The sequence below is a fragment of the Anolis carolinensis genome, chromosome 3 (genome assembly GCF_035594765.1).
Source record: "Anolis carolinensis isolate JA03-04 chromosome 3, rAnoCar3.1.pri, whole genome shotgun sequence".
Taxonomy (NCBI): domain Eukaryota; kingdom Metazoa; phylum Chordata; class Lepidosauria; order Squamata; family Dactyloidae; genus Anolis; species Anolis carolinensis.
The window spans coordinates 93,904,045-93,976,133 of record NC_085843.1 but is presented as its reverse complement, the minus strand read 5'-3'; the positions used below and the strand labels follow the sequence as shown (position 1 = coordinate 93,976,133).

At 42.7% G+C, this 72,089-nt stretch overlaps 1 protein-coding gene and 1 non-coding gene across 2 annotated transcripts; one reads left to right on the top strand and one right to left on the bottom strand.

Moving 5' to 3' along the window:
• Nucleotides 1-32,298: 32,298 nt before the first annotated feature.
• LOC100562939 (26S proteasome non-ATPase regulatory subunit 13-like) lies at nucleotides 32,299-56,521 on the bottom strand. The gene is made up of 2 exons (XM_062976968.1): nucleotides 55,940-56,521; nucleotides 32,299-34,070 (listed from the first exon to the last, which is right to left on the bottom strand). The coding sequence occupies exons 1-2, from the start codon at nucleotides 56,519-56,521 to the stop codon at nucleotides 32,847-32,849; spliced, it is 1,806 nt and encodes a 601-aa protein (XP_062833038.1). The 3' UTR covers nucleotides 32,299-32,846.
• Nucleotides 37,537-37,731, top strand: LOC134298125 (U2 spliceosomal RNA). Its single transcript, XR_010005084.1, has one exon. It is a non-coding gene; the product is annotated as a U2 spliceosomal RNA (small nuclear RNA).
• Nucleotides 56,522-72,089: the final 15,568 nt, after the last annotated feature.

The window sequence follows — 72,089 nt, the reverse complement described above, 5'->3', positions numbered from 1 at the left end:
TGGCAAAGAGGGATAGAGATTTGATGTGTGTGAAAGGGGCGGGTAAGGATACTGGCCTGCAATGGTGGGTACAGAGTTAATTTGTATTGTATTTCCGGCTGCCTGGAAACCCCACACCTGTCCTTCCATTGGGAGCTGCATTCAGTTGATGCAGCAAGTTAGAGGCCACCGAAGCATGAGGGATCTGGTAGGCACTGCACCACCTGAATCCCTCCCTCTTCCCACCTGGGTGGCCTGTTGTCCTGTGGTTGGCCACACACCCCAAGGCAGAGCTGATGTACCACCTATTGCATCAAGAGCTATTGCCTCACCTCTACCCTCCATTGCCTCCTGTTGAACATCTTTGGGCTGAGGAGCACTTGGGCCGGCAGATTCTCCCGCATCCATGTCCCTTTCCAACGCTGCTAAATGAGACAACACAGAAGCATTAAAACTTTCTTTTCCCTTATTCCCTGCCTTATTACTGGCAGACCGAGAGGGGGCTTGTCTCTTCTCTAGTTCTTCAATCTTGGCTAAGATGAAAGCCTGCTCAGCCATCCTTTGTTCCATGTCGGAGTCTGACTCGGCATGGTCCACATCAATAGGTGCCAAATGCTTGGGTGCCCTTGCCTTTGGGGCCAGTTCTTTCCCTTTTTTGGGTGGCATCTGGGATAACTAAAAACAGCAAGGTAACACAGTTTTGAATGAATTACCACTTATGTGTCCTAAAAAGTTACCAAGAATTAAAACTTGGACTACTGGTATGTTGCTGTGCAGCCTGAATTAGCTTGAAGGCTATTGCAGCCTATTGAGGTGCACACAGGGTTGATGTGACCCACTAGGTGCCACCTGGGCCTAAAGCAAGCCTAAAGAAAGAACTGCATCAATTTTACTATATAACTCCACCCTGAGAACACAATGCACAGAAAATTTATTCTTTGACTACAACTCCCAGAATCCCACAATAAGACTGAAACAGGTTAGACCTGGAAGTAGGCTGTGCTTCACTGAGGCTGAGGAAAGGGGGTTGAGGCTATCAGGAATTATGGGAGTGGAAGTCCAAAAGACCTGGAGGTAGGGCATAGGGTGGAATAGGGGGCGGAGGTTGTGGCCTAGGCATAGGAAACAAAGACCCAAATTGGGGGGGGGGGGGAGGGGGAACAAAGCCAGGCCCAAGTGCACCCCCGGTGGTGGAAACGTGAAACAAAAGCCACTTGGGCAGGAGGAAGTGGAGGCTGCGGCCTATGCGCAGCGTGGCAATGAATACAAGCACCCTAAAAGGAGGTGCAGGCCAGCTTGGAGGAACAAGTAACAGCGATGGAGAGAAGCGCCTTGCTAAATCCCAGCAGTGCAGGCCTGATGCGGGGGGGGGGGGGGGGAGAGGGGAACGCCTTGAAGTATGCTGGAGGAGACGAGGCACCTCAATGGGGGAGGAGCGCCTTGCTATGCCCAGGCAGAACAAAATAGACAGCGCAACTGCGGGGGAAAAGGCGCCCTCATGCATGTGCCAGTAAGACTCTGTAGGCCAGTCGAAGCGGCGGCAGCTTCTTAAAGGTGAAGGAGGTCAGGTAGGAGGCAAAGAAGGAAGTTGTGCCCAGGCTGGGGCCTTAAGGGCTCCTGCAGCACAAGTCTACTGGGGAAGATGCTGGGCTCAAAATGCTCACCAGAGCTCTGGTTAATCCTGTGGAAGCCGGAGAAGGAGGGTTCCAAGTAAGCAAAAGAAGGGGGTAAGTGAGAGAGGCTGGAGCCCAATGAGGCCTTGCCATGAACGAGGAGAAAAGGAAGGAACCGGGGGGGGGGGGCAGAGGGAGGGAAGCCTTGGCTAGGGATTCTAAATTGAACTTTTACTTTAAAATTATGATCTAAAGAAAGCAAAAGGAAGCAAAAAATCCCCCCAAAAAGACCAAAAGTTGGATCCAATCCACCCCCAACTCGCTCCAAACCCTTGATGGCTTCTTGCAGTGCACGAGGCTTCTTGCAGTGGGAGCAACAGCAACACATCCTCCTCCTTGTGCTGCAGGGAATTGAATGCAGAGAGGAGGGGGCTACTTGCAGCAAGGTTTCTTTAGCCCCTCCCCTTTTGCTAACTGGCGGGAATGCCAGCCAGAACCAACTGGTCTTTCGAACCAATGCAGGTTCAGAGGTTCATTTGCCCCCCCCCCCCCCCCGGCCCTCTGGTTGGCTCCTTCTGTCCGGAGGTGTGTGTTTCTGAAAAAAGGTGACCCTAAAATGAACTTTGAGTCTCCTTGTGGACAGGCAAATATAATAAACATAATAATAAACATAATAATAAACATAATAATAAACATAATAATAAACATAATAATAAACATAATAAACATAATAATAATAATAATAATAATAATAATAATAATAATAATCGTAATAAACGTAATAAACGTAATAATAATAATACAATACTCACTAAAACAACAACTTACAATGCGGGTTCTATGGCAAGTGAGTCTTACACTATTGTTTTTCCCTTTGTCTGCAATAGTGTAACTTGCCCAAAGTCACTCAGTGAATTTCCATGCCTGAACAGGGCTTTGAACTCTATTCTCCAGAGCTATATCCCAAAGCTTTAACCATTACACCAAGCAGAATACCTAAATTATCAGATGCCCCCTTATCTTTCTGCCACACTGTTGTATTCACATTACAGTGATATTAAGCATACAACAACAGCAGCAACAGCAACAATGGCTTACAAAGATCCCATATACACTGCCATATCATGTAGTATCTTGGTAGCCCTACAAATGCCTTGATCCTCAAACACTATCTGGTTCATTTTTAAAACTGCTGCACTTGCAGAGCTCAGATGGTGTTGCATTTCAATGGAGAGATGGTTGCCTACATAAAAGAGGAAGATCAATACAAAACAGGGTGAATGGTTCACAGTCCTGAGGTCTTGGAGTTCTTTTATTCATAGAGTTATGAAAAGCTGAAGCCAACTTGACATTAATTAACAACAACAATTTAATTAAAACACTCTAGCATTTTATAAGTTCAGTTCTGGGATTTAAAGACCATAATAAAGATCACAAGTGTTCTGGGGTTTTTGCGATAGGTTGTTATGATTTTGGAGAGTAAGGGATGGCAATATATGCAAATGAACAAAGGTTAAACCTTCTACCCACTGCTGGTGATGATAGCAAAATGTAATTCTGTACACAACAGGGGAATTTCCCATTAGATGCTAGCCTGAATCCCTATGGAAGTGACAAAAGGTACCATCTGCTTTATGGGCTTTAGGAGGTTTATTATCCAAAACAGAACAAGATTTGCAAAAAAGCAAGCCAGATAACAGAACCAGAGATAATGAAAAGACAGTAGGATAGGAAGTTTGTTAAAGCCTTCAGTTAAAGAAATCTTCAAGACTGAAATAATGCTATCAGTTAAAGCTACGCAACAGATGCCACTTTAATGGAATCACAGATAAACCAGCTTTGTGTTTGCTAGCACTGGCAGAAAGGACAAAAGTGTTTTCCTGATTTCTGTCTGAGTGAAGAAAAGAAGAGCAGCAAGATAATCAAGGATAGTGTTATTAAAAAGGTAACAATATACATGGTGTAAATGGGGCATCTGAACATGAAAATCCATGAGAATAAACCTTATCACATTAAGTGAGGGAGTCACCATGCATTATGGCAAATCTGTGTGGTCCTGGCGGGGAGCCAGGAGAAACCCTTGCCCCACACCCCGCATCACCCAACTTACCATCGGCCCCATCACACAGGGGGAAGCATCTGCCACATGGCTTTTCCCCATTGAAGCAAAGGCAACACCAAAAGCATTGTGTGTTTCTGTGGAGATGGTGTATACTGCTTCCTCTATCCTATCACTACAGAGCCCAGCAGGAAGTAGATGTGCATCATGTAATGGGCTCTGTGGTGAAAAGAGTAAGGAAACAGTGTATGATGGGCAAATCAGCCCATCTGATGAGGTTGTAAATCATACTGGATCAGATTAGTGGATCCTAATCATGATGGCTATGTGCCACCCCCATGGTCTAAATCAGCTGTAGGTGAGTAGAGGAAAAGACTGGGAAAAGGGTAGAATTTGGATTTCCCATAGGCATCCTGTTAGCCACTGCAGAAAACATAATGATGGAAGGACATAGTTTTCTTATATTCCTATTATTAACAATAGTAGTGTGTGGATGGAAAAAGCTGAATTACTGTTCTTCCATTGCTTTCTAGAGCTCCATAAGCCGCACTTTTCTCCCTGTTGGGCTGACTTGTTATATTTTATAGATCATCAGAGCTACAAAGAAAAAGACTAAGTGCATATGAGCAATATCGAATGCATACATGATAATTCTTGTCTGAGGTCTATGTGAACTGTACAGAATGTAGACACGGATTGGTAGTTGTTTACGATTATGTTTTCATGGTCTGGCACTGTAGTCATAACATCAGATGGGGCGGCACTGGGTCCATATATTGCAGTTACAGCATTTCTAGCAATGCAGGTTCAGATGAACACCGTAGTCAAATGTCCAGTCCAGTAGTCAAACACCAAGAATTCAATGATTAAAGTCCAAGGATCAAGAGTCTATACTGTAGTCAATAGCCAGTCTAGAAATTCAAGGTTTCAGGGTTCCAAGAGTTCAGGAGACAGGTCAGGATACCGGAAATCCACAAACCTGGAGAAAAAACCAGCAGCATCCATAGCCAAATAGAACAAATCCTTTTTGTCCCAAAGATCAGTATCCAGGCTAGCTCCTTATAACCAGTTAAAGCCAACTGCATCTTATCTCTTGCATGCCTCCACTCTTAATTGCCTTCACCTGCAAATTCTTACTTTCAGATTACTCTGCCCTTTAGGGCTAGGATTGACATTATCCCCTTCCATCACCAACTGCTAGGCCTGACACCACCAACGACTATCAACTGCAGAACATGATACATGACACAGTTCACTCACTGAGCCCCATGCCACTGATCAGACAATGTCGGTTGATGTCAGTTGGGGTTCCATGTGTGAACTGGGGTGGCAGTGTGGTAGGACACTGTACTGCCAACATGGTAGCCTCCCCATGTTCTATTAGGAACAACAGGCATACTATGGGATTAAGCTGCACAGTGACGCTTCCGTGCATGTGTTGGGGAAGCATTGGCTGCTGGCTGGGGAACTGGGATTGTTCTGCTGCTGCCCTGATTCATCATGGAGCCTGGCAAATCACAATGCTGGATCTCATCCATGTGATGAGGTCCCTAGATATTCCTAGTGAGGGATTCCTTCAGGTAAAAAACAATTGCAATTTTTAATTCATGGTTTTTCCATTTGCAGAGGTCTTACGCAATGGTTTTTGGATTCTGGTTTGTCAGGATGGGGGACAGAAAGGCATGATTTGCTCTAAATACAATTATATTCTTGATTCACCACTATGGCCTACTCATCTATTCTTGTGAGGCAAGGAAAAGCAATTCAATTTCCATTTAGGCATTTATTTTTTCAATTAACATCTTAAATAATTTTCAATATTATTATTTAATGACATTTTAATGATAATCTTATGTATGTTTTTTATACATAGTTTATTTATGTTAATTATATAAACTGCCTTGAGTCTCAGTTATTAAGGAAAAGACAGGCTATAAAAGATGATGATTATAATTTTGTATTTGTTTTAACTATTGTAAATAACTATACGATAGTGATACGGAGTCATAACTACTTAAAATTCATACACGAAAAAATAAATACATTATGGCAGGGATTTTTTTTTCATCCAGGAGTAGTATTTAAAAATGATAGGCATCACTTGTCTGAAATAGCATCATTTTTACCTCTGAACAACCTCATTTCTGTGTACATGTAAATCCAGTCTTATGTCTTATTATAATTGTCATAGATTTCTCTTTTAAATACGTCACTGATAATGTTCTTTGGAGCAACAGGGCACACAAAGAATACAGGATGACCTGTTCATTATGCAGTTTTAAAAATATCTTCTAGAACTGTACTGTACTGTGGTGTAACCTGCTGAAAACAGAATGGCAGTTTGAACACCAGCAATTGCTTTTGAACAATTCAGATCCACATTTGAGAAAAGATTAATAGGAACATTGCAATAGCACTGTTTTTGATTTCTGGCTTTTGTGATATCCCTGAGAGTTATGTGAAAGAGAGACTCATGCATATTTCTAAATAGAAAATACATTTTTTAAAAGAAAACATGATCACTTCTCAGATTTGTAGTCCACAAACACATCTTTAGCCTCGGTTTTGAGTTGATGAAAAGAAATGTGCTTGCTAAAGCAGTTTCAAAAGCTAAAATGAAGCCTCGCTTGCATTTTTATAATAAAGTTGTTATAGACTTAGTGTTTAAAATGCCAGTTTAAATTGAAACTTCCTATGAATCAGTTGTCAGATGAGTTTGCTGCAAGATTGACACTAAGCATGACAGGTTGCAGCCTGAAGAGAACATTTCATTTAAGTTATGATTGACTGACAAAGGTTTCAGCATAAGTTTGGCTTCACTACTTTGGTACTGCAGCTCAGCAAGATCTGAAGCATTGCAGCAATCTGTTAGCAAAAAACATGATGCTACAACTGGACCAAATGCTGATGTGGAGATGGGAAGCCAGAGATATCTACCTTGATCCAAAATCTAATGTTAAGACACAAGATCTGACTGACATATCAGATGAAAGTAACATGTTTTCAGTCAAACCTAAGTCTCCTTTAAGAATCATAGAATCATAGAATCATAGAATAGTAGAGTTGGAAGAGACCTCATGGGCCATCCAGTCCAACCCCCTGCCAAGAAGCAGGAAATCGCATTCAAAGCACCCCCGACAGATGGCCATCCAGCCTCTGCTTAAAAGCCTCCAAGGAAGGAGCCTCCACCACAGCCTGGGGGAGAGAGTTCCACTGTCGAACAGCCCTCACAGTGAGGAAGTTCTTCCTGATGTTCAGGTGGAATCTCCTTTCCTGTAGTTTGAAGCCATTGTTCTGTGTCCTAGTCTGCAGGGCAGCAGAAAACAAGCTTGCTCCCTCCTCCCTATGACTTCCCTTCACGTATTTGTACATGGCTATCATGTCTCCTCTCAGCCTTCTCTTCTGCAGGCTAAACATGCCCAGCTCTTTAAGCCGCTCCTCATAGGGCTTGTTCTCCAGACCCTTAATCATTTTAGTCGCCCTCCTCTGGACGCTTTCCAGCTTGTCAACATCTCCCTTCAACTGTGGTGCCCAGAATTGGACGCAGTATTCCAGGTGTGGTCTGACCAAGGCAGAATAGAGGGGGAGCATGACTTCCCTGGGTCTAGACGCTATACCCCTATTGATGCAGGCCAGAATCCCGTTGGCTTTTTTAGCTGCTGCATCACATTGTTGACTCATGTTTTACTTGTTGTCCACGAGGACTCCAAGGTCTTTTTCGCACACACTGCTGTCAAGCCAGTCGTCCCCCATTCTGTATCTTTGATTTCCATTTTTTCTGCTGAAATGAAGTATCTTGCATTTGTCCCTGTTGAACTTCATTTTGTTAGTTTCGGCCCATCTCTCTAGTCTGTCAAGATCGTTTTGAATTCTGCTCCTGTCTTCTGGAGTGTTAGCTATCCCTCCCAGTTTTGTGTCATCTGCAAACTTGATGATCGTGCCTTCTAACCCTTCGTCTAAGTCGTTAATAAAGATGTTGAACAGAACTGGGCCCAGGACGGAGCCCTGCGGCACTCCACTTGTCACTTCTTTCCATGATGAAGACGACGCATTGGTGAGCACCCTTTGGGTTCGTTCGCTTAGCCAATTACAGATCCACCTAACCGTAGTTTTGTCTAGCCCACATTTTACTAGTTTGTTTGCCAGAAGGTCGTGGGGGACTTTGTCGAAGGCCTTACTGAAATCCAGGTAGGCTACATCCACAGCATTCCCTGTATCGACCCAACTCATAACTCTATCGAAAAAAAGATCAGATTAGTCTGGCATGACTTGTTTTTGGTAAATCCATGTTGACTATTAGCAATGACCGCATTTGTTTCTAAGTGTTCGCAGACCACTTCCTTGATGATCTTTTCCAGAATCTTGCCTGGTATCGATGTGAGGCTGACCGGACGGTAATTGTTTGGGTCGTTCTTTTTTCCCTTCTTGAAGATAGGGACCACATTCGCCCTCCTCCAATCTGCTGGGACTTCTCCCGTTCTCCAAGAACTCTCGAAGATAATTGCTAGTGGTTCTGAAATAACTTCCGCTAATTCCTTCAATATTCTTGGATGTAGCTGATCTGGCCCTGGGGACTTGAATTCGTTTAGAGAGGCCAGGTGTTCCTGGACAACTTGTCTCCATATTTGGGGTTGGATTTCCCCCAATCCTTCGTCCATTCCATGTTGCTGAGGTTGAAGATGTCTTTCTTTTTGTGAGAAGACCGAGGCAAAGAAGGCATTAAGCAGTTCTGCCTTTTCCCTGTCCCCTGTCACCATCACCCCATCTTCTCCTTGCAGTGGCTCTATCGCCTCCTTTTTCTTCCTTTTTCTACCAACGTAAGCAAAAAAGCCTTTTTTTGTTGTTTTTTATGTCCCTGGCAAGCCTGAGCTCATTTTGCGCTTTAGCCTTGCGAACCTTTTCCCTACAGGTGTTGGCTATACGTTTGAATTCTTCTTTGGTGATTTCTCCCATTTTCCACTTCTTGTGCATGTCACTTTTGAGCTTTAGTTCAGTTAGAAGTTCTTTGGACATCCATTCTGGCTTCTTTGCACTTGTCTTATTTTTCTTCTTTGTTGGCACTGTTTGCATTTGCGCCTTGAGTATTTCACTTTTGAAAAACTCCCATCCATCCTTAACTCCCTTTAATATTGGCGTCCATGGAATGCCGCTCAGTAATTCCTTCATTTTTTGGAAGTCAGCTCTCTTAAAGTCGAGAATGCATGTTTGACTTGTCTTAGTTTCAGCATTCCTTTGTATTGCAAACTCCAGGAGCACATGGGCACTTGCCCCTAAGGATCCAACCACTTCAACTGTATTGATCAGGTCTTCCACATTTGTTAAGATTAGATCAAGAGTTGCTGATCCTCTTGTTGCCTCTTCTACCTTCTGGACCATAAAATTGTCTGCAAGGCAAGTGAGGAATTTGTTGGACTTTGTACTCTTGGCTGAGTTTGTTTTCCAGCAGATATCGGGATAATTGAAATCGCCCATGACTACTATATCTCTTCTTTGTGCCTGTTTGGTCAGCTGTTGACAGAAGGCTTCATCAAGTCCTTCATCCTGACTCGGAGGTCTGTAGTAGACACCCACGACAAGATCATTTGAGTCCCGGTTCCCTTGATTCTTATCCAGATGCTTTCAAGCTGATTTCCCGGATTACAGTCTTGCATTTCTTCTGCAATGTAACTGGTTTTGACATATAAAGCTACTCCCCCTCCTCTCCCCTTTGTTCTATTTCTGTGAAAGAGGTTATAGCCCTCAATGGTTAAATTCCAGTGATGGGAGTCATCCCACCAGGTTTCAGTGATGCCTATGACATCGTATGTGTGGTGCTGTGCTAAGAGTTGGAGTTTGTCTTGCTTATTTCCCATGCTCTGAGCCTTAGTGTAAAGACATGTAAGCCCCTGTGACCTCCCCTCAAACTGTTTATTTGGGATTATTGTGCTCTCTGTACTTGGTCCTTGCTATGTTTGTGCAGCCCTCCGTTTAGCCTTTTGGCGGTTCCCTGTGGTCGTGGGTAATATAGTGTTCGCCAGGCTGTTGTTCCCCTCCCCCAGTGGATCTAGTTTAAAGTGCGCCTGATGAGGTTTGTGAGTCTGTGTGCAAAAAGATGTTTTCCTGCTTGTGTGAGATGCACCCCATCACTTGCCAGTAGGCCATCCTCCTGGAAGAGTAGACCATGGTCAAGGAAGCCAAAATGCTCCTCTTGGCACCATTTTCTGAGCCAGTTATTGACCTGTACTATTTTTCGGGCCCTTGTAGAGCCGTGTCCTACAACGGGGAGGAGGGATGAAAAGATCACATGTACATTATACAGTTTTAGCTTTGTTCCCAGAGCTCGAAAATCATTTGTGATCTTTTGAAAAGTATGCCTAGCGGTGTCATTGGTACCTACATGAATCAACATAAGGTGGGGAGGGTGATGGGGCTTTAGGAGCCTGCTGAGCCTCTGAGTGATATGGTGTATTTTTGCCCCCGGGAGGCAGCATGTTTCTTGAGCCATCCCATCCGGTCTGGAAATGATAGCTTCTGTTCCTCTAAGGAGGGAGTCACCTACTACCAAGACCTGTTTCCTTTGAGGATTGACAGGGTCCCTTTTGTGCAAGACAGTGTGTATGTCCCCTGAAGAGTGTTCCAGTTGAAGTGAATCGTGTGGGTGTAAAGTTTTGCCCTCCTCCTCGACATCCCCAGAGCATTCATCAATGACAATCCATTGAGATGCGTCCAAGAGCCCATCACTCTCCCAAGGGTGTTCCTGCTGTGTCTGGTCTACGATTGGGGATGGAGCATTTGCATGGTTACATAAGTGTGAATGTGGTGATACACTGTCCCCATCAGGGCTATCCCCTGCGCATTGATCAAGAGTGGCCCACTGAATGGTATCTAAGTAACTGTGGTCCTCCACAAGATGTGTTTCCTGATTGTATGTTAGTGGTGTAAGAATTTGGAATCTGTTGTGTAATTCCAACTGAGCAGAGGAGTTCTGCGGAGGCTGCCTGGTCCTGTGTCTCTTTCTATGGGTGACATCCTTCCAAGCCTGTGGGTTGAGGGCTGAGAAGCCTGCTGTTGTGCTGCAGAAGAGGCCAGAAACATCTCCAGCCATCCTGCCTGTTGCTGCCTCTGGGACTCCTTGTGAGTAGACTGCAGCCCCAGGCCCTTTCCATCTGGGTGTGACTCGGCACTTCCTAGGAAGGAAGCTACATCTATAAAGCCTGAGTCCACAAGGCCCTGGTAGGGCTGAGAAGCCTGCTGTTCTGCTGCAGAAGAGGCCATCTGGAGGAAGAAGAAGGCAGAGGAACTGACGTTGGCGTTGTTATTTTTCTCCCCTTTTCTGTTCTCTTCCTCCCCTGTTAAATTTATGTTGTTTTTAGTAATTATACTGTTTTTAATTGAGTCTGGGCCATTAATACTTGTTGGTTAGTGTTATTGATATTTTATAGGTTTACTAGGACTAGGTTATCACGCAATTCCCTAGAAATGACTGACATTTATGGAAACCATGAAATGTCTGAATTGTGCCAGCTGATGGAAAGGTCTTTTAGCCTAGTCCTCTCTCAGCTAGTAACCTTGAACGAGAAAGTAGATCTTCTTCTTAAAGGATTCTCGTTGATGGCAAATAACTTTCCTCAGCATGATAACCCTGGGGAGGGAATTAATATCATTGGACATAACTCAACGGAGATCAGTTGGCCCTCAGATATGATCGGAGAGGGAGAGATTGGACAACATAAGGGTAGCAAGGATGAAATACTAGACAATGGGGAAGCTGAGGGACGAGGAGATCTGTCTGGTGAACAACATGGACAGGGAAAAGATAAGAGTATGGATTTTGAAACGGGAGCACCAAAGCAGATAATGAACACTTCGTTGGGGATGGACTTTCCCCTCTGGTCTGCAGGATGCCATTATGACCATCCGTTTCAAGTGGAACAACTGGCATTTGATATCAAAGACTTTCAACTGAATAGAGGCAGATGGACCTCAAAAAGAGGGATTCGGAGGTCCTTGGCCCAAATTCTTTCTAGGAGCCTGAAAGAAATTAAGATTAAGACCATCTCTTGGCTTTACAAGGACTTCCAATCCTATGATCACTCGACTCGCCTCATTACCACCTTTGAGGACAAGCGGTTAATAGAAGAACTATGGGCTCTCAGATCCCGGCTGAACTCATCCCGGTATCACCATCAGAAGGGTAATTGTAGACCCCTCGACTCGCCCTCTTATGCCCAACCTGCCCTCACATACCCGAGCCCCAGCTAAGTCAAACAGGATGTTTAACCCTTTGTGCAGGTCCACTTCCCCTGTAAATTCACTTTCAGTTAAATCTGCTCAACCCCTCTCCATACCCTGCCCACAAGCCCTGCTTTTTAACACCTTGTCAAGCTGCTTCGAGAGATCTCCCTCCTTTGATGGGCTCTATCTGTCCCCTTCTCTAGACACTACACAAGATGGAGATCCTTGCAGCCCTTTGAATTCAGGGAGCTGACTAAGCCCTCTTAATAACCTTTCAGTAGAGCCAGGATCTCTGGGGGATGGGGTCCGGGGGGGGGGAGGGTTCCATCGAGGGTTCCATCGAGGTCGTGTGGGGGAGGAGGGGGTGCGGCCAACAGTTTCCCAGGGAGAAGCACAACAGGTGTCTTGCGACCCTGGAGAAGGTTAGGTGTGGTAGCCTCCATGGCAGCCCCTCCGGGTTGAAGGTACTGCTGCTTAATGCCAGATCCGTCAGTGGGAAATCTGCAATGATCCAGGACTTAATCCTGGATGAGCAGGCGGATCTGGCTTGCATCACCGAGACCTGGTTGGATGAACTGGGTGGGGTAAACCTTACCCAGCTTTGTCCTCCGGGTTTCGGGGTGCATCAGCAGGCCAGGCCTGGAGGGTGGGGAGGTGGGGTTGCGGTGGTGTTTCGGCAGTCCATCGCTCTGGTTAGATGCGCCGTTCCGCAATCTGCTGGGTTTGAGTGTCTCCACTTGAAGGTGGGTACCCGGGACAGTTTGGGGATTCTGCTGGTGTACCGTCCACCCCGCGACACAGCAGTCTCCCTACCTGAGCTAGCTGAGGTGGTCTCTAGCGTGGTGTTGGGCTCCCAGCGCCTTTTGCTATTGGGTGACTTCAATATCCACGCTGAGGCCACCTTGACAGGTGCGGCTCAGGAATTCATGGCCGCCATGACGACCATGGGGCTGTCCCAAGTAATATCGGGTCCCACCCATCAAGCTGGTCATACACTCGACCTGGTCTTTGTTGTGGGCGATGGTTTGGTCAGAGTGGAAGAGCAAACTATTCTTCCATTGTCATGGTCTGACCATTATCTGATCAGTTTAAGACTCACCGTGTCCTTAAACCTCCGCAGGGGTGGTGGACCCATTAAGATGGTCCGCCCCAGGAGACTTATGGATCCTGAGGGACTCCTGACGTCTCTTGGGGTTCTGTCTGCTATGGAGGCTGACGATCCTGTCGATGCCTTGGTCGCTCGTTATAATACCGAGTTGTCCAGGTCTATTGACATGATCGCTCCCGAACGTCCCCTCTCGCTGCGTGGAGTTGCCCCGGCTCCCTGGTGAACCAGGGAGCTGGCGGAGATGAAACGTGGGAGAAGGAGACTAGAGTGGCGCTGGCGGAGAACTCGCGACGTTTCTGACCGAGCACGGTCTAAAGCCGCTATTAGGGCTTATTCCGCGGCGTTGCGGGCAGCCAGGAAGGTTTTCACGACTGCCCGCATCGCGTCTGCAACAAATAGATCTTCTGAGTTGTTGCGAGTTGTTGGGGAGCTCCTCCACCCTTCTCAGAATGGGGGGGCACCTGACTCCTCGGCAACTCGGTGTAGCGAGTTCGCTCACCATTTTGCAGACAAAGTCACTCAGATTCGTTCCGACTTGGACGCCAGTCTTGATGCATTGCCAGGTGAGGTAACCGAGGCATCTGTCTGTTCGATCTTGTGGGATTCGTTTCAGTTTGTGCAACCTGATGATGTGGACAAGATTCTTGGAGCGGTGAGGGCGACTACCTGTGCCCTAGATCCCTGCCCATCTTGGCTTTTAAAACAGGCCAATGGTGGGTTAGTTGATTGGTTTGTGGCAATAATTAATGCCTCTTTGGGGCAGGGCAAATTTCCATCTAGCCTAAAACAAGCAGTGGTAAGGCCTATTCTGAAGAAGGCCTCATTGGATCCGACCAATCCGTGTAACTACAGGCCAATCTCTAACCTACCATTCTTGGGCAAAGTCTTGGAGCGGGTGGTTGCCTCTCAGCTCCAGGGATTCTTGGAAGATACGGATTTTCTGGACCAATCGCAGTCTGGCTTCAGGCCTGGGTTCAGTACCGAAATGGCTTTGGTCGCCTTGGTGGAACACCTCCGCAGGGAGCTGGACAGGGGGAGTGTGACCCTGCTGGTTCTCTTGGACATCTCAGCGGCTTTCGATACCATCGACCATGGTATCCTTCTGGGGCGGCTCTCTGGGATGGGCCTTGGGGGTACTGCACTCCAGTGGCTCCAGTCCTTTCTGGAGGGTCGTTCCCAGTTGGTGAAGCTGGGGGACACCTGCTCAGACCCCTGGCCATTGACCTGTGGGGTCCCGCAAGGTTCTATTTTGTCCCCCATGCTTTTTAACATCTACATGAAACCGCTGGGAGAGGTCATCCGGAGTTTTGGAGTACGGTGCCATCTCTACGCGGATGACACCCAACTCTACTACTCTTTTCCACCTAAATCCAAGGAAGCCCCTCGGATTCTGGACCAGTGTCTGGCCGCTGTGTTGGCCTGGATGAGGGTGAACAAACTGAGACTTAATCCTGACAAGACAGAGGTCCTCCAGGTCAGTCGTGCGGCCAATCGGGGTATTGGGTGGCAACCTGTGCTTGACGGGGTCGCACTCCCCCTGAAGGCGCAGGTCCGCAGCTTGGGGGTCCTCCTGGATTCGGGGCTGACGCTTGAGGCTCAGGTGTCGGCCGTGGCCGGGAGGGCCTTTGCACAACTAAAACTTGTGCACCAGCTGCGACCATACCTCGAGAAGTCTGATCTGACCATGGTGGTCCATGCCTTAGTTACCTCTAGACTGGACTATTGCAATGCGCTCTACGTGGGGCTGCCTTTGAAGACGGCCCGGAAATTACAACTAGTACAGCGATCGGCAGCCAGGCTTCTAACTGGAGCGAATTACAGGGCACGTTCAACGCCTCTGTTTAAGGAGCTCCACTGTCTGCCGTTTACTTTCCGGGCCCAATTCAAGGTGCAGGTTATCACCTACAAAGCCCTAAACGGTTTGAGACCCACCTACCTTAGAGACCGCATCTCCCCCTACGAACCCGCACGTTCTCTTCCCTCGTCGGGGGAGGCCCTCCTCTCGCTCCCACCACCCTCGCAGTCGCGGTTGGTGGGGACGAGAGAGAGGGCCTTCTCCGTCGTGGCCCCCCGGCTTTGGAACTCGCTTCCTAGAGAGATTAGGCAGGCCCCCACCCTCCTCTCCTTCCGTAGGAGCTTAAAAACCTGGCTCTTTCAAAAGGCCTTTGATACTTAATCTGGTGTTGGACTGATCAATCTGCCCATTTTATAATAGCCCCATTCTTGAGGTGTTGCCAATGCTATATTGCACTTTGTCCATTTTAACTGTGAAATTACCTTCTCCATTTCGGCCCATTTCGGCACATGTTGCACGTTGCCTGGGTTCTATGAATTAGTCTCCAGTGTTAATATTGTATGTTTTATGTTGATTTTAACGATTGTTTTTACTGTAATTGATGTTTTTATTGGATAACTGTTTTATTGCTGTGTTTTGATATTTGATTGTTTTATCGGGCAAGGCCCCATGTAAGCCGCCCCGAGTCCCTTCGGGGAGATGGGGCGGGGTATAAAAATAAAGTTATTATTATTATTATTATTATTATTATTATTATTATTATTATTGTCTACTTTTGAGTTGATCTCCCCATAAAGTTCTCGATCATGGTGGTGTTGGTGTGATGCAGGGTGCAGATCTACAGCAGCGTGTTGTGCAGTGTCCAAGAACAGCTCAAGTGCCTGAATGTCCTTAAGGGTCTTAATGCGGGCCTCGAGTTGTTGGATCCTCTGCTCCATCAGAGTCATCTGTTTACACTTGGTGCAGGTGTAGTTGCGTAGCTGTTGTGCAAAGAAGGTGAACATGCCGCAACTTGTGCATGTGGTGGAAAGTATTTGCTGTTGATCCATCTCTTGGTGAGTGAAGTGACCGAGGAGGATTGTGTGTGTTATGGGCAGAATGCTATCCACCTTCCTGTGTGTGTATTTTTAAAGTTGTTTTGTTTATTGTATATACTGGCTCAGAAAGCTTCAACAGGAAGCCAACACTTTCAATAACAATAGCCTTGCCTCAGCTTCCCAACAACAGCAGAGCAGCAAGCCTTAATTACAGCTAGCCCACACTCAAGAATCAGCCCAGACTCAGGTTTTTGAAGGTAAAGAGTCCAACAAACACAGGTTTTTAAGGCTTTTAAGGCTATCTAAGAAAAGAGTAGGCAATCTAAGAAAAGAGTGCACACTCTCAGGTTTTTAAGGAAATCTTAGACAGGTCTTACCTAAACCAAGGAGCAAGCTGCTTTTCTGCTTCCTCTCCTCACCTCTGCGTGAACTCTGGCTCAGAGAAGAAAGCCTCCTCCTCCTCTTTCTCCATAGCAAAAAGATAGATTGGGACATCGCTCTAGTAATACTTTGATTGTAAAAACATGGTGAGATTAAGGAACCTCATCACTCTGGAGCATCTAGTGTGCACCACTTTAAATCCAGTTGCTGCCTCCTGTAGAATTCTGGAGTTTGTAATTTAGGGAGGAGTCTTTAAACTGCTCAGTCAGAGAGGTTCTGGACCTCACTACAAACCACAGAATTCTGCAGGAGGCAGCAACTAGATTTAAAGTGGATAAATGCTCTAGTGTGATTAAATCTTAAGTAATTTTAACAAGACCTAGGATTTATGTATACTATAAATTATATTTGTTTTATTCCCATTCTTTCTCCAAAGAGTACTAAACACTAATTTGAGAGGAGCGTTGACAGGATTTAAAAACTCAGAACTTGGAAAAGTTGTTCTAGAAATAATGCAGCTCACAGAATTCTTCAGCCAGGGCACATATTCTCTTAGCCTAACATTCTTAGAACATGGAAAGTTTACCTTTTAAAACAAACACCCAGCATTCTCTGAGAGCCATTTCCATGACCTTTTGTGGAGATCCTTAGAGAAAAAAAATGATTCCAACTTCTAGGTGATCTGTAATATAATTATGACCAAAGATTTGTTTGGGGCCAAAGAGTTTGGGAACAAAAAGATTATAGCATTACCTCTATTTCTTATCAATGTTTATTTAATAAAGTAAAGGAAAATACAATCATATTCAGAATGTCTGCATTTCCTGGTCCATTTGATAATGGTTGAGAGAAGTACACATTACAGTAGCCTTTTAATTTACCTGCATCCACGAAGATGCCAGATAATCTGACTTTCTCCTTCATCATCTTTGGCCCATGAATCTGAAGCAAATGGATGCTTGAATATAAACAGGATAAAGCCCTAAAATCTTTATTTTCACTTTTCATTTCAGATAGTTTTCAGAAGTCTGTTACACAATAACTTTGGCTATCTGTTCATCCATTATGCAGAATTATTGAACTCTAGGTTGTCTTGTATTTTAGTTGAAAGGTGAAGCATATTGTTGAGGTGCCGGGTATCTCTTCAGGCAAGCAATCTGGAGCTTTCAACAACTGTATCATTATGGCTCCCTCCCTCCCCATTTAATTATTTCTGGGACTACTGATTTTCTTTGTTAATGTCACTGACACTTAGACAAAGAAGGTGCAGCCACCTGCTCCATCCTTCAAGCAGGATGCCGGACACCTGAAGTGCTTCCTTAGGAGCTGGTTGACAAGAGATAAAATTAAAACTGGCATTATCTCATATATTTTTCTGCTGGAAAAGGAAATCAGGGATGTGACTTTTTGTAAAATTTTAACATTTCATGCCGGTATGACTCTTCATAAAAAAAACCCTCCCCCACAAGTAAGTAAAATACTCTGAAGGCATTCCAAGGGTAGGCTGTGGCAGTCAAATGCATAGCGTTTCATTCAGACTTTGAACAAAACAATACACAGATATACAAATATATGGTGGGTTGAAAGTGATTTGTGTATTTATAACTGCAACCTTACTCCCCCCCCCCCATTTTTCTCACCTCCCTTTTTCACTTAAATTAAACTATTGGCTCATTCTCTTCTTTTTTTCTTCTTACTCCTGTGCCGCCCACTGCATCTGTCATCCAAGGAAAAGCTAATAACTATGTGCCAACTGTAAAAGAGACAAGATTCACACTCAAGCTGGGGAAAACTATCTTTGGTTCCTGAGCAGCAGCATTTTTAAGGACTATATAATTAGTGGAAAGTTATTGAAAAATTGTCACTATAGCCTGTTCTGTGGGTTGGGGAACAAGTGCATGGTGGGAAGTGAGGGGAGGAAGAAAGAAACAATGATTTTTAAAGTTCACTGAAATGTAGTCTGTGTTCTGAATGGCAATATGTTGACAAGTAAGTCAAAACCAGAAAGCTCCAGTTAGTTGTTAACTTGTATATCTGGGACACTGACTAGGATTTATAGTCAACCATCTTTTGGAAGAACCATTGATTTTTTTGCAATTAATTTCTATTTAGATTTTAGAGTTTTTTTGCAAAGATTATCCTATGTTTCATGGTATCATACTTTCACTTCACTATCTTCCTCGTGATGAATTTTTAAAAAACTGTTTTAGATGCTCTCAATTATGAAATTGGAAAATAGTTTCTCCTTTCTTCATCATTTACATTATAAGTTAGGGTAACACCAGTGGTGAATGTTGCAAGTCTTACTTTTCATATACAGTATCTATTATTATACATATTTTTCTATTTTTCCTTAACTTTAGTGCTTTTTGAAAATATTGTGTGTTCTTTGAGAACATGGGGGAAAGCACACATATATAATGTATTCAGGAGTACATTTCAACAAGTTTATGTGTGAAACTGAGTTTCTTTCTGTGCTTTGGGAAAATATGCGATTTTTCTTAAGAAAATATTCTATTCTTATTGAAAAAAATATAGAGTTGCACTAAATTTATTACATCACATTAGCTTTCTCATGTGAATTCAGAGAATCCTAACATTGTAAACTTGGAAGTGATCCCAAGAAACATTTCTTCCAGTGCAGGAATCCAAGGCCTGATTTAGATTATCTTATTTATTAATTCATATCCTGCCTTTCTCTTGATATAGGACTCTGTGGCAGCTTGTAACAAATGAAACCAGAGTACAGATTTTGTGTTTTTCATTCTGTGTTCTGTCACTAGAACTCAAATAGGTTTTTTTGTAGAGCTAGTAAAGGTGAAAAAAATTAATAAATGTTTGAAATACTTTTTTGTAAGGAAAAGATAATGTATTTGAAGTTTCTGTAATCACCTGAATAACCCACGAAGCCAAGATTGATTGCTATTCTGAGTGTAGATTTCACTGTAACCTTTGGTGGAACTTACTATCTCTACTATCTGTTCTTTTGGATTCTTACTGTACTTTTCTTATATTTCATCTTTAAAATGTATTTATAGACATAATTCCATGAATGCTAATAGACATCACTACACTTATAGACATGCTGTCTCCTTGAGGCTTTTATTGATCAGAATGGTTCTTTAGTATGTGATGATATGTGTGATTCCTCCTAGTGTTGCTTATATTTTCTACTACAGCTAGCCAGCATTGTGTACTATGCCCAGAGGAGGTCCAATGTAATTTTCAAGTGTAGGCGAACAGAAATTTTGGCGCCTCCAAACCAATTACTAAAAAGTAAAAGCGTTGGACAAGCAAAAATGTTGGATAATAAGGCGGGATTAAGGAAAAGCTTATTAAACATCAAATTACATTAAGATTTTACAAATTAAGCACCAAAACATCATGTTTTACAACAAATCAACAGAAAAAGCAGTTCAATACATGGTAATATTATGTAGGAATTACTATATTTGTGAATTTAGCACCAAACATTGAACAGGGATATAGGGCAGTGTGGACTTAGATAACCCAGATAGCCCCCAGTATTAAAAAAAACCTCTAAAATCAGAACAATAAATAAAGAACAACTCTCTGAAAACAGGAGAAATCCAGACAGTAAACAATCAGGGACAGCTAACACCGCCCAGAAAAAGATTCTCCCAGGCAAGAAGAAGCCAGGCCTTGAAGCCACAGGGCCATTGAATGCTAAAATTCTCCCACCCTGGACCTTCTACAGATATATAAACTCCACTTACCTCACAATCTCTGAAGGTCCCAAAGGCGGGCCCAGCGCAGGCACCGGAAGGCCCAGCGCAGGCACCGGAAGGCCCAGCGCAGGCACCGGAAGGCCCAGCGCAGGCACCGGGAGCAAGACGTTGGAGGCTGTGGTCGAAGAGCAGCTCCTGCAGCACCATCTGGACGGGGACATTGTGGTCGAAGGGCGAGCAGAGGAGCCAACTGAGGGGCTCAGGGCTGCCCAGGTCATTGCCCACCTGCTTCTTGAGCCCGGTGCTGCTACCTCGTGTGCCCCGGCTCCCTGATGGGCCTGTGCGTGTGCACAGGCCTTCCAATTGACCCCGGGGTTGATTGAAAGGCCTGCGTACATGCACAGGCCCATCGACGGGTGGGTGGTGGGTGACAGCGAGAGAGAGCAGGAGGACGGACGGGTGGCTGGGCCTTCCGCCGCCTCGACAGAGCCCTCGCATGGTCAGAGCTACAAGCGAAGGCTTAATTGGGTTGTTGTATGTTTTTTGGGGTGTGTGGCCATGTTCCAGAAGTATTCTCTCCTGATGTTTCACCCACATCTATGGCAGGCATCCTCAGAGGTTGTGAGGTTTGGATAAACTAGGCAAGGAAAGGAAAAAATATATATCTGTGGAGAGTCCAGGGTGTGACAAGAGTCCTTTGTCACTGGGAAGCCAGCATTAATGTTTCAGGAGAGAATACTTAATGTCAGGAGAGAATACTTCTGGAACATGGCCACACAGCCCGAAAGACATACAACAACCCTGTGATCCTGGCCATGAAAGCCTTCGACAACACGAAGGCTTAATTGGCCTTAATGATGGACCACCTCTGACTATGCCAATGCTGAGAAGAGTTGCTGCCAAGACTTATGTGGAGGAGACCTCATTGGAGAAAGAAGAGGAGACAAGGGAGAGCCAGGATAACAAGATTCAGTTGAAGCCAGGGGAGGCTGGCAGCTGGCAGTTCTGCCATGGCCCTGGCAGAGATAGAGCCTATTTTCGATCAAGACAGCAGCAGGTCAGGAAGAAAAGGCATATATATACAGTAGAGTCTCACTTATCCAACACTCGCTTATCCAACGTTCTGGATTATCCAACGCATTTTTGTAGTCAATGTTTTCAATATATCGTGATTTTTGGGTGCTAAATTCATAAATACAGTAATTACTATGTAGCATTGCTGCATATTGAACTACTTTTTCTGTCAAATTTGTTGTATAACATGATGTTTTGGTGCTTAATTTGTAAAATCATAACCTAATTTGATGTTTCATAGGCTTCTCCTTCATCTCTCCTTATTATCCAACATATTCGCTTATCCAACGTTCTGCCAGCCCGTTTATGTTGGATAAGTGAGACTCTACTGTGTGTGTGTGTGTGTGTGTGTATATATATATATATATATATATATATATATATATATATATATATATTCAATTTTATTAAAATGTACAAACATGATAAATATACACAATACACATAACACACATCCACACTACAACATATAAGACATCCCTCTTGCATCCCCCTACACAAAGTTAACCCTTATCCCACATATCAGTACACTGCGCACCTTGACTTCCAACCCTAGTCACTGTGGTGCCTATAACATTACTTATTTACCCTTCTTTCTTGTTTGTCCATAAATTCCTCTTAGGACTATTTATCATTCACTTCTGTGACTCTCTTTTCAGATATGCCTTTGCCCATTTTCATCTCTTTAAAAACTTTTCATTGTTTTTGCCCCCAAAGTTATTGGATATCTTGGCCATTTTTATGTAATCCATTAGTTTATCTTTCCAATTCTTTTTAGTTAATCATTTTTCTCCTTTCCAATTCCTAGCAATAATCAGTCTTGCTGCCACAAAACTGTATTGTACTATTTTTTATCATCCCAGAATTTTTTGACACATTTTATTTTTTCTTAATTACTTTACTCCAAAATTATTGAACATTCTCACATGACCATCACATATGAAAGAAAGTTCATTTCTGCATTTTACATTTCTAGCACCTATCTTGTTGAGATTTCTCTATTTTTGCGAGTAGGACTGGTGTTGTATAACTTCTATAAAACATTTTGTATACATTTTCCCTAATTGACCCCGCTATTATACATTTGAATTCTTTCTTCCAGTGTAGTTTCCAGGTTTCTAGATCTTTAACTCTCTCTAGATCCCTAGCCTGAATGATCATTGTTGATTTTACCCTATTGTCTTTTAGGCTGTAGCCTAGTAAATATTTGTAAAGTCTGGAGATTACTCCTTTGCTCCCTTTTTCCTGTATACTTTCTAATTCTGATTTTCTTATTGCAAAACCAAACCTGCATCCTTTTAAAATCTTGCATGTAGTTGATGATAATGGAACTAATCATTAATGCCTAAGTTGTCTCTTCCTCACTGCCTTGTTTTCCCAAACATGGTTTGGCACCTCTGAGCAGGGGCCCTATCTGCCACTTCTCTGTCCATGTCATGGCTGACCACCACCACAACATGGACATCTACTTTTTCCTCAGGGGTCCAGCAACCCTCTGGTGGGTCCCAGGACTCACAAAAAAAGGCTGGGAGAGGGAGGAGAAATTCTATAGGGCTGATTGCGTTACACCAGTGGTCAGTACCTGTGGTCAGTGTAGATGTGCCCTATGACTGCCTGGATCTCAATCCAGTTTGTCACCTTGGGTAAAATAGGATCTGGCTTGCTTCCTCCTGTCAGTGCCAATGGACTTTAGGTGTGATCATTTGGGCACTCAACAGTCTTAAACAGGACAATTGAAACTTTTCCAATGTCCTGAAATTCCACCATAGTTTTGGGGAAGCTGGTCTTGAAAGAAATGAACTTCCCGCACATAGTAATCATCATCCGCTCAAGATCTCTTGGATTGCCTGACAAACACCCTTGTAGCCCCACTATCCTGTTGCTTGGCTACATCGCTTTACCTTTGCTTCCGTATTTTCCACTACAAAATGTTGAGGGAGTGCAAAGATATCATGGGAAACCCTTTATGAGGAATGCTATACTAAAAAATTAGTATATACTATTTCCATGATCTATGTACCTCTGTGAAAAAAGGAGATAAAGTTGGTCAACATTATTTTTTATTACTTGTTAATGTTGGGCCCATGTTGATTCTTAGTAACTAGTTTATTATTTTCCATCTGCTCAAATACAGGCTGCCTAATAACCTGCTCCATGATGCTGCCTAAGACCAGCATCAGACTGACTAATGCTGTGGGTTCTTCTGTGATGGAAATAATAATGAGTGAAACCCACACTCTTAGCTTAGAAATCAATTCTATTTCTGAAAGTGGGAGAGTCAGGTAGGGTGTGGATGACCCCTGTGTTTCAAGGTGCTGGTGAGAAAGGGAGCTTCCTCCTTGATTTACAATAGTTAATTACATTCCTTGTTTGAAGTGACCAAATCTTGGATGTAAACAACTCCTTGGCTCCTGTTAATTAAATGTCACATACATTGAAGCTGCTATTTCCTATAATAAATGAATCAGAACAAATGAAAGCCATTTTTTGGAAGAGCCTAAGAATATTGCTATATGACAGACATAAAAGGATGTGCTTTGATCTAAAAGTGCTAAAATATCTCTAATTGCTTATAAGTTGTGGTGTGAATGCATCAATTCATCTCACTTTGGTTCCCTCTCTCAATGTGTTTATTTCTTCTGCAGAAATAAACCTCCCCCCACTGCTCGATCAATCCTTGCTTATGCAACTTGCTAATCAACAAGCTGATGGGCACAAACCTCAGTCTTCTGGCTCCTTCTGTCTACCACTTCTCCTTCTTGAAGGACTCTTTGGGCACCTTACCTGTATTCCAAGAATTATAAATAATTAGTAGTTCTAAAATTGGGGTGGGAATATTTTGGAGTTTCATGGATCTCTGAGGGATAGTGGAGAGCTGCAGACCTTGACATTATTTTGCCCCCAAATGCTACCAACACCTCCTAGGGGCATGGATGGTAATTTCTACTCACTTTGGGTTTCACACTTGAGAAAAGGTAACATACAACACAATAAATAAATAAATACTTAAAAACAATTTATTGTCATTTTATGGACCATTTTAGGCCCATAAAATGTTTTTGTTTTCACAGGAAGTTACATTCAAGATAAACTGTCAAGTGGGTCTGAACCTTTTTGGTCTTGCTAGATGGTCTGGACTTCATTCCACTGCCACTTTTGGATGGAGATGGGCAGTGTAGTTGCCTCAGAGACTGGTCCAGAGTATTGCTCCTCTGAACTGGCCTCGAATTAAATAGCACATCTACATCTTTGGACTAAATCATGCTGGTGAAAGGATTCTGGAGACGTAATCTTCAAACTTTCCAGCACTGAGGTTTGGAAATATTATCTTTTTCCAGCCTGCGACTTCAACTATTTTTTTTTAAATATAGGAAGTGGGCCTCTCCATGTTTAGTGCCAACAAAGGTACCTCTGGACTTGGATTTGTCTTTGATAAACGCAATGCTTACCATTGAAAAATGTTGGATATTCTTTAAAAAATGTCTGTTTGTGTCAGTGATTTAGCATAATATGAAACAAGGCAAAAATCAGATGCTCAGATAATTTCTGCTTCTATCATTAGGGTCAAAGTAAGAGTGTCCATCTTTCGATGTTGAGAAGCACTTGGTGGTAAAATAGATTTCTCCAAAGAAAACTCAAGGTGATTCCAAACTGATCAGAGCAGTCAGGCGATAAGCTGTAATCCTGAGTGAGTCTTTTATACTTGGCAGACTCCATTAACTTCAATAGGATTTACTGGCATATGTCACTAGGCTAACAATTGAAATCCTCTGCTTCAATCCCCAAATCACTTACTTTGGGGAAGTCCCATTAATAATAATTAGTATTTCAGTGTGGGAGATATAAAAATGGCAACACCGCCTGCATAGTGTGCCACTAGAGAGAAATTTAAATTGATAATATTTAACCATAGAAAAATAAGGGAGGCATTCCTTAATCCAGTCATATTTATCCGTATTACCATAATACTCTCTCCCCAGCAATTTTCTCCTGCCTGATTTGTTGAAAGGTGCAACAGGCTTAACTTTATCACATGCACTGTTAGAGCAGAGGAAAGAATGGTCCTTTCACTGGTGCATCTCTGCTAGAACACTTGTCCTCAGAGCTCAGCTTGTAGTTGGCATAATGAGATGGGAGTTACAGAAAAGATAATGATAATGGGATTTAGTGTAGCAGTGAGAAAATATAACAGAACCAAGAAGAACATCTTGCGTTAGTAAATGTTAAATGCATGCTTAACCAGAAGATGTAATTACTTAGCATTACAATATGCCACCCATAAGGGCAACAGGCAGTTCCCAGGGAATAGAGAGGTAGAGCAATGAGTCTTTCACCTTGTAACAGTGCATTCCTGCAAAATTGTATGTCTCAGCTAAAGGTGAAACACTCAGGCTAGGTGAAGTGTCCCACTTTGCTTGGCTTCGGGGAGAAAAGAGAGGAGCAGCGAGGCGAATCTGTCACCCCGTGCACAGCTTTGTTTGGGTGATGCTTTCCCCATCACACAGGGGAAACAATGCCCTTCTGCAGGGGACCCCTGCTGGCTCCATTCAAGCCAGCACAACACGGGAAATCTCCTGTATTGTGGGGGAAGCCTCTAGCAATGCGTTCACCCTGGTTGGGGGTGGGGCCTCTGCCAGAAGTCACACGGTGTTGTGTGATGGCCGACGTGGGGCTTCGTCCAGAAGACAGGGTGAAAGTGTCCTAGGATGCTTTTTTTTTATGAAAGCGTGATGAGTTCTTTAGTTTAAGCCTATTGAGTTTGATCTTAGGGCTTCTTTGGGTGTTATACAGAAGAAAAAATCAAGATTTCAGAGTGGCCCAAGCAGCAAACATTAGCTTTCTTCACTCAAATCCAGCTATGTTAATGTTATTTTTCCACAAGAGCCAGAAAACAGCTCAAAAACTTTCTTCATTTCTATCAGTGAAAATATAATGACAAATTAAATTACTAAAAAATGAGTTGCCCTTTCACAGTATCTCAAATGTGCTTCTGCAGACTGCCTCTTTATTTGTCCCAGTAGTAAAATTGGCGCTGAGAATGTTATTGGTATCAGTAACATCATCTTTAGTTATGTCCTGCCTTTCCCACAAAATTAGCACTCAAGATGGCTTATGAGTATAATATAGCTAAAACATATAAAAGGTCACCATTAAAAATAATTAAACTATTCACAATATTAAAACAATCTAAAAGATGCATTTAAAAGGAAAGCAACAATTACAGTCTAATAGATGGAGAGGTAATATGATCCTAGTCACGACCCAGGCATCCTTATGACTTGAAGGTGCTTTGAGTCTGGCTTTCCTACATTTAAACCCAACATTTTCTGAACATCATGCTGTATGATGTAGTGTGAGAGAGAATGATAGAGTAATAATAGATTGATGACTATAATAAGAACCTTTTGTAAAGGGAACAAGACTCTAACAGGCAAACCTGCTAGGAAAAAATGATGGTGGGCACAATTCACTGAAAATATGTTGAAGTTATGAGATGTTAATAACCGAGGTTTATGGGAACATGACTCACAATTCATGGAAACAATAAAGGAGCCACAGGAGCACAAATACAATGGTTTGCAGGTGGTGAGTGACTCAAAGAAAGCATTATTGGCTTAAGCAGGTTCCTATGCTGCCTGCAAGTAGCATTTCAAGTAAAATGGTAACATTTGCATATCTTTGGTAGAAAATTCATAGTTAGATTATGTAATAATTGCAAATCAGGGTATTTATTTTTCATGGTCTCTTTATTAGGCATCAGAGGTGGAAAGTAATGTTCCACAAAGAACAAGTTATTGATAACTAATTATATTCTGGGTAGCTGTTGCTATCAGATTAACACTATAGTTTAAGGAACTTGACTGCTCTTGGGGTAAATGTGTAAAGCGGTAGTTACTTTTACAGAAATGTGACCTTGCTAAATGGTGAAGGAGGAGAGACACATGGTTCAGGTGTGAATTTATGCTGTACTTCTGCTCCATGCTGTATTGGGGCATTGAGGGTGCCATAGAGAGATCTTAACAGTCAAAGGTCAATACTAGCAAGAAACAAACAGCAAGAAGATAAGTTAGACAAAATCCAAATAACCAAACCAAAATAAAAAACAGTGCTACCAGTGAGTCAGGAAAACCAAGTGAAGTAGATCAGAAGCTGAAGTGAAGAAATAGCCATAGATCTAACCAGACCAATTCAAAGGGCAAGCTTGCAGGGAAAAATCCAAGAGGGAAAGTCAAATACAATCCAAAGTCAGGTCTGTCAAATCAGAAAAAATATGTACAAATAAACCAACTAGCAAACAAACAAGGGATGAACTTTCCTAACAGATAATCGTGCCTTAGAAAGTGTTATTTCCTTTTTTTTCTTTATTCAGTAGGAACCATTTTCCTATTTCAGTTAACATTATTGAGAATATAGGTACTGGCTATAACAATATGTAACACTAAATACTTCAGCTGTTTCAAACTTTCAGGTTCCTAAGCTAGGTACAATGGCACTGGATTTCATTTTGCAGAAAGTGAAACTTGATAAACTTATACAGCATCTTTTATTGAAAATATCATGTAACAATTCAGAAGCCAACAAACCAGTAATTTGCTATGAGAAACCATACAGTAAAAATGACAATGAGACTTGTTTTGGTCATGTGTCATTAAGTTATACATTTCCTGCCAGCAGTATTAGAATCAAGTATTTTAAAAAGAAGGCTTTAAAAATACTTTTGATGCTATAAATCCTTTCAAGAAAAAAATATTTTTGATCTGCTGCCTAGCATTCAATTAGACTAAATTTTTAGTTTCTGAATTTATTGCTATGGCTTTCATTTTCGTGTACCAATGCTTTTTGCACACTTTGGCATGCTGATCATATTTTAAAATATTCTGAGCAAAGCATTGAATATAATTAATCTTTCAAGCACCTTTGGAAAGCCTGTGATGATCAAACAAATGCAATCTCCAAACAACAGTAATAATCAAACACAATTTGATATTCAAGACTGATCTTTGATACATCCTGATTGTATGCATTTTAATGTAAATAATCCACTAGTTATGGACTTGAGAACAGCACCATATTGCATGTTTAACAGCATCAGTGGGCTGAGGAATAATGAACTGAGAACTGGAACAGACGTTAAAGAATTGAGGATGAAACAAAGGTTCATGTTCTCACTGAGATCCTGTTTCAAATTTATACAGTGTAAGTACTCTGCAAGTGTTTGAGCATTTATTTATTAAGAAATAATGTAGTATATGTCTTAATTCACAGCTGACATGATCTGGAAAGGGTTGGAAAGGCGGGATGATTTTGCTATATGTAGGATTCATATGATGAACCTACGAACCTCTTCACAAAGGTCCATGGATTCACCATGCATCATGGCGAATCCATGGGGTCCCAATGGGGAGTATGGAGAACCTGTCCTTCTACACAGCATGACTTACTTGTGATGCCATCACATGGGGGGAAAACGTTGCCATCCAACTTCCCCCATTGTCCTGAAGGCAACATGGAAGTGTCCCATGTTGCTGCAGTGGCAGCATACACTGCTTGCTCTCCTCTTTCCCAACGGAGCCCAGCTGGAAGTATGTGTGCATCGTGTAAGGGGCTCCATTGGGAAAGGGAAGAGAAGGCAGCACACAACGGGGAAAGAAGCCCATCTGATGAAGTAGTATATGTTGTATGTTTCAGTACACATATCTAGCAGTTGCATTGAGAAGACAGTTGAGTGGAAAGTTTACTGTAACCCCTTTTCTAAAATTCATGCTGGTTCCAGAAAACCAACCATTTATGTATTTAATGTTACAAAGCAATGCTTTTGGGTTGGAAAGATTAGCCGTTTACAAGTAATGTTGTCCAGGGGATGCTCAACTGTATTTACTCAGTCTTTGAGAAGACTCTTTCTATGTCTCCCAGTAGACTTAAATCAAGGAAAAACTTCACGAGAACCACCACTTCTCTAAATGTTCCTCCTGTGGGAGCAAAATTAGACAATTCCAACTGGATGCCCCCCTACGGGGGTCTTCCTCCAGGGGAAAACCAAGAATGGTAACTTGGAAGTCCCTGAACAGACTTAAAAGTGGAGTTGTCAGATCAAAAGACAACCTGGCAAAATGGCACTACCTAGAAGAATCCCCCACCTTGTACAATTGTGAAGCAAAACAAACAACTCTGCATCTATATACTTGCCCACTATGGCCTGCCTCATGCACAGAAGAAGAACAGTCTAAAGCTACAGACAATGGTCTAAAACTATTTAGCTGCTTGTGATTCCTTTATTTTATCAGTTTTAAACTTAGTCTAACTAAAACATCCAATGCAGTATGCCATACAGTGCACCCCTTAAGTCCTAGTGTTATGGTTGAGCCTTATGGCTCCGATACTGGGAGACGTGGTCGTAAGACTCCTCGGGAGTCAGACTCTCTTGAGGAGCGAGAAAGGAAATGGCTGCGGGACTTATTTGCAGAACCAACTGACGAAGACTCCTTTGAGGGTTTTACCGAAGGAATGGAGGAAGAGATGGTTAGCTCTGAGGAGGATGATATGGAATGGACTCGTGTGAGAGAGGATCTGGGTGCCACTGGCAATAATAGTGTGGGAGGCGACTGGCAGGTTGCAGGATTAGACCCGTGGACAAGCTGGAGGGATGGAACGGGATCCACAGCTGGGGATGCTGTGGGGCGTAGTCAAAGGTGTTTTAGCTCTGATGAGGATGATGATGATGAGGCACCTGGAATTAGGGTAACAGCTGACAGCGATGAGGAGTTGTAACTGGCATAAAATGGGGTTTAGAATCCAGGGCTAATTGCGTTGGGCAAGGTAATCTGGACGAACGCTTGGGCTCTTGTTGGGAACTTCCTGAAGACGGGTGTGATTCGTTTGCTGAATACGTAAGTTACCAAGGACACTGGGCATAGACGGCGGGAGGAACTGTGTGGGCTTTTCCTGTGCAACTTGTGTTTAATCTTAATAGCTTGGACCTCCGTCGTCTTTTTGACGGACACTAATTGCCTACTCTGGACTGACTGACTGACTGACTGACTGACTGACTGACTGACTGCGACCTCGGACTATCCTTTCCGTGGCTATCGGTGGAACTGGTGAACTGAAGACATCTGTACCTGGCTTTCGACCTCGGACCGGATTGAGACCCCGCTGACTGCTGCTGCCCTGATTGATGTGTTTGAACCCGGAGTTCGCTCGCTGCTCGGAGGAGTAACATCTTAGTTACTCAATCACAGCTTTTGGGTAGCAGAGAGGAATCTGCTGTCAATTATTTGTGTTTCTTTGAATCTTGTTTACCAGCTTTTGTTTGTTTAAAGTGCCAGGCTGAATTAAGCATTTTTGGTTTAACCCGGATTAAACTCCAGTTTAATCCGGTTTATCTTTTGAAACGTTTTTTAGTTTCTTTTCCTCTGAAGGCAAGCCCTTTGCCTAGCCCTTTGTCTTTTACGGGCGTTTTTGGTTCTGTAACTTTAATAAACTGTGTTGAATCTTATTTTGGTGGCGTTCTGTCTCTGACACCTAGGCTTGCAGCTTTCTCACTGACAATTTCTAGGAAGCTGACCTGAAGTGACCAAATTAAATACCCAGATGGTTGTTAATACTCATATCTTGCTGTCACTAAAATGTGTGTGTATGGTGGCTTTTTGAGGCACTTCCTCATCTAGCCTTCTCTACATATTTTACATATTTTTCCCTTAGGGGTGAATAGTTAAATCGCTGAAACTCACATTATACAGATTACAATGCAAAAGGTGAATCCAATCTGGCATTCATGTAATGAAGTGCTAACTATAATGGGCATTCCTGTGGATTGGAGTGTTTAGGTAAAAAGCCAAGGACAACAGAAACAAATCAACTAGCAAACAAAGGGGGCGGGGAGGCGAGAGGAAGTATGTCGATTATTAATTTATGCACTTTAGAGCTGTACCCACTTCCTTGAATAAATTAAAGCTCATTATACTGTTTTTAAAAGCTACTGTGAACAAAAACAATTGTATCCTTCAATAATGAGGACATAGCGTTATATGGTACTGGGACTGCTTGTTAAAAGTTAGCTATTTCTTTCAAAGAAAAAAAAAGCTTTTCTTTGATGAGCTGATGGCTACATTATTTTGTTCCTCTACCTTCTAAAGAACTCTCCTGTGACCACTGATTTACATCAAAGATTTGCTGACAATTCAGCATTCTCAGCTTATTCTTATGACTAAGAGATGAAATGCAGTGCAGTTTAGTTTGGATTATTCACCAGGGGATTGCTCAAATTGAATTCATTTCAATAAGGAGAAGAACATGGAAAATGTTTTGGTCGGGCAGTTTTTACTGTGCCATATCAACCCCAAGACTCTATCCCCATTCCACATGATAGATTACTTGAAGTATGTCTTATTGGTGTGCTGTGCAGTGGTGAGACCTGACTGTTTATATCCATAGGTTTGCCGGTAGATTATCATTTTTGCTAAACTGATAGCTTGTTTATGCAGATATTGATATTATTTAAATGAAACCTAATCCCTGGAGGTTTTAAAATTTGCACTGATCTCTGAATAATTATTTGAAGTTGGCACCTTAAGCAAGTGAAGGGACAGGGAAGTAGTTTTCTCAATTTTGAATTTGAGGAGAGACTCAGGCAAGAACTTGCACCCAGAACTGAGAGTGTGAAGAAGATTATAGAGGTCTACAGAGCTCCACAAATGGATTTGAGAACTCTGTTATAGAATCTTCCCACCTCTTATTTGCTTGCATTATTATATGTTTGCTGGGGGTTCATGTAACGAAGTGCTAACAATAGTGGGCATTCCTGTGGATTGGAGTATTTAGGTAAAAAGAGAACAATGTTTGCCTTGGCACATTTAGATATGGCAGAAACATTGGCTTTATTTCACTGCTTCTTCTTTGGTAAAATAGTAAGCAAATTGTGTTGCTGTGAGTTTTCTGGGCTGTATGGTCATATTCCAGAAAAGTAAAAAAGAAGCCCAATTTTGGGTACTGATTACCTGTTGCCATGCAGGGAGGTCTGGGAAAGATCTGGACCTGCAGATACATTTTTCAGTTTTACTTCTAGGGAGGTAATTAGCATTGTGGACTGTGCTTGTTCATATTTTATTCACTGAGTTGTATGTTATATTAGGTGTTAATGCTCTGTGCAATTGCTTATGAACCCTTCACTACATGGCTTTTAACTCAGTGTCATGGGATGCAGTTTTCAATAAAAACCACTTGCTGGAAAAATAAGATGAGTTAACCTTTAACTTAGATGTGTATTAGCTATAATAAAATATGAGGTAAATAACAGCAGAGTCGCAATCATCATAGACTAGATCTTCACTGCAGAAGACTTTCTTGGAAAACATTGATGGGATTGAGCAGCTTCTACTGAAAAAATGGAGGGGGGAGGCAAGGGGAAAGAAGCATGTCTTCTCAGTTATGCTGCCTTTGGGCTGGCAGGGGGAAGGTCACACTCTCCTCCCCCATATCTGTCAATGGTGGCCTTTCTTTCCTGCACAATTAATGCAAAATGGAAGACTTGCTGCCCTCCCACTGCTGAACCAATGCCCTCCACCCCTTAGCACATAGTCCCCCCAGCATCCTCCACTGCAACATCACACCAAGACTGATTAATCCACTGTTTTGGAGTCCTCAGCTCCCCCCTTTGGTGACAACAGGATGGGAAAGCACTAATAAAAATGCTAGTGCTTAAGAGGGAATTCCCGACTCCAAGCACCAAAGGGTTATACAGCAAAGGCCACTTAGTCCTCTGTACAAGCATCAGAAAAGTAGTTCTTCCCCCTCCTCCCCTAGCCCCCCTTTTAATAGAATTCAGTACAGAGTCAGTGGTCAGGCACTGCCACTTTCAGCAACAGCACAAGATATTCCCTTAGCCAGTGCAAAGTCCTTTATGTTAGGATATCATGGGCTTGGTGCTCCACCAACATCTCCATGCTCTTAACATCTGTGCACCAGAACTCCAGGCGGACTTTCATGCCCTTTATCTGTTGTAAATCCAGCACCCGTGGTTGGACCCAAGTCATGTGAACCTTTTTGTCCACTTCGTCAATACTGCCTTTTACCAAACCTACTGAAAGCGCTTTCATCACTAGCAGCTCTACCTCATTTACAGTGACTTTGGCACTTTTAGCAATCTCTTCAAAAGTGAGTTGCCAGTGGTTAGCTGGTCGGGTGAAGGTCATCTCCATGAGGCAAAGCAACTGGATCTTTTGCAGCAGAAGAGCTTCATTTGCAGCCAGGTCTGGCTGCTGGCCCCATGCTGACTTCAAAGCCTGGAATTTTTCCACATTGCCACTGTTGAAGGCATAAAGAGTGTCAATCAGCCACTGTCTGTCAGTGTCCCTCAAAGACTCCAGCACTGGATGCATAAGCAGTTCGCCAAAGTTATAGACTCCTTCCCCAAGGAGTCCTGCCAGGCCCAATGTAAAGGCTCTCTCCTGCTGGTCTGCCACTGGTAGATCTCTGACATCTATACATCCCAGAAACCTTAGAGCATCCTTATAGTAAGAGGCATGATTCCCGATTGTCTGATAATACTTGCTGGAGAGGTCATAAAAGCGGCTATGAATAGATGTCACACCAGGCAGATTATTCAGCATCTCCTCAACTTCTTCTATGGTTTCCTTTGTGACTTGCAGGTCACCAATATTTAATTTCAGAGCCCCAATTGCTGTTTTACAAAGAATCACAGCTTCATCACTGCTTTTCACCTTTTCTCGGGTCTTTTCCAGAAAAGTAAGGGCCACATTAGGATCTGTCATCTGTCGTAGTACATGAAGAATAATTTCTACAAGGGACAAAGGGTTCACCCTGTGTTCAAATTCACTGATGAAGTTCTCATATAACTTGATAAGCCCATCTCCTTGGGCAAAGCAGGGGTCCTGAACAAAGTCCAAAACCTGGAGAGTCAGTTGGTGCCAGAGTTTTTTGTTGTAGAGCTCCTCCAGGCGGTGGCACACGGCGGCCTGGCCTGGCCCCGAGCTCTGAGACTGCTGCAGGTAGCCCGGGACGTCCTTTATGGCGGCACCGGGGTGGGAAGCGGGAGCAGCGACTGAACAGTGACCCCAAGAAGCCACACAAGCAGGAGGCCGGGCACCCAGCCGCCGGAAAATCTACTGCAGAAGACAATAATAATGCTACTAGGAGCTGCCTAAATCAAAAACCGCAAGTTGACTGTAGGCAGCCTACCTTATTACTTGCTGAACTGAACAGATGTCTGTATATTTAATAGCCCCCACCCCTGTTATAGTTCTGTATGGCTTCATTTGGAGTTCATGAGTAGATTATCTAATAATTATTTGGCTTTTCTTTTTTCCACAGATAGGGAGTTTGTTACTGCTAGTCACTGTAGCTTCTCTTTTTCAATCATTGGTTTATTTTGGATGTTATTAAATTCCATTCCAACTGTGTGTCCACACTATTCTCTTAATTATCCAACCAGATCTCAGATTTATTTTCTTGATGGTATCTTAGAACTATGCCCCATGTGCTGTAACCTTGGGGCAGAAAATGCTGCTAAATTTAGAAGGAACTTAACTAATTGGCACATTAGGCTGACTCACTGCCAACTCCAAATGACACATTAGGCATTGTCTCAAAACCGATAGGATATATGCTGTGATCTGGGGAAGTTGTTACAGTGGTTGACTTACTTGTGCAAATGACTTCCACTTACATAGGCAACGGCTTTACTTCTTCTCCCAAAAGAAACTGTTCAGACAAATAAGACATTCATGTGAGCAGTGTGTGGAGGAAGGAATAGATTCATTGCAAAACATGAATTCACTTCTAGGATGGAATAATGGAGGAAGAGAAGAAATTGTCTAATGAGTCTTCCTCTCCACTGAAATCTTTTAGAACGTTTCACTCATCTATTGATTTTTGGAGAATTGCTTCGGTTTTTACCATTTTTTTAAAAGAGATATGTCCTGGAATTTCTCTACAATTATACAACATAACCAGCGCAACATTCCTCCCCCGCCAACTTTCAGAAATATTAGCACATCTCCTGATTTTTGGGGAATTTTAAAAACCTTTTGTCAAGAAAAAACTTTTTAACTTCTATGGCTGGCTGGAGTGGGGTGGGGTGGGGTGGGGTGGGGTGAGGTGTTGGACATACTTGGAGGACAGCACACATTTACCACTGCAAGCAAGCCCCAAGTTTCAGAACATTGCCAGAGTTAAAGTTGTGTGCTTTTTTTTGCTGGATTATGCACTCAGAGATTATACTAGCGCTAGAAAAAACAGCTAAAGCAACTTGTGCCTGAGTTAATTAAGTGGCTGTGTTCTTTTTTTTTTTTTTTTTTTTTTTTTTTTTGCATTATGCACACAGAGATCACACTAGCTCTAGAAAATGCAGCTAAGGCAACTTGTGCCAGAGTTAAACAAGTGGTTGTGTGTTTTTTGCTGGATTATGCACACACAGAGAGATCACACTAGTTCTAGAAAAAACAGCTAAGACAACTTGTGCCCGAGTTAATTATGTGGTTGTGTGCTTTTTTGCTGGATTATGCACACAGAGATCACACTGGCGCTAGAAAATGCTGCCAAGGCAAGTTGTAGCTGGGAGAAAAAAATGGTTGTGTACTTTTTGGCTCTATTCACACATGGCAGACAGAGAGCAATATAGCCCAGGCAGTAACATCTAAGATTCCCTAAAATGCAACAAAAATATAAAACAGTCATAAGGCAAAAAAAGAAAAAAAGAATAAGCAAGTCCCTGCCTGTCAGTGCCTGTCTCAGTTTCTCTACACTGTGCAAAGCTTCTCTCTCCTTCTCTCTCCCCAGCGTGAAGAATCACCTTCAGCTACAGTAAGCTATAAGCTAAGCAGCAGCTAATGGAGTCTCCTCTGTCTTCTCTGGTGTAACCCTGTTCCCTATGCCTGCCCGCCTGCTCGGAAAGCTAACCCAGCATGCAGCTCCTCTCTCTTTCCCCTAACAAGTGGAGGGTACAGCATGGTACTGGGGAATGTGAAGAGCCATGACTGCAGCTCTGCCTCTGCCTCCTTTCCCCCCTCCCTTAGCCCTGATTGGCTGAGAGGCATGGTAACAAGCTTGGCTTTGGCTCCCAGTAGTGCTTGTTCTTGCTCTGTTAATTAAAACTGCATCACAGAGAATTACAATGTTGTTGTTTTTTTTAAAAAAAAATACTAGGCTAAAGTTTCGATTCTTAATTTTTTGGCACGAACAATTGCTTGTGCATCAGAGATTGTATCATAAGTACGGATCTAACAAATTTGATCCGAGTTACAATGAGTTATGAACATTTTGCACAGCCCGAGTTCACACATGTAGACTATTTATATCATGCAGGTAAGCAAAATTGGGTAACTGATTATTTATAACAAAGATGACAATGACTGGAGTTAGTTCATTTTGGATGTAAATCTATTCTTTGTTAGCTAAGTAAAGTGGCTAACAAGGTTTCTAAATGAAGCAGATGATTGACTTTGAATTTTTCATATATTTACGACAACTTGACCAGACGCACAAAAGTATATTTATGTTAAATATATATTTCTGAGGGGTATCAAAAACAAATTTGAAGATTTTTTTTTCCAGATTGCAATAGCTAACTAAGGGCCCATTTATATGGGCCAAATAATGCAGGGCAAGAGTGAATGGACTCCCTATTGTCCACATGACACACAGAGCTGATTTGACCTCCATGCTGGCCAAGGCCACTAAATACAGTCCTGCACCACATTAGTCAAAGTTGGGGAATACACTGGACTTTCCATTATTTAAGAATAGTTTAAATAGTTGGGCCATCCTGCTTTCCTCAGGCTTCATATTCTTCATTTCAGAGAGGGTAAGGGGGAAAGGAAAAGAGTGATCCTACTCCCCCCCCCCCTTTCTAGGTCATGCTGGCACTTTTTCAAGTGTCAGCAAAGGTAACAAATGACAATCAGAAGTAATTTGGTGCTATGACAGCATTAAGATGAGGATGGTAAGGGTGGACATCTAGTGTAACTGAATCAGGTTAAATGCTGCTCCACATAAACATAGAAGCTGTCTGTGTGGACTCCTGTGGGGCTGATCTGGATTATTCCACTCCAGACCAGTCCAGTGTATCCTAAGTAACTCATTAATAACTTGTTCTATTTGAAATGCTATTTGCTGTAATTCTATATGACCAGTCATATTATGTAACTTTACATATGCCTAGAAATGTAGCAGAAACTACTTTGCTGAATTGCAAAGGTGTGCAACAGTACCCAATGTGAATAACAACAACAACAACAACAACAACAACAACTTTATTTTTGTATCCCGCCCCATCTCCCCGAGGGGACTCGGGGTGGCTCACATGGGGACCAAGCCCAACAACATACAATAAAATAAAGCGGTATAAAATACACAGAACAAAATACACAGTATAAAATACAACAATATAAAATACATAACAATCACAATAGATTAATATATCAACTCTACAACACAGCTTCATGGAGTAAAAGCATGGCCATTGAACAGAGGCAATATCATGGCACTTCAGTCCATGATTTTGGAGGAGGAATAATTATAATTTGTAATGTATTAGGAGAACTAATCACATTAGTTTGGTGCTCTATGTACAGCAGTTCTCGGCCTTTTGGCTAAGATCAAGTGCAGTATCTGTTCTTATCAGCGAATGATTTGTAGTGCACAGTGCACATTGTGAGGGCATGGTGCACCAATGAGCATTATTCTGACTCCTGCAGATGTAAATCAATTTTTGAAGATATAAGGCTGCAATAGAATTCCAGCAGTTACTTTCTGCACAAAACATTTTTAGAGATGGTGTAGGCATCTGACCCCTGATGATCCACCACTGTTCAGTACAAATCTTTCACTAGTGATTCATAACAATCACTACATTGCATTATTAACTGTTTCCAGATGTCTTGTCAAGGCATCCTTGATTCTTATGCAGTGCAATTGAGACACCACAATGATTCATTTACCACCACAGCAACTGTAGCATGAGAAGAGGAACAGTGGCAATGGGAGCAAGAGACTGGTGTGAAGACCTACATGTGGCAAGGAGGCAGAGCCATGAAGATTTGTCATCTTGCCAGGAATGAGACATTGAACATTCTAGGTCAAGTTTCCTTTTGTGCAAACAATGCTACTGCACATTTCAGTGGGATCATCTCCAAGAATTAAATATTCTAAATTTAAAAATGATAATAAGTCTCTCTCTCTCTCTCTCTCTCTCTCTCTCTCTCTCTCTCTCTCTCTCTCTCTCTCTCTCTCTCTATATATATATATATATATATATATATATATATATATATATATCTGTAATACTTTCTATTCTTCATTTTGATACTGATATGAAATAATAAAGTAACTTTCTTGATCACTTATAAATCATTCAGTTTTTAAACAATTTAATCATATTTCTTCCATTGGTTTTTTGATCTTTTAAAGAAAAATTAATATAATTATTGTTTGATTTTATGATCTAATTCATTCACTTACAGTTTGTAGAGCCTTTCCCCTATTAAACAAAAAGGAAAACAAATAAAATGGGCATTTCACAATGACTCAGCGAAGTCTTACACTTTCCATTGATTTTGATATGAATATTTCCCCATGTTTACAGGATAGTTATTTTCTATATACAATTGTCATTTCTGACATGAAACAGTCCAAAAGTTCCTGATTTCAAAATTAACAGCAGCCTCTTCTTTCCTGCTTTCATACTAGTCTGCCGTTGCACTAATCTACTTAGAAAAGAACTCCTTATTTCAAGAAATAATGTTTGTCATTGTAAGAAACTACAAATAAAATATAATGCCTAATATTATAAATGTTCTGTGACAACAGCAAAACTGAAATATATTGGAACTTCTAAACAACAACAACAACAGGAGCAACCCAAGGGCCATCCAGTCCAACCTCTTTCTGCCTTGCAGGAAAATCATAGTCAAAGCATTCCAAACAGATGGCCACCCAGCCTTTACAACAACAACAACAACAACAACAACAACAACAACAACAATGACAACAGCAACAACAGGAGCAATCCAGGGTCCATCCAGTCCAACCTCCTTCTGCCTTGCAGGAAAATCATAGTCAAAGCATTCCAAACAGATGGCCACCCGGCCTTTACAACAACAACAACAACAACAACAATGACAACAGCAACAACAGGAGCAATCCAGGGTCCATCCAGTCCAACCTCCTTCTGCCTTGCAGGAAAATCACAGTCAAAGCGGTAGCGGGGAGGCCTCGTAGGTGGTATCGACAGCAGAGAGCATCATCCCCCTGCAGAGCCCCTAACTGTGTTTCACGGAGTCCTAAGGGCTCCATGGAGCACAGTTTGAGAAACACTGTTCTAGTAGAACAGCTACTGTTGGCTAAGATCTGCTACAAGAAACACTCTAAAGGAGTTAGGAAATGGGCAAACTGAGAAAAGTGTCAAGGTTCAATAAAATCAGATCTCTCCTAATTTATGAATACAACTCCAGAAAAGGTTGACTGTGCAGGTTTTGAATTCAACATATCTACAGCTGGCCAACCTTGCTGGCTCTTGACCATCTCAGTCAGACAGGAATATATGATAAAAAAGCTTATAAAATCATGATAACACATGGCATTTAAGATATACCTTATTGTGACCACACTGTCTGAAAATGTCATGGACTAAGCAGAATACTAGATTATGTCTAGCAAAAGCAAAATATATAATATAATTTTGAACTGTATCTTAAATGAATAATTTGATTCTTGCAGAAAAGTTAAATAAGGGGGAGGAGAAAAGAAATGTGGAACATAAAATGGTAGAATATAATATCTGGAAAAATAACATTTTCTCAGTGAGAAAGCTCTTGTTCAAATTTGTTTCTATGTTGTACTATTCAAATTTGATAGTACAACATACAGAACTGGCTGCTTATAAAGGTTAATTCATATTATTCATAACTAGAAGCAAACCTATAAGTATTTGGTGGAAGACTATAACAGACAAAGATAGACTTAAACATTGACTGCGCTATGAAGGACAACAAAATGGAGAAAGGTTGTCTTTAGTCGTCCCCCTCTTTTTTTCTTTTTCTTTTGTATAATGCAGAAATATAGCTTGCGATTTATAGAATGAAGGGCAGTTTCTTAGATTCAACACTTTATTCAGCTGCTTTTAATTGAGTCTAAGCGCATGCAAAATCTGTTTATAAAAAGGGAAGTGGAAAAAAGCGTGATAATAGGTATCAAAATGTGACTTTGTGACAGAAGAGATTCAGTATGAATTATGGCTAGGCCTCACAGTATAGTTTATCAAGGTTTTCCTTTACTTTTTTAATCCTCTAGTATGCTTTAGGCCATGTTTGCTTCATAAGCTGAAGTTTGTTTCATAAACCTAACAATATTACTTTACCTTCCAGGTAACACACACACACACACACACACACAAATTTCCCCAGATGTTGCACTGCTCAGATTATATGCATCCTTCACTTAGAAGAGTCTGAATGCATAGATTAGAAGAAGAGATAAGAGCCCTCCAGATCTTTTGCGCTTCAGCTCTCTAAATATATTGCAAGCATGGCCAATGATAAGGGATTGTGGAGGTTCAAGTAAAAAATATCAGAAGGGGCAGAGGCTCAATTTCAACTATGATAAAGAGCAAAGAATTGATATTTCCGAGTTCTATGTAGTGCTATTGATTACCATGCAGTTTTTATGAGCCTGGCAGTCTATGGAACTGTCTTAAGTATTTTTTGTATTGCAGTGGCTTGTAGAATTGCAAACTTGTCAGGGATCAAAGAGAGTGAGTGCAAATGCCAAATTCTTTTTTGAAATAATGATCAGAATTGTTTTGTAACTTTAAGCCCATATGTGTCCTTTTAAGATCATTTTAGAATGAATTTAAAGAGCAGTGGCCACACCTCTTTCTCCCCCCCCCCCTTCCTTCAACCATGATTGACCGAGAGGCAAGAAGTTTGGCTTCACCTGCTGGTAGTGCTTGGCTGCTCTGTGTATTAAAACTGCATTACTGAGAGTTACGATGTTTATGTAATGTATGAAAGAATAAAAAGGTAAAGGTTTCCCCTGACGTTAAGTCCAGTCATGTCTGACTCTGGGGGTTGGTGCTTATCTCCATTTCTTAGCCGAAGAGCCAGTGTTGTCCGTAGACACCTCCAAGGTCATGTGGTCAGCATGACTGCATGGAGCGCTGTTACCTTCCCGCTGGAGCGGTACCTATTGATCTACTCACATTGGCATGTTTTCAAACTGCTAGGTTGGTAGGAGCTGGAGCTAACAGCGGCCGCTCACGGGGTTTGAACCTGGGACCTTTCGGTCTCCAGCTCAGTGCTTTAACGCACTTCGCCACTGGGACTCCTCATATGAAAGAATACCAGGTAAAAAATTTTATTCTTAAATTTTTGGTGTGAGCAATGCCCACACATCAGATATTGCATTGTATGCATGGATCTATCAAATTAGATTCGACTTACGACAGAGAATTGAAATTTTTCCCAGCCCTAATGTAGACACAATTTTGGAGAGGCTGTAGTAATTAATTTTTTCCTAAGCCTCTCTCCATGCTGAAGGCAAACTAATATTTCATTTTAAAGTTACATTATAGTAATTAAAAGAAGCCAAGCACAAAGTGAGAAAGTGGGAGAAAGAGAGTGAAGCAATAAAAGTTTAAAAGCAACTTATAAGTGGTATGACAGAGCATTAAATGGGATTGTTCCTACCAAGTCAGGATAGTTGGAGGGCATGTAAGTCTTTTTTTTATTTCTGGAAGACAAAAAAGGGATCAAATATTTCTCAGTGAGGAGGCAACCTCTATTGCAAAACCTAGCCATGATCTAGCCCAATAACTAGCTCTAGAGCAGGGGTCCTCAAACTTTTTAAGCCGAGGGCCGGTCCACAATCCTTCAGACTGTTGAAGGGCCAGATTATCATTTGAAAAAAACAAACAAATTCCGATGCACATTGCACATGTCTTATTTGTAGTGCAAAAACAACAACAACAACGAAAGAACAATACAATATTTAAAAATAAAAATAATTTTAACCAACATACATTTATCAGGATTTCAATGGGAAGTGTGCTCCTGCTTCTGGCCAATGAGATAGTCAAGTTAATTAGGGTTGTTGTTGTTGTTGTTGTGTGCCTTCAAGTCATTTCAGACTTTGGGCGAGCCTAAGTCTAAAATGTATTTATTTATTATTTATTTATTTACTGCATTTATTTGTATCACACCCTTCTCACCCCAAAGGGGACTCAGAGTGGCTTACAAATTATATGTACATACATATTATATTATTAGCATAGCACAATATTATTTTATTTATTTATTTACAGTATTTATATTCTGCCCTTCTCACCCCGAAGGGGACTCAGGGCAGATTACAATGAACACATATATGGCAAACATTCAATGCCAACAGACAAACAACATACAGTATAGACAGACACAGAGGCATTTAACATTTTTTTCCACCTTCATGATTCCGGCCACAGGGGGGAGCTGTTGCTTCACCGTCCACTAGTGGCTGTACTTCCTCATTCCTTTCCTCGTGTTTTGCTGGCAGTTTTATGATGTTGTATTAGCATTATATATTACTTTATTGAACTATACCACTATACTGTAATATTATTAGTAATATTATATGTAATATAGAATATATAATTAATATTATTATATGATATTATTATTAGTGTTATATTGTATTACATTATAATATTATTATCAATATTATATGTATATACAATATATTGTATTATAAAACTGAGGGCGGGGCCAGGTAAATGACCTCGGAGGGCCGCATCCGGCCCCTGGGCCTTAGTTTAGGGACCCCTGCTCTAGAGCAATGGTTCTTAACCTTTTTTTGACCCAGAGACCACTTTGACCAGGGATCACTTTCCAAAATTAGTACCAAAAGGGTTATGAATCAGTTTTTGATCAACTTTAGATTTGGTTTGGTTATTTAGGGTGCTGATTTAGAAAATTGCATTGGGTAAACCACATCAGCTCTAGTTGCCAATACAGAACATATGCCATCAGGTAGTCATCATCTGCTTGCACACAGAAAACCATATTTAATAATCTCGAGCTGTCAGACCCCTGGCAGCAGAGCACCAAGAACCATACGCGGAGGCCAATCTCTATCTAATATCTTTATTAAGGAAATATATAAAAGCAATAAAAACAAGTGAAGAATATAGTTCAGAAGCAGACCTTTCAAATGAGGTCAAATATAGTCCAAAAATGTATTGTCCAATAAATGATATTAGAGTTCAAAGTTCTTTATCCAATACCGAAACACACACTATTGCCAAGCAATAGTGTGTGGAAATGTCTGAGTCTCTGGAGTCCTAAGTAGCTTGACAACAAGGCTGGAAACAAGGCTGGATACAAGGCAAACAAAGATTCTTGGAACAAGGTCCGTGGTTAAAAGCAAGCGAGGCAAGTCTTGATTATTTAATCCGGGAAACAAGGAACTGGGGTTACGAAGTCCACACACGATCTTATTCCTGAAGCTGCTCTGTTGACTCCGCAAATATTCTCCCGCGTCAAGCACCTATATTGGGGGTCTCGTTTTCCCGCCAACAATCCCTTTCCCTAGAGAACGAGAAGCGAAACCCAACTCTATCCAAATGCAAGACTCCTTAGAATTTCCCAAGGGAAGCAGGCCTAATCAGCCTGTTGTTTGGCAGCAATCCGTAAACTCCTGCGATTTTGTTCTCTGACTCCTCTGTCTCTAGAGTAAGATTCCCTTCTGGGAAACGGAGGCGAGGAATGCCCAAGGTCTGTTTTACTGAATTCTTGGGGACAAACATCAACATCCGGCAGGTGAAAGGACTCCGGCTCTTGTTGAACCGGCGAAAACCCCATGTTTTCATCTTCATCTGCCACGATGGCACTAGGAGCAGGACTACAAGGCCCATGAGGCATCACAAGAGCTGATATGGTCTATCCAATGCAATTTTCTGAATCAGCGCCCCAAATAACCCCAGGAACAGGAATTAAAAATGAAGACTCCAAGGAAAAAAATTGGGTTGGCCTTTGTTATAATCCATAGTAGTAATTGCGAGGATGCAGATCATATTTTAGTTCTTACAGACCATTGGTGGTCCACAGACCACAGGTTGGGAATCACTGCAGTAGAGCAATCCCTTTCCCTTTGCTTGCCATTGCTATCTGGAGGATGGAAATAAATACACACACACACACACACCCGACTGTAATGCTGTGTTCATTTTTGCCACCACAGTTCAAGAAGGATATAAATAAATCAGGTGAACATGCCAAAAGTCTGGAATCCAGTTTTTATGAAGAAGAGATGGAAGTGTTTGTTGGCTTAATTTTGAAAAAGTATAATCAGAAATCTCTAGATTTGTAAGTGGACAGTGCAACTTGCTAAAAACACAAAGAAAACCATAAAACAGATGGGCAAATATGAATTTTTAAAAAGGTTCATGGAATAATGTAGTATACATTATTGTATACATACAAAGGTTAAATTGCACATGTAAATAAAACATGGGTAAAATGCATTAGTTTCAGTGTGGGAACAAAAGATAATCATAATGGAATGAAGATATAGAATAGAATCAGTCTATCAAGGAACAATAAGCATCTAAATAAAATCATGGCTGACAGAACTGTTTATCCTACAAGCCAATAAACATGTTTCATTTTCAATGGATGTGTCCTTTCCTTAACAGAAAATTTGTTTGAATCCACTTTATTTGAATCAGTTTGTAAATGTGGCAAATGTATTGAAAATGTTTGCCTAATTTATATGCATTTTTGTGCTCGATTCTTAATTGTATACATTTCTGTATGCAGTTTCCTTGTGCTGAACATCTTGAAAAGTACGGATTTGGATGTTCAGGAGCATTCCAGACTATTTAAAATTCAGCAGGTCTGAAAATATAAGTTTGTGTGAAATTCAAACATGCTATAATATGCTTATAACCTATTTTAACTAGGTTAACATGTAGCACTTTGCAGCTGAAATCATCTTAGTAACATATACAGGTGTAATCCCTAGTTATGCCTACATACTATTTTTGGGGAGAATGTGATAGGAGGAGGTATCCTGTACTTCCTTGGCTTAAATACTTTATCTCTGTGCAACAGAAGCAGGAGGGGCCTTGTATGCGCACTTCATCCTTGGGTACCAATGCACTTCAGAAATGCAAGCAGATTAAAATGGTATGGAAAGACAGCCAAAATTTCCTGGGCACTCCACCCAGTCTTCATTAACCAAGGAGATGAACCTTATTGGCTGTTGGTGCACAGCCAGAGAAGAACTGAGGAAGAGACAAAAGTCTCCTGACCAACCCCAATAACAATGTAAGTACAGTGGAAGAGACTTTCTCTTAGAATCATAGAGTTGGAAGAGACCTCATGGGCCATCCAGTCCAACCCCCCTGCCAAATAGCAGGAAATTGCATTCAAAGCACCCTCGACAGATGGCCATCCAGCCTCTGCTTAAAAGCCTCCAAAGAAGGAGCCTCCACCATAGTTCGGGGCAGAGAGTTCCACTGCTGAACAACTCTCACAGTTGGGAAGTTCTTCCTAAAGATCAGGTGAAATCTCCTTTCCTGTAGTTTGAAGGCATTGTTCCACATCCTAGTCTCCAGGGCAGCAGAAAACAAGCTTGCTCCCCCCCTCCCTATGACTTCCCCTTACGTATTTATACATGGCTATTATGTCTCTTCTCAGCCTTCTCTTCTGCAGGCTAAACATGCCCAGCTCTTTAAGTCGCTCCTCATAGGGCTTGTTCTCCAGACCCTTGATCATTTTAGTCGCCCTCCTCTGGACACATTCCAGCTTGTCAACAACTCCCTTAAATTGTGGCGCCCAGAATTGGAGACAGTATTCCAGGTGTGGTCTGACCAAGGCAGAATAGAGGAGTAACATGACTTCCCTGGATGTAGACAGTATACTCCTATTAATGCAAGCCAAAATCCCATTGGCTTTTTTTGCCGCTGCATCACATTGTTGGCTCATGTTTAACTTGTTGTCCACGAGGACTCCAATGTCTTTTCACACATACTGCTGTCGAGGCAGGCATCCTCCATTCTGTATCTTTGCATTTCATTTTTTTCTGCCGAAGTGGAGTATCTTGCATTTATTTCTGTTGAACTTCATTTTGTTAGTTTCAGCCCATCTCTCTAATCTGTTAAGATCGTTTGAATGTTGCTCCCATCTTCTGGAGTATTAGCTATCCCTCCCAGTTTGGTGTCGTCTGCAAACTTGATGATCATGCCTTCTAACTCTTCATCTAAGTCGTTAATAAAGATGTTGAACAGAACTGGGCCCAGGACGGAACCCTGCGGCACTCCACTCATCACTTCTTTCCAGGATGAAGATGAATTGGTGAGCACCCTTTGGGTTCATTCACTTAGCCAATTACAGATCCACCTAACCATAGTTTTGTCTAGCCCACATTTTGCTACTTTGCTTGCCAGAAGGTCATAGGGGACCTTGTCGAAGGCCTTACTGAAATCCAGGCGTTCCCTGTATCGACCCAGCTTGTAACTCTATCAAAAAAAGAGAACAGATTAGTGTGGCATGACTTGTTTTTGATAAATCCATGTTGACTATTAGCAATGACCGCATTTGTTTCTAAGTGTTTGCAGACCACTTCCTTAACGTTCTTTTCCAGAATCTTGCCTGGTATCGACGTGAGGCTGACTGGACGGTAATTGTTTGGATAGTCCTTTTTCCTTTCTTGAAGATCGGTACCACATTTGTTCTCCTGCAATCTGCTGGGACTTCGCTCGTTCTCAAGAACTCAAGATGATTGCCTTGTTTAATCTTGGTCAATTGTTTAGGGAAATAAGGGATTTCATCATATGTTGATTCAAAGCTGTTTATTGATTGGTAGCTATCAAATAGATGCAATTGTTGGTTTATAAACTGTTGCTTTCTTATAATCATTGCAGACTATAATTATGAAAAAGCCATCATTCTCAGAACAGAAACTTCACAGGGCCAAGGAAACATAGCATAATTTCTATCTTCTTCTCTGTCGTGGCCCCCCAGCTTTGGAACTTGCTCCCTAGGGAGATTAGGCTGGCCCCCACCCTCCTGGCTTTTCTGGAAAGCCTTTGATGAGTGAATTCTGTTGGTTCAAGTTGTCTGCCTACATAATAATAGACCCACTGATTCGCTTTCTTATTGTCATTATTGTCATTTCTAGTACTTTAATGACTATGTCAATTACGTAACTACCTCCCCCCGATTTGACACATTCGCACTTTGGTCTAGACTTGTGTTTTATATCTGTTTTTAACGCTTTTTCCTGCAATATTGTTTTTATGATGGTTTTACTGATATTGTTGATTTATTGTTGTAAATTTATGTGTTTTGATTTGTTTTTATATTGTGATGTTGGGCAAGGCCCCATGTGAGCCGCCCCGAGTCCCTACGGGGAGATGGGGCGGGATACAAGAATAAAATTATTATTATTATTATTATTATTTATTGGTGCCATTGGAGCTGTACCAATTCCCCACACCTGCAGAAGGTATGTCACCCATACTCCTATAGAATCTTCTATGGCAGGGGTTCTCAACCTGTGGGTCCCCAGATGTTTTGGCTTAACAGTTGGTAAACTGTGTTGTCGAAGGCTTTCATGGCCAGAATCACAGGGTTGTTGTATGTCTTTCGGGCTGTGTGGCCATGTTCCAGAAGCATTCTCTCCTGACGTTTCGCCCACATCTATGGCAGGCATCCTCAGAGGTTGTGAGGTATGGATAAACTAAGTCAGGAAAGGAAAGAATATATATCTGTGTAGAGTCCAAGGTGTGGCAAGAGTTCTTTGTCACTGGGAGCCAGCATTAATGTTTCAGTTAATCACCCTAATTGGCACTGGAAATGTTTTGTCCCTTGCCTGGGGGCATCCTTTGTTCAGTCAAGTCCTCATTGTGTTGGTTCCCATCTACTGTTTTGATTTTGGAGTTTTGTAATACTGGTAGCCAGATTTTGTTCATTTTCATGGTTTCTTCCTTTCTGTTGAAGTTGTCCACATGCTTGTGGATTTCAATGGCTTCTCTGTGTAGTCTGACATGATAGTTGTTAGAATGGTCCAGCATTTTTGTGTTCTCAAATAGTATTCTGTGTCCAGGCTGGTTCATCAAATGCTCTGCTATGGCTGATTTCTCTGGTTGAATTAGTCTGCAGTGCCTTTCATGTTCTTTGACTCTTGTTTGGGCGCTGCGTTTGGTGGTCCCTATGTAGACTTGTCCACAGCTGCATGGTATCCGGTAGACTCCTGCAGAGAGGGATCCTCTCTCTTCTGCAGGAGTCTACCGGATACCATGCAGCTGTGGACAAGTCTACATAGGGACCACCAAACGCAGCGCCCAAACAAGAGTCAAAGAACATGAAAGGCACTGCAGACTAATTCAACCAGAGAAATCAGCCATAGCAGAGCATTTGATGAACCAGCCTGGACACAGAATACTATCTGAGAACACAAAAATGCTGGACCATTCTAACAACTATCATGTCAGACTACACAGAGAAGCCATTGAAATCCACAAGCATGTGGACAACTTCAACAGAAAGGAAGAAACCATGAAAATGAACAAAATCTGGCTACCAGTATTACAAAACTCCAAAATCAAAACAGTAGATGGGAACCAACACAATGAGGACTTGACTGAACAAAGGATGCCCCCAGGCAAGGGACAAAACATTTCCAGTGCCAATTAGGGTGATTAACTGAAACATTAATGCTGGCTCCCAGTGACAAAGAACTCTTGCCACACCTTGGACTCTACACAGATATATATTCTTTCCTTTCCTGACTTAGTTTATCCATACCTCACAACCTCTGAGGATGCCTGCCATAGATGTGGGCGAAACGTCAGGAGAGAATGCTTCTGGAACATGGCCACACAGCCCGAAAGACATACAACAACCCAGTTGGTAAACTGGCTGGGATTTTTGGGAGTTGTGGGCCAAAACACCTGGGTACCCACAGGTTGAGAACCACAGTTCTATGGCAATAAATTCCAAGAAATGTTTTTTGACCCTCAGTTGTTGGAATCACAGACGCCTTAAATCCAAAGCAGCATTGCTCCAGTGTCTGCAGCCAAACCGGTTCAGGTCCAAACTGCAGATCCAAACATGAAACTGGCAGCAGCAAGACTACAAGAAACTTTCCCAATACCCAGCACACAAACACACATCAACACCTTGCCTTCTGCAAGGACCCCTCACCCCTGAACCCACTTTTATCTACAAACCATCATCAGAGGATGAACTGACCACCGCCCCATCACCATCTCCCACAGCTGCTCCCAGCTCTTCACGTGAATTCCTTTGACTCTCCCTACAATTCATCTCCTGTCAAGACTCCCAGAGAACCCCATAAAGGTACCACTAGTTGTTGGTGCCTCACAAATAGTTTGCACTTTTCTTATCTTAGTCCAATCCATGGTGTCTCCTTATTTATTTATTTACATCACTTTTACCCTGCCTTTCTCTCCGAGGAGACTCAAAGCGGCTTACAGTAAAAACAACAATTCATATAAAACAATCTACAAACAACAGTTCATATAAAACAGATACCATTACAAAATAAAATCACATTATATAAAATTTTAAGAATGTCCAAGATTAAAATCCATTCATCCAGAATCCTCAAGTCTTCGTACAGGTCATGTAAAGTCCATGTTCTCATTCATTAAAAGCTTGCGTGCACAACCATGTCTTTAAGGTTTTCCTGAAGCCTAGGAGAGTTGGTATCTGCCGTATGTTGCTGGGGAGGGTGTTCCACAGCCGAGGAGCCACCACTGAGAAAGCCCTGTCCCTCGTTCCCACCAGCCTTACCTGCGAGGCTGGTGGGACCGAGAGCAGGGCCTCTCCCAATGATCTAAGAGTTCTAGAAGGCTCATAGGGGGAGATATGTTCAGACAGGTAAGATGGGCCAGAACCATTTAGGGCTTTGTAGGTCAAAACCAGCACTTTGAATTGGGCTCAGTAGCATATCGGCAGCCAGTGGAGCTGACTCAGCATGGGAGTAGTACGCTCCCTGTAAGCCGCTCCTGTTATTAGTCTGGCTGCCGCCTGTTGTACTAGTTGGAGCTTCCGAGCCGTCTTCAAAGGCAGCCCCATGTAGAGCGCGTTGCAGTAGTCCAAATGAGCTGTAACCAGAGCATGGACCACCGTGGCCAAGTCAGACCTCCCAAGGTACGGGCGCAGTTGTGCGAAGGCTCCCCTGGCCACCGCTGAGACCTGGGGCTCCAGGCTCAGCGATGAGTCCAGGAGAAGCCCCAGACTGCGAACCTGTGTCTTCAGCGGGAGTGCGACCCCATCCAACACAGGCTGTAACCCTATACCCTGTTCAGCACTGCGACTGACCAGGAGGACCTCTGTGTTGTCTGGATTAAGTTTCAATTTGTTCGCCCTCATGAAACAAACGGACTGGTCGGATCTGGAAGTTTATTTACAGGAAGAATTGAAAGGAAAATGAAATACAAGAACACGGAAGGAAGAAAGAAGAGTGGAAGTCCATCTCCCCCAACCTCCCTCCCACTTTAGATAGGGACTCAATCCGGGGGTTGTTCTTAGACCCCCATCCCCATTTTTTCCCTTGCTTTCCCTTTTTTCCCCCTAACCCAGAACCTTACCCCGACTCACACGAGTTATCCCTTCACACCCTTAAATCCGTGTTAGGGCCATTCCCTTCCCTATTTCCTACCCCTCCCATTCCCATTTACCCTGATCCTCCCTCCCTACTCTCCCCTTTAGATAGATCGATGCAATAATGGAAAAAAGCTTCAATAAAGATTATTATAAAATAAAATATTCTTAACCATTTGCATTGGTAAATTCAAAAGTTGGTTTTGGACAAACATCTGGGAATTGTTCCTGAAATCAGCAATATGCCAACAGGGGGCAGTGTAAGTCTGTTGCCCAGCTTGCCATGCTACTTTGAAAGCCAGAAAAACATGACTGGATTTGAAGGCAATAACAGAAGTTTATTAACTTGGCCAGATGCGTGACATAAGAGCAGAATCACTAAAATAACAGACATAACTCATAACAAAAGTGCAGCACATTTTATAAAGTTTGGCAGCTATTCAAACCTTCCACTTTCTCCCTGGGTTGGTTAGGAGATGTGTTTCCTAGGATCCATCTTCTCATTGGCTAAGACTTCCTCCTGACATCACAGACTGGGGTGGAGAAGAAGAGAAAACAGCTGGGATTGATGGAGTTCAAAATTAAAGGTTTGTTACTATGGCCACCCCTGAGGGTGTGGGCCCCATTGTCCAGACCAAAAAGAATGGATATTTAGCACTAATGGACTTTGGAAGCTTGGAATAATCTCTACAGAAAGAGTGAGGCTTGGGAAACTGGAAAGTCAATCAAGTGGGTAAGCAAAGTGCTTGATGGGTCCTGGGTGTTGCTGGTAATCAGTCTCTAAGCAGGGAGTCCACTGGAAGAATCTGTGTTGTTTCTCAAGGCAGCCACATAGTCTAAAGCAGGGGTCCTCAAACTTTTAAAGCAGAGGGCCGGTCCACAATCCTTCAGACTGTTGAGGGGCCGAATTATCATTTGAAAAAAAAAACCGAACGAATTCCTATGCACACTGCACATGTCTTATTTGTAGTGCAAAACAACAACAACAACAATGAAAGAACAATACAATATTTAAAAATGAAAATAATTTTAACCAACATAAACCTATCAGGATTTCAATAGGAAGTGTGGGCCTGCTTCTGGCCAATGAGATAGTCAGGTTAATTAGGATTGTTGTTGTTGTTGCGTGTCTTCAAGTCATTTCAGACTTTGGGCGAGCCTAAGTCCAAAATTATTTATTTATTCATTTATTACATTTATTTACTACATTTATATTCCGCCCTTCTCACCCCGAAGGGAACTCAGAGCAGCTGTATGTACATACAATATATTATATTATTAGCATAGCACAATATTAGCATTATATATTACTATATTGAACTATACCAGTATACTGTAATATTATATGTAATATATAACATATAATTAATATTATTATATAGTAATAGTATTAGTATTATATTGTATAAAATGATATTATTATCAATATCATATGTATATACAATATATTATATTATTAAAACTGATATAAAAATATTATATTATAAATGAAGGCGGGGGCCAGGTCAATGACCTTGGAGGGCCGCATCCGGCCCCCGGGCCTTAGTTTGGGGACCCCTGGTCTAAAGTCACATAAGCACTATATAATATAAGTTATAATTGATAACCTTGGGTCGTTGGTCCACTGTACACCAGGGGCTCAGTTGTAGAAATATAATAGTAACACATTGGTGCTGGCAGTTTGATCATGCAAAGTTTTGCAATAGTGAAGAAGTTAGGAAAAAAGAAAATAATAATAATAATAACAACTTTATTTTTATACCCCGCCCCATCTCCCCGAAGGGACTCGGGGCGGCTTACATGGGGCCTTGCCCGATAAAACAAACAAAACAGTAACAAAGCAATAAAACAATTATCCCAGTAAAAAAAATCAACATCAATAAAAACAATCATTAAAATCAACAAGCAGGATACAGTGTAAAAAACAGGAGACTAATTCGTAGATCCCAGGCGAGATGCAGAGTGATACGAAATGGGAAAAGGAAATTTCACAGTTGGACAATAAAGTGCGGGATAAAATGGCAAGACAACAACAATGGGACTATTATGGAATGGACAGATAGATCAATCCAGCAACAACTAAACATCGAAGGCCTTTTGAAACAGCCAGGTTTTTAAGCTCTTCCAAAAGGAGAGGAGGGTAGGGGCCTGCCTGATCTCTCTAGGTAGAGAGTTCCAAAGCCGGGGGGCCACGACGGAGAAGGCCCTCTCTCTCGTCCCCACCAACCGTGACTGTGAGGGTGGTGGGAGCGAGAGAAGGGCCTCCCCCAACGAGCGAAGAGAACGTGTGGGTTCATAGAGGGAGATGCGGTCTCTAAGGTAGGTGGGTCCCAAACCGTTTAGGGCTTTGTAGGTGATAACCTGCACCTTGAATTGGGCCCGGAAAACAAACGGCAGCCATTGGAGCTCCTTAAACAGAGGCGTAGAACGCGCCCTGTAGTTTGCTCCTGTTAGAAGCCTGGCTGTACTAGTTGTAATTTCCGGACCGTCTTCAAAGGCAGCCCCACGTAGAGTGCATTGCAATAGTCCAGTCTAGAGGTAACTAAGGCATGGACCACCCTGGTCAGATCAGACTTCTCGAGGTATGGTCGCAGCTGGCGCACAAGTTTTAGTTGTGCAAAGGCCCTCCCGGCCACGGCCGACACCTGAGCCTCAAGTGTCAGCACCGAATCCAGGAGGACCCCCAAGCTGCGGACCTGCGCCTTCAGGGGGAGTGCTACCCCGTCAAGCACAGGTTGCCACCCAATACCCCGATCAGACGTACGACTGACCTAGAGCACCTCTGTCTTGTCGGGATTAAGTCTCAGTTTGTTCACCCTCATCCAGGCCAACACAGCGGCCAGACACTGGTCCAGAATCCGAGGGGCTTCCTTGGATTTAGGTGGAAAAGAGTAGTAGAGTTGGGTGTCATCCGAGTAGAGATGGCACCGTACTCCAAAACTCCGGATGACCTCTCCCAGCGGTTTCATGTAGATGTTAAAAAGCATGGGGGACAAAATAGAACCTTGCGGGACCCCACAGGTCAATGGCCAGGGGTCCGGGCAGGTGTCCCCCAGCTTCACCAACTGGGAATGACCCTCCAGAAAGGACTGGAGGCACTGGAGTGCAGTACCCCCAAGGCCCATCCCAGAGAGCCGCCACAGAAGAATACCATGGTCGATGGTATCGAAAGCCGCTGAGATGTCCAAGAGAACCAGCAGGGTCACACTCCCCCTGTCCAGCTCCCTGCGGAGGTCATCCACCAAGGCGACCAAAGCCATCTCGGTACTGAACCCAGGCCTGAAGCCAGACTGTGATTGGTCCAGAAAATCCGTATCTTCCAAGAATCCCTGGAGCTGAGAGGCAACCACCCGCTCCAAGACCTTGCCCAAGAATGGTAGGTTAGAGATTGGCCTGTAGTTACATAGATTGGTCGGATCTAATGAGGACTTCTTCAAAATAGGCCTTACCACGGCTTGTTTTAGGCTGGATGGAAATTTGCCCTGCCCCAAAGAGGCATTAATTATTGCCACAAACCAATCAGCTAACCCACCACTGGCCTGTTTTAAAAGCCAAGATGGGCAGGGATCTAGGGCACAGGTAGTCGCCCTCACCGCTCCAAGAATCTTGTCCACATCATCAGGTTGCACAAACTGAAACGAATCCCACAAGATCGAACAGACAGATGCCTCGGTTACCTCACCTGGCAATGCTTCAAGACTGGCGTCCAAGTCGGAACGAATCTGAGCAATTTTGTCTGTAAAATGGTGAGCGAACTCGCTACACCGAGTTGCCGAGGAGTCAGGTGCCCCCCCACCCTGAGAAGGGTGGAGGAGCTCCCCAACAACTCGGAACAACTAAGAAGATCTATTTTTTGCAGACGCGATGCGGGCAGTCGTGAAAACCTTCCTGGCTTCCCGCAACACTGCGGAATAAGCCCTAATAGCGGCTTTAGGCCGTGCTCGGTCAGAAACGTCGCGAGTTCTCCGCCAGCGCCACTCTAGTCTCCTTCTCTCACGTTTCATCTCCGCCAGCTCCCCGGTGAACCAGGGAGCCGGGGCAGCTCCACGCAGCGAGAGGGGACGTTTGGGAGCGATCATGTCAATAGCCCTGGACAACTCGGTATTGTAACGAGCGACCAAGGCATCGACAGGATTGTCAGCCTCCATAGCAGACAGAACCCCAAGAGACGTCAGGAGTCCCTCAGGATCCTTAAGTCTCCTGGGGCGGACCATCTTAATGGGCCCACCACCCCTGCGGAGGTTTGAGGACACGGTGAGTCTTAAACTGATCAGATAATGGTCAGACCATGACAATGGAAGAATAGTTTGCTCTTCCACTCTGACCAAACCGTCGCCCACAACAAAGACCAGGTCAAGTGTATGACCAGCTTGATGGGTGGGACCCGATATTACTTGGGACAGCCCCATGGTCGTCATTGCGGCCATGAATTCCTGAGCCACACCTGTCAATGTGGCCTCAGCGTGGATATTGAAGTCACCCAATAGCAAAAGGCGCTGGGAGCCCAACACCACGCTAGAGACCACCTCAGCTAGCTCAGGTAGGGAGACTGCTGTGTCGCGGGGTGGACGGTACACCAGCAGAATCCCCAAACTGTCCCGGGTACCCACCTTCAAGTGGAGACACTCAAACCCAGCAGATTGCGGAACGGCTCATCTGACCAGGGCGATGGAATGCCGAAAGACCACCGCAACCCCACCTCCCCGCCCTCCAGGCCTGGCCTGCTGATGCACCCCGAAACCCGGAGGACAAAGCTGGGTAAGGTTTACCCCACCCAGTTCATCCAACCAGGTCTCGGTGATGCAAGCCAGATCCGCCTGCTCATCCAGGATTAAGTCCTGGATCATTGCAGATTTCCCACTGACGGATCTGGCATTAAGCAGCAGTACCTTCAACCCGGAGGGGCTGCCATGGAGGCTACCACACCTAACCTTCTCCAGGGTCGCAAGACACCTGTTGCGCTTCTCCCTGGGAAACTGTTGACCGTACCCCCTCCTCCCCCACACAACCTTGATGGAACCCTCCCCCCCCCCAGACCCCACCCCCCAGAGATCCTGGCTCCACTGAAATGTTATTAAGAGGGCCTAGTCAGCTCCCTGAATTCAAATGGCTGCAAGGATCTCCATCTTGTGTAGTGTCTAAAGAAGGGGACAGATAGAGCCTATCAAAAGGGGGAGACCTCTCGAAGCAGCTTGACAAGGTGTTAGTGGGCAGGGTATGGAGAGGGGTTGAGCAGATTTAACTGAAAGTGAATTTACAGGGGAAGAGGACCTGCACAAAGGGTTAAACATCCTGTTTGACTTAGCCGGGGCTCGGGTATGTGAGGGCAGGTTGGGCATAAGAGGGCGAGTCGAGGGGTCTACAATTACCCTTCTGATGGTGATACCCCAAGAGTTCAGCTGGGACCTGAGAGCCCTTAGTTCTTCTATTAACCGCTTGTCCTCAAAGGTGGTAATGAGGCGAGTCAAGTGATCATAGGATTGGAAGTCCTTGTGCAGCCAAGAGATGGTCTTAATCTTGATTTCTTTCAGGCTCCTAGAAAGAATTTGTGCCAAGGACCTCCGAATCCCTCTTTTTGAGGTCCATCTGCCTCTATTCAGTTGAAAGTCTTTGATATCAAATGCCAGTTGTTCCACTTGAAACGGATGGTCATAATGGCATCCTGCAGACCAGAGGGGAAAGTCCATCCCCAACGAAGTGTTCATTATCTGCTTTGGTGCTCCCGTTTCAAAATCCATACTCTCATCTTTCCCCTGTCCATGTTGTTCACCAGACAGATCTCCTCCTCCCTCAGCTTCCCCATTGTCTAGTATTTCATCCTTGCTACCATTATGTTGTCCAATCTCTCCCTCTCCGATCATATCTGAGGGCCAACTGATCTCCGTTGAGTTATGTCCAATGATATTAATTTCCTCCCCAGGGGTATTATGCTGAGGAAAGTTATTTGCCATCAACGAGAATCCTTTAAGAAGAAGATCTACTTTCTCGTTCAAGGTTACTAGCTGAGAGAGGTCTAGGCTAAAAGACCTTCCCATCAGCTGGCACAATTGGGACATTTCATGGTTTCCATAAATGTCGGTCATTTCTAGGGAATTGTGTGATAACCTAATCCTAGTAAACCTATAAAATATCAATAACACTAACCAACAAGTATTAATGGCCTAGAATCAATTAAAAACAGTATAATTACTAAAAACAACATAAATTTAACAGGGGAGGAAAAGAACAGAAAAAGGGAGAAAAATAACTACGCCAAATGGTCTAGTATGGGTACACCGTTCAAATAGACCAATAGGTAAGACAGACTCTCGGTTCAGTAGCCAATGCTGAGGGAAAGCGAGGAGGGCAGTAGGCCTGCAGCAGGAGACAGAATGATTTTAACGTCAGTTCCTCTGCCTTCTTCTTCCTCCAGATGGCCTCTTCTGCAGCAGAACAGCAGGCTCCTCAGCTCTGCCAGGGCCTTGTGGACTCAGGCTTTATAGATGTAGCTTCCTTCCTAGGAAGTGCCGAGTCACACCCAGATGGAAAGGGCCTGGGGCTGCAGTCTACTCACAAGGAGTCCCAAAGGCAGCAACAGACAGGCTGGCTGGAGATGGTTCTGGCCTCTTCTGCAGCAGAACAGCAGGCTCCTCAGAGACACCCAGTGGAAAAGAACTGGGTCTGTTCTGTTAATTAAAGAACTGTATGATTACACACACACACATATGTATGTATTTGTGTGTAGATGTTTCTTGGAGTGACAGGGTTAAGGGAATTTTTTTTTTATTTCTCTTGAGGTTGAGAGGGTGGGGCTTGGGAAATGAGTGTTGCAGCCCAGTTGCCTACTTGATCCCCTTTCCACCCAAACACCACCCAGATGAACAAGAATAGTTAGTTTATTAAGAATATAAAAACAGTTTCAAAATACATCCATGAGCTCGATTTCTAGAAGCTTAACAAAAAGCAATGAACAACTCTGAATAGGAATTCCAAAAACCACTTAAGGCCAAAAGCAAGTAACTGTAATCCAGGGTTTGATGCACTTAAACTAGAATTATATCCAAACACTTGAAAGCATGAATATGACTATAATCCAAAGGCTTGATACTTGAACTTGACTGTAATCTTAAAGGCTTGAAACTTGAAACAAGATTTATAATCCAAACAGGTGGCATGGAACTTAAACAGGAAAACAAGATACAGACCCAAGAACAAAACTCCTAACTCGGAACTCCCAAGACAGGCAACTTGACACATGAAAATCCAAAGTTGATCTCCCCACTGAACATTGACCCCAATTTCTTAAAAGTACTCCTTCTTGACCATGACATCATTCACATCTGGGTTCCTTTTATCTTTCAGTCTCTGGGAACACTGGATTTATCTCTATTTTGCACTATCCCTTCTGCTCTGTAAATGTTGGGTTATCTGTAACCCTCCTGTCTCCTCTACATTCCTTTCAGATTCAATCCCTGGCTGATTCTCATGAGAATCATTGGCTGTTTCCCCAACAACAGATCTTCCCAAAACATTCCCATCATTTTGAAAAACACTTTTGCTCTCCCCCACAGAAACACTAGGCTCCACCAGAAAATCCTTGTCCTCATCCTCAGAGGTTTGACAGGTCTCAACAGTGAGGGAAAAGTCAATCTCGAGATGTTGGGAGTCATAGTGTAATCTCTACTCCAGGTGTTTCCTCAGAATCACAAAAGGAGAGTTGATCAGATAATCTTCCCAGGAATGTATGGAGTTGGGCTGGGGTTGAGCTTGGAGCAGCTCCAGCCAAGTGCTAAAATATGTTATACATTTATAGTTATTATTATTAAATGTGGGAGTTGATTCCTTGATAACAGAATGAAGTTGAGATGATAGGAAATCACCCTCTAATGATGCTGCTGGATTTCACTGTTATGCCAGAAGAGGTTCATCATGAGGTTCTCGATAGGATTGTGTATATCTAAATACAAATGCTGAGTTTTAAGAGCTAAACTGTCAAAGCCCTTTGTTTAGATGGGCAAATCTGCCAATTTTGCTTTTGTCCACATGATTTTTTCTCCTGATCTTTCTTTTTAAAAAAATTCTTAAGAAATGAAGTATGTATTTTAATCAAAATTGAGAAAATAAATACATTTAACTATTTTTATTAATAATAAAATTAGCAAGTTAATTTATATCCCACTTTTCACATAAGGAGCCCTGGTGGCGAAGTGCGTTAAAGCACTGAGCTGGAGACCGAAAGGTCCCAGGTTCAATCCCCGGGAGCGGCGTGAGCGGCTGCTATTAGCTCCAGCTCCTGCCAACTTAGCAGTTCGAAAACATGGCAATGTGAGTAGATCAATAGGTACCGCTCCGGCGGGAAGGTAATGGCGCTCCATGCAGTCATGCCGGCCACATGACCTTGGAGGTGTCTAAGGACAACGCCGGCTCTTCGGCTTAGAAATGGAGATGAGCACCAACCCCCAGAGTCAGACATGACTGGACTTAACGTCAAGGGAAAACCTTTACCTTTACCTTTCTCACAAAATGAGACTCAAAGTGGCTAACAATTTGAGTTAAAACCAAATAAACAACACTCTCAATGATATCTCCTCTAAATTATTGATATAAAGAAAATGTATTTCTACTTTGCAGAAAAATAATGAGTTTTGAAGCTTGGAGCACCATGCAGCAATGAGCTGTAACATTTTGCAAGTCTTTTGGAGCTATTTGTACAGAGAAGCAGCACTCTCTAAAACATGCCTTTGTTTTTGAGTAACAAAACCCACCTGTACTTCCGCACAACATGTTTCCCTGCAAGAAGCCTTATATTATTAATGCCACTTGAGGACTGCACAATAATTTTTTTCTGTTCAGTCACATAATTTGATATCAATTTACTTAGATGTCGACCACACTTTGACCCTACTTCAAGCTAAGTGTGAACAGGAGAAAGCAGGTGAAAAATGCAATCATTAAGACATGTGATTAAAACATAAGTTCCATTGAAGTGAAACATCCATAGCAGAAAGTTACATGTGTCCTGAAGGTATTCTTTCTTAAAATAAAGTCATTTAAATTCTTATGTTATCTAAATGTATAATCTATGAAACATTTATTAACCGAAATTAGGCAAAAGATTTCTTCAGATATAAAGATATCTATTTTTATGTGCAATCTTGCATTCTAAAACTTCCAGATTAACTATTTCTGTCAGTTAATAATTAACTATATTAATGGCTATCTGGTTTAAGGTTAAGCTTCAAGCCTTTTTGGTTAAAATCTAACAGCTAGGAAATATCCCCACACAAATCTTTAAAGCTTAAATAAAATACTAATGAAAAGGATTAGCTATTAGGGTATTGATTTCTTAAACAAAATTACTTTATTCTGAGCATAATTGCTATAACAAGCTGTTCCTTATTTATTCCACTTTTACTCAGAATATATTTTCAGCTTATAGGACTGTGTGGATCAAATAAATTGTGACAAGTTCTTGGTGGTATGGGGAAACCAAGTTACATTGTCTATCTCCTGAGGAATCTGTATAACGACCAAGTAGCAACAGTAAGAACAGACCACGTAACAACAGATTGTTCAAGATTGCGAAAGGAGTACGGCAGGGCTGTATCCTCTCTCCCTACCTATTCAAATTGTATGCAGAACACATCATGCAATGTGTGAGGCTTGACAAAACCAAGGTTGAAATTAAAATTTCTGGAAGAAACATGAATAACCTTAGATATGCAGATGATACCACTTTAATGGCTGAAAGTGAGAAGGAGCTGAGGAGCCTTGTCACCAAGGTGAAAGAAGAAAATGCAAAAGCTGGGTTGCAGTTAAACATAAAAAATCCTAAGATTATGGCAACCAGACTGACTATTAACTGGCAAATAGAGGGAGAAAAAGTGGAGGCAGTGGCAGACTTTGTATTTCTAGGCACAAAGATCACTGCAGACACAGACTCCAGCCAGGAAATCAGAAGATGTTTGCTTCTTGGGATGACAGCAATGACCAATCTTGATAAAATAGTGAAGAGTAGAGACATCACACTGACAAGGAAGGTCCACATAGTTAAAGCAATGGTATTCCCCATAGTAACCTATGGATGTGACAGCTGGACCATAAAGAAGTCTGAGCAACGGAAGATAGATGCTTTTAAAATATGGTGTTGGAAGAAAATTCTGAGAATGTCTTGGACCGCAAGAAGAATCAACCAGTCCATACTCCAAGAAATAAAGCCAGACTGCTCAGTGGAGGGAAGGATATAAGAGGCAAAGATGAAGCCACATAATGAGAAAACAGAAAAGCTTGGAGTAGATAATGATGCTGGGGAAAATGGAAGGAAAAAGGAAGAGGGGCCAACCAAGGGCAAGATAGATGGATGGTGTCCTTGAAGTGACTGGCTTGACCTTGAAGGAGCTGGGGGCAGTGATGGCTGACAGGGAGCTCTGGCGTGGGCTGGTCCATGAGGTCACAAAGAGTCAGAAGTGACTGAACAAATAAACAACAACAACAACAAAAAACAATAAAAAGGTTAAAACCCAGACATTTGGAGGTTGTGGGTTATTTGATCCCCATGGCTACAGAACATTTGACCTTCTCAAAATTAGGGAATCCCCTTCCCTTTAAAAATAAAGGTTAAGTAGAAGTTTTACTTTTGCTTTATTTTTTGCCTCACTGCCTTCTTAGTGGCATGGGGAGAATGTGCCATGGGTTGGTTTTTCTGGACCCCCTGGATATTTTAGATTTGGCAGAAGCCTTTTATGTCAACAGGAACTGAACAAAAGACACTTCCTTCTGCTCCTTCTGGACATAAATAAGCCTTCATAGAGAATGAAAAAATATCATCCATAATAATATTTGGGAAGGGCATTTTGATCATCTTTTAACCCTTATGTTGTTGAACACTTCCACCCTGAGGATTTATAGGTCACAAAATACACCCATGGCAAAGTAAGATAAAGTGGCATCCTTTTCCCTTTTCCACTGAGTCTTTGCAGCTCTGTGATGAACCAACAGCAGCCACCCCCCTCCAGAAGTCTTTATATTTTTATTAAAAGTTCCTTAATATGCGCTAGTTCATAACAGCACATATCTAAGTGAACCAAGTCTACTGTCGGGAGCCTCCTGCAAAAAAGCAACTAGTAACTTTTCTAAATACAATGTATATTTCCTATCACTACAATGTGTCCTCTTTTATGGCCTTCTTAACATTTTCATTCACTTACTCTGCCCCATTTCATATCCCTATTAATCATAAGTACATCTGTTGATCCTGAGATGCGCACATGCGCATGGGTCTACCAGTCAGGAAAAAGGGCAACATGCCAGCCCTCTCAATAGAATATGTTCAGTTTGAGCTATTTTGAACACTTCATATCCCTTGCCTTCCTTCTCTACTTCTTGCTATATCTATATATATAAAAGGATTAAAAAAAAATTCAGCCTAGGACAAAACAACAAAACTATACATCCCAGAAACACTAAACTTGGCAACACATCCCCTCATCCATGCCTCTACGTTCATACAACAAAATATGTTGGATAATAAGAAGGGATTCAGGAAAACCCGATTAAACATCAAATTAGGTAATGATTATACAAATTAAGCACCAAACATCATGTTATACAACAAATTGGACAGAAAAAGTAGTTCAATACTCAATAATGCTATGTTGTCATTACTGTATTTACAAATTTAGCACCAAAATATCACAATGAATTTAAAACATTGACTACAAAAACATTGACTACTAAAAGGCAGACTGCGTTGGATAATCCAGAACACTGGATAAGCGAATGTTGGATAAGTGAGATTCTACTTTAATATGAAATAATTACTGTGGTAATCCAGTCCAACCCAATTCTGCCATGGAGAACACAATCCAAGCACGCCCAACAGATGGCCACCCAGCCTCTCAATAATAATAATAATAATAATAATAATAATAATAATAATAATAATAATAATAATAATAATAACAACAACAACATCATAGAATCATAAGGTTAGGAGACACCCCTAAGGACCATCCAGTTTAACTTCCTTCTACCATGCAGGACGACACAAACCAAGCACTCCTGACAGGTGGCCATCCAAGATCTGCACAGTAATAATACAAATCGAATCATAGAATCAGACAGCAAGGAGAGACCCCTAAAGGTCATCCAGTCCAACCCAATTCCACCATGCAGGACACAATCCAAGCACTCCCAAGAGATGGCCACCCAGCCTCTCAATACTAATATTACTACTACTACTACTACTACTAATAATAATAATAATAATAATAACATCATCATACAATCCTAAGGTTTGGAGTGACCCCTAAGGATCATCCAGATCAACTTCCTTCTACCATGCAGGAGGACACAATCCAAGCACTCCTGACAGATGGCCATCCAGCCTCTACATGATGATGATGATGATGATGATGATAGAAGCATATAATCCAAGAGTTTGGAGACACCCCTAAGGGCCATCCAGCCGAACCCTTTCTACTATGCAACAGGACACAATCCAAGCATTCACAACACATGGACAACGTATAAATACTATGCAATACTACACAGAGACATAGACCCTTTCTACCCTCACCACTTTCACAGTACACAAACAACCAAATGCATATTAAACATAAAGACAACCATACAACAGACATTCAATACTACCACTACCTCAACAAGTTCTCACCAACACCACCAGACAACTCCACAGCAACACGTGGCCGGGCACAGCTAGCAATATATATTATTTCTGAAAACATTATAGAAAGACAAACGGCATTTACTTCTTCGTCCCTGCCTGACTTGGGTTGTCAAACTCCAGGAATGTCATGCTGTGCCCTAGACAGTAGGTACAGCCTGGGCAGACCATCTGGCCATTAAGGACTAATATCTACATCTGATAAGCTCCCTGGTTGTCATCTGGGAGAGCCCCAGGTGTGGGCTGGCTATCAATGGACAAAGCCCAAAACAAAAGGACACTGATAACTCAAACACACATACGGACATTTCTGAGACCTTTCCTTTATTCGCTCATTCTGGAACCAGACCTAGAAATGATCACCTTCTGTCTCATGCATTGTGGACTCTAAATTTCCATAATCCTGTCAGACCTTGCTTCCTGGAGAACTCCTTCCACCCAGAGAGACACCCTCAACCAACCTTGGGCTTCCCTGCCTGGCGGAGAGGAGATTCCTAGCCATATCACTGGAGCCTGTACCAACCAAAAGGTGAGTCAGCCTAGTCCCTTCCCATGACCAATCAGAGACGGAGCTGGCTGGCTCCTGTGATTAGCCAATCACGTGTAAGGGAGGAAAAATTAAACCAAGTTCATGTTAGCAGATGGGTTTCATTGTATAAAATGATTAAACATTTCAATATGGTTATGCTTATACATTTGGCATCTGTTGCTATACATTGCATTCCTTCTGAAGATTGTATTAAATACATCTGACACTTGTCTTCATCGCTGGTGAGTCTTACTTCATCTGTAAACATTTGCAGTTACCTGGGCTTTGGCCATGAATCCTCCTTATTTGTGGTCTGTAGTTTTTAAATTTTGACTCCATGTATAGGAACCTAACTTCCACAAACATCACCCTGGGGCCACATGGAGCTTCTGGGTCAGACTTTGCCACTAACGGTGTATGTCGCTATGGAACGGGGATAACAACTGCATGGTTAGATGATTGTGTTTCACATGAGGCTCTTCTTGAAGAGTGTTTGCAAGTGACAACTGGTGCAAAATGCAGCACTTAAATGTCTGATTTTATAGCAGTGTGCTATTTCATTTGGAGCTTCTGGATTTGGGGCAATTTGATGATCTGGCAGCTGGATCGCCAAAAACAGACTGGGCAGGACCCAGCCAAAGGCTCAACCAAAACGGATCATGACAACCAGATCTTCTGACTAATGGGGGCGATGGGGCTGAGCAACACTCTACCTAAGGCTGAGGCCACGGTGTGTGGGTGGCCTAACAAATCAGGCAAGAGCGGGAATCTGGCAGCAGCTTCTTCTTTTCTTTCTTCCCTGTAGCCTTCTCCATCCCTTATCAAAGCCTCCCCCTCAGAAGAGTTTCTGCTTGAGGCAAATAAGGCTGGAAAGAGAGAGAAAAAGACAAAAAGGCAGGAAAGGCTTCCACAAGCCTCTACTCACTTTCCCTGCAGCACTTTGTGCAGCACAGACATTGAAGGACCTTCTGCTCCTCTGCGGCATGATGGGAGTTGAGGCTTTTCTCTGTGTGTTTCTCACATTTCTTTCTCAGCCAATCAGAGGCCTAGTTGACTATGTCCATTCTCCTCCCCTCTTGTGGTGTGTGCTGGCTGGGATTTCAATTCCCATAACCATGTCTTGTATTTCCTCTAAAAAACCAATGTTATGGTAAAAACTTTTAAAAGTTCCCAAATATCAGTGGATTAGTGGAACATTCTGAAACTTGTTAGGCTTGCTGTTGTAAATGTGGCCTACAACCGAGGCAAGTTTCATCCTGATAGGCCTAAAATGACAGAGCATCAAGCCTCTAAAATTTCCCCATTGGTGACAATGGACAGAATCTTACTGGACCAAAAACAGGACCCTCCTTCTGATTTTGCGAATTTCCGGTAAACCAGGGTGGTCGTGGGGAGCGGGGCAGCCAAAAACATTTTTGGCCAAATCGCACACCCCTAATATTTTAGAAACCATAAAACACCAGTCTGACAAGTACTTCCTGATTTCCAATTTGCTTACAACTTAAATTCAAGGTGCTGGTTTCGACTAAAAAGCCTTAAATACCTGTGGAGCTCACTACCCAAGGAAGTCATGTTATGAGTTATGGTTGATGATTCTATGATTCTATGAATGTGAATTACACTCATCATTTTAGGCATGTGGCACCCTTCTTTAAAAAAGCTCCCCATGGAATAACATTCATATCATGTTTTGCCCCACCCAGCAGTGTCTTCTTCACTCCAGTTGACAGCCCAAGTTAGAAACATTAAAAATTGACAAAGGGGCAAAGCAAAAGAAGCAGGATCTCAAAAGTCCCAGAGAGAGAGGGGGGGGCAGGAAGGGAGTGAGAGAGAGCCCAAAGGGAGAAAAGCAAGAGAGAAATTTCAAAGGCTCAACAGATAGAAGCAGATTCTCCAAAAGAACCACAGAGAACCAAAGGGTCCACAAAGAGAAGCAGACTCTGCAATGGATCCACAGAGAGAGGCAGTATCTTTAGGTGATCACCAGAGAAAGATTGAATCCACAGAGGGAGGCAGAGTCTCCAGAAGGGTCCCCAGAGAAGAAAATGTTGGCAGAGAGGGAGGGAGGGAGGGAGGGAGGGAGGGAGGGAGGGAGGGAGGGAGAGAGAGAGAGAGAGAAAGGAAGGAATCCAGCTTGTCTGGACTCTTCTTCACATTAGAATGTTAAAAAATCCATGCACTCACACTGTAGAATTACTGCAGTTTAACACAATTCATTGCCAGGGCTCAATGCGATGCAATCATGAATGTGTAGTTTTACAAATAGTGCTCAACAAAGTACAACTCTCAGGATTCCATAGCACTGAGCCTTGGCAATTAAAGTGGTGTCAAATGGATCTTGTTACATGTGCGGTGGCAGCAATGGAAGCTGCCGGTGTGCACTCTTCTTAATGGCAAGGCCTCAGGCTCTTGTCTCTCCTCACCCCACCTTGCCTCATTTCACCAGGCTGGCACTGCCATCTCATGTAGGGAAACAAGGCACGTGCATAGTGCACATGGCTTGCTCTCCATGGAGGCAACCTGGATTTGGCAACACAGGAAGCCTCCCGTGTTGCCTGGGCAGCAGAGGGAAGCTGTGTGTTCTGCGCCTGCACCTCATTTTCCTCAGTGGGGTTGCCAGGACAACCGGTGAAACAGAGTGAAAAGAGGCAAGGTAAAACAATCACCTCCATCTCCTCCACTAAGGAGAGTGCTGCCATTGACTACAGCCTGCCATCTGATGAGGTCCTAGCTAGATCTATAGTGTAAATTTTATTTTTCTATTTATTTGATGTCTATTTAGAAACAGGTAGGATATACAGGATGATGATGATAATAATGATGATAATGATAATAAATATAATCCTTTATTTTTAACCAGCCCTCTCTCCCCAAGGGGATTCATGACAGCTTCCAAAGTAAAAAAAATAGTAAACATTCAATGTTAATACAAAACATAATAGACAATTTACAAACAATTAAATGCAGATCAATCAAAAAGCATATAAAACAAGATGAGAGGCATTTGCTTTGCTCCATTGCATAAGTAGGTGGACTCCTTGCAGATACCTACCCAATTCTTAAGCCACTGAAGAGGTAAGAGTTACCATATGAATCATTTATGGACAGCAGTAATCATGTTTTTTGCCTTGATCTTTAATTTTAAGATCAATTAAATGTCAATTTTACTGCCCCTTCCAAGAGCAATAGAATACCCTTGAAGTCTTGTTGTATGCCTGATTATTTTTATTTCTTGTTTTTGCTCCTATAATGAAAACAAAAGAGACACACTGATACTGAATTTATAGGGTTTTGCAATACACAGATACTCTCGCTGTGAAGTACTGAATTCTAGCCAACAGCACAATTCCTGCTGCAAAAGGTCTCTCTTCTATTGTCTGCCTCAAAATGGGAGATCAACCTTGTTGCAAATGTTAACTGCTCTGTGCTTTTCGCTGCCAGCTTATCTGTAAGATTTTGTGCCCGAGGAGGCATCTGGCAGGGTTCCTTCACCTCCGCAGATAGACGTTTCACCAAGGATGGCTGTGGGGAATAGTTGAGTAAGGAAATCTTACCAATCAAGCTGTCTCAGAGTGCTTAACAATACCCCTTTGACTCCCTTCCAGGTGCTAGGTATGTCTGATATCAGAAAACTAATTAAAGAAATTGCATTTTCTCACTGGAAAGCTCCATGGAATGTGAAGGCAAGTTGCTCATACAACCAAAAGAGATACAGTCAGCCTTTAAGGAAGGATGTCTGTTTATTCCTGACTGGCCTAGGAAGATATTAGTGCCAGAAACCCACTTTCCTACAAGAGATAGAGAAAATGGGTCCTTAGCCAAAGCTTTGGGCCTGAGAGCATCTTTTGATAAAGTGGAGGTCAGTTTTTCTCCACATCTTTATGGATTAGTATCTCCCAGTATTTCTTCAAATGTAGGTATTTGAAGCCATCTCAGAATTTTGACCCAACATTTGGAACAATAAGTACTGTTCCATTATCTTCCTCACTGTGAGAGCTGTTCGGCAGTGGAACTCTCTGCCCCAGACTGTGGTGGAGGCTCCTTTTTTGGAGGCTTTTAAGCAGAGGCTGAATGGCCATCTGTCGGGGGTGCTTTGAATGTGATTTCCTGCTTCTTGGCAGGGGGTTGGACTGGATGGCCCATGAGGTCTCTTCCAACTCTACTATTCTATGATTCTATGAGTCTATGATTATCTGGGAAGAGCTTAAAAGGGGGCCAAGACAGAGAAGGATAGTTCATTTTACCGGGGGGGGGGGGAGGGAGGGAGGAGGAGGAAGAAAGCAATTCCCCATTTTCTTGTTATACTGCCATGTTGCCGGCATGGAAACAACTCGCATTTATGATATAGGAAGGGGGGCGGGAGGAATAACCAGCAAACCTGGTGGGAAATGTTTTTCATCCTTCAATTCAATCCCCTGTAAAATGGACTATCCTTCTCTGTCTAGGCTCCCTTTTGGAGTCTGCCCAGATAATGGAACAGTACCGTAAGCTTTACTTGCCAGCGGTGGTTAGGGGTTTCCATGTAGCTAGAGTAGTAAATCTGTTTTTTGTTTTAATTTGAACTTTAATCTGAATCTTATTTACATATTCTAAAGTTTACACTAAAACCGAGAAAGAATTCAGCATGTCACTGATGGAGGAGCCAGTGGTCACTACTGACTGATATCTCTAATCTTGCCACCTATGGCAGATACCATATTTACTCGAATCCAGTGTGCCATCAAATGTAATGTGCACCTCAATTTTTAAAATCCTGAAATCAAAAGGCATATTTACTGGTGAATGTAATGTGCAGCTGCAAAAAGTGCACTCTTTGAAATTTGGCCCAAAAAGATGTGCCTGCTTAGAACTGCTTCTTCAAAAACCAAAGTGTTAGGACACCAACATTTCCAGCAATTGAAAAACAAAACTAGTTACTAACCATTCCCTCGAGAAGCCTCTCCTGTTTATTCTGCTTCAGCTTCCTTGAGTGAATCTATGCTATAGTACAGAATGAATGCAGCTTGACATCACTTTAATTGCTCCGACTCAATGCTATGGAATCCTGGGAGTTGTAGTTCTACAAGCTCTTTAGCCTTCTCTACCAATGAAAGTGGGTGCCTTTCCAAACTACAAATCCCATAATGGTATTCTCTGTGTTATCAAATAGCATACATGCTCACAACATAGACACATCTTTTGTGATTCCAAAGTCCTTGGGTGAATCTACACTGGAATTAATGCAGTCTGACACCACTTTCTCTGCTATGGTTCAATGCTATGGAATCATGGGGGAAGTAGTTGACAAAGTTTTCAGCTTTCTCTGTCCAAAAATGCTAGAGCCTCATTATTCCAAAAATATAACATAAAAGGTTGCCACATTTGCAGTTGCAGCCCAAAAAATCCGAGCTAAATTTGTCCACAGCAAAGACTAGAAATGGAAATGGACACAGTTTGGGATAATACAAATCAGATTTTGTTGTTGTTATCATGCCTATGGGGATTGTCACTGCTACTGTAATGTGTTTTAGGAGGTCTATGCTGGGGTCTTAGATTTTAGCTCCCAAATCTACTTAGAACTGCAAAAGGGAACTACAAGCAAATTTCATGGAAAACTCCCCTGACTTACTCGAAAGAAGTATGGGGACAAAACACTCCACCTGTGCCCTTGACCCTTGCCCATCCTGGCTTTTAAAACAGGCCAGTGGTGGGTTAGTAGATTGGTTTGTGAGGATAATTAATGCCTCTTTGGGGCAGGGTAAATTTCCATCTTGCCTAAAACAAGCTATAGTGAGGCCTGTCTTGAAGAAGGCCTCTTTGGATTCGACCAATCTAAGTCATTTCAGACCATTCTCTAACCTTCCTTTTTTGGGCAAGGTCTTGGAGCGGGTGGTTGCTTCTCAGCTCCAGGGTTTCTTGGAAGATACTGATTTTCTGGACCAATCGCAGTCTGGCTTCAGACCTGGCTACAGTACTGAGACGGCTTTGGTCGCCTTGGTGGATGACCTCCGCAGAGAACTGGACAGGGGGAGTGTGACCCTTCTGGTTCTCTTGGACATCTCAGTGGCTTTCGATACCATCGACCATGGTATCCTTCTGGGACGGCTCTCTGGGTTGGGCCTTGGGGGTACTGCTTTGCAGTGGCTCCAGTCCTTCCTGGAGGGTCGCTCTCAGTTGGTGAAGCTGGGGGACTCCTGCTCGGACCCCTAGCCATTGACCTGTGGGGTCCCGCAAGGTTCTATTTTGTCCCCCATGCTTTTTAATATCTACATGAAACTGTTGGGTGAGGTCATCCGGAGTTTTGGAGTTCGGTACCATCCCTATGCGAATGACACCCAACTCTACTACTCTTTTCCACCTAAATCCAAGGAAGCCCCTCAGATTCTGGACCAGTGTCTGGCTGCTGTGTTGGTCTGGATGAGGGCAGACAAGCTGAGACTTAATCCTGACAAGACAGAAGCCCTCCAGGTCAGTCGTATGTTTGATCGTGGCATAGGATGGCAACCTGTGCTTGATGGGGTCGCACTCCCCCTGAAGTTGCAGGTCCGCAGCTTGGGGGTCCTCCTGGACTCGGCACTGACACTGATGCCCAGGTGTCGGCTGTGGCTGGGAGGGCCTTTGCAGAATTAAAACTTGTGCACCAGCTGCGACCGTACCTCGAGAAGTCAGATCTGACCATGGTGGTCCATGCCTTAGTTACCTCTAGACTGGATTATTGCAATGCGCTCTACGTGGGGCTGCCTTTGAAGACGGCCCGGAAACTGCAATTAGTACAACGCTTGGCAGCCAGGTTTCTAACTGGAGCAAATTACAGGGTGCGCTCAGCTCCCCCGTTTAAGGAGCTCCATTGGCTGCCGTTTGTTTTCTGAGCCCAATTCAAGGTGCAGGTTATCACCTACAAAGCCCTAAACGGTTTGGGACCCACCTACCTTTGTGACCACATTTCCCCCTATGAACCTGCATGATCTCTTTGCTCATTAGGGGAGGCCCTCCTCTCGCTCCTACCACCCTCGCAGTCGTGGTTGGTGGGGACGAGGGAGAGGGCCTTCTCCGTCATGGCCCCCCGGCTCTGGAACTCGCTCTCCAGGGAGATCAGGCAGGCCCCTACCCTCCTCTCCTTTTGGAAGAGCCTGAAAACTTGGCTCTTCCAACAGGCCTTTGGTGACTGATCTCCATAGTAGGATCGACCCGTTGCCTATCCAGCAATAGTCCCTTGTGTACGCCTTCCCCAGCACTTTAATGGGTATGATAGTTTTGATAACCACCCCTCCCTGATGATACTGACATAACTTGCACTTTCGGCCCAGTTTCTTTTGGAGCCAACCCAAGATTTTATCATTACAGTTTTTGTATGTGATCTTTTATGAGTTGTTTTTATTGTTGATTGATTTTCTTTATTGCTTTGTTTTTATAATGTTGAGGTCCAGGCTTGGCCCCATGTAAGCCACCCCGAGTCCCTTTGGGGAGATGGGGCGGGGTATAAAAATAAAATAACAATAATAATAATAATAATAATAATAATAATAATAATAATAATAATGACACCAAATCTTCCAGCAGGGCATCATGGCAACAGTCAGCAGTTATCTGTGACCTGTGAGTGTATTATTCCAAAAATATAACATAAAAGGTTGCCACATTTGCAGTTGCAGCCCAAAAAATCCAAGCTAAATTTGTAAAGTCCACAGCGAAGACTAGAAATGGAAATGGACACAGTTTGAGATAATACAAATCAGATTTTATTGTTGTTATCATGCCTATGGGGATTGTCACTGCTACTGTAAGGTGAAAGAGCTAGTTTATAGAAGAGGTTTTAATGTTTATATTGGAAAGTTTATACTGTACTTTTAAAAGTTGTATATTATTTGATGTCATGGCCTATGGCAAATACAATAAACAACTCATTTATTCAAATCTTCCAGCAATTAAAAGGACAGCCCCCCAATAGGATTTCCCTTGTTTTCAATCCTGCCGCTGGCTGCAGGATTTTGGGGCTTGTAGTTTAGGGAGGGGGATTTATCCTTCCCAGCAAGTCTTGGAGTTGAACCACAAGCCGCAGCGCTCTGCAGGTTTTTAAGTGGGATGAGGTAAGTCCTATCTGATCTTGGAAACTAAACAGGGTTCATGCTAATTCATATTGGAAGGAGAGAACCTCAATGAATACCAGTTGTGATAGGTTATATTTCAGGCAAGGGGGTTGATGGGGCCCATTCAGCAACAGGTGCTGCCTTTCCTGTCTCCCTCCCTCCTGGGCTTTCCCCCCACCTCCCAGTCTTTCTTTTGGCTTCAGAAGTAATTGGCCATTTGTTTTAGCAAAAAAAATATGTATTAACCTCGAAAAATTTCT

Excerpts from the sequence above, each read along its gene's own strand:
- LOC100562939 (XM_062976968.1), bottom strand. The coding sequence starts at position 56,521 with ATGGCAAATAACTTTCCTCAGCATAATACCCCTGGGGAGGAAATTAAT. Across the intron at positions 34,071-55,939 it reads GGGGTATCACCATCAGAAGG|ATTTTCCGGCGGCTGGGTGC; the intron begins GTAATTGTAGAC and ends CTTCTGCAGTAG.